The sequence below is a fragment of the Nicotiana tabacum genome, chromosome 7 (assembly GCF_000715075.1).
Source record: "Nicotiana tabacum cultivar K326 chromosome 7, ASM71507v2, whole genome shotgun sequence".
In the NCBI taxonomy this organism is placed as follows: Eukaryota; Viridiplantae; Streptophyta; class Magnoliopsida; order Solanales; family Solanaceae; genus Nicotiana; species Nicotiana tabacum.
In genome coordinates this window covers 156,137,390-156,207,636 of record NC_134086.1, presented here as the reverse complement: position 1 = coordinate 156,207,636, position 70,247 = coordinate 156,137,390, and the positions used below count along the sequence as shown (strand labels likewise).

Below are 70,247 nucleotides of genomic sequence, written 5' to 3'. Positions count from 1 at the left end.
ACCCTTTGAGACCGTCAAATCACGGGTCCGGGTTCGTTTACCCAAAACATTGACCGAAATCAAATTAACTCATTTTATAATCAAAACTTATTATTTTTCATAGATTATCATATTTAAGCTTTCCGGCTACGCGTCTGGACTGCACACGCAAATCGAGATGACTCTAGATAAGATTTTCAAAGCCTCAGAATACAAAATTTCGTTTTAAAACAAGTGATGACCTTTTGGGTTATCATACATTGGAGCCGAATTCCCATAGTATGAAGGTGGGGGCAAACCTCATCAGCGAGAATGTTGAGTTCTGATGGGATGAGTGACATGCGACATTTAGGATGGAAGGATGTGGTATAGCCCAAAGGACAAATCTTGAAATCCATAAAATAGAACTGTTGGGTCAAAGCGGTTAATACATAACATGTGTGACACCAATATCCAAAGAGAAAATAGAAGCAGAACAATATCTTAGGAAGAAGATCGATTTTCTAGTTTAATTACTACTCCTACAATATGGCAGCATGCATCAATATTAATTCAGGCAGTTATTATCTTTCAATAGAAAGTTAAACAAATGGCTGAATAATACTTTATGACCATCTCCTTATGCTTTTGTAAGGACTCTCTAAAGAAGGTAAAATTGATAGTTTAAAGGTTAAGGGCGGATCTAAAATTTTTAGTACATGGGTGCACTACTTAAAATAAGGAAAAAAATGTATTTAGTGGGATTTAATCCCTATACCTCTTGAAATATGGGTGTCAACAATTAATATTATACCAATTTAAGAAAATATGTACATAAAATATCTAATTTTATGGAGAGACCATGTGTTCACGTGCTCCATAATTAAGCCTACAAATTCGCCCCTGACTGCCACAGTACCAAACAGAGCAGACAAGTGAAATTACTATTACCACATGCAGAAAGGTGAAAGCCTTGGATAGATTAAAAAAAAAAAGCGAAATAACTACCAAACTCAACAATATGCTGGTGAAAGTATTAAGCACTATTTAGGTTTATTTAATCCCTTAAATTTTCTCTCCACTAGCTTCACTTTAATACATAGATATAGGAATAGGATGGATACAAATTAAAGTTGAGCCGTGGGAAAATAAAGGTTAAACAGAAAATTACGGTTTCGCTATCAAAGTAAATAAAACTTGGGGAGTTCCTGTTCTACTGCTGACCCTGGTCAAACCGAAAGAAGAAAAACAATAGAACCAAGAGTAAAAAGAATCCATTACAGTGCTAGCCTCATTCTTAACAAATACTATATAAGTTTATATATCGACGTGACACAGATTATAACAGATGAGTGGAAACAAGAATATATTATCACCCTTCTTTCGGCCAATGAAAAGCTCCCAAGCTGCATCATATATTCCAAGGTAACTATGGTAGTTTAATAATATTATTTCTTTCTCTTGATCACAAATTAAAGGGAAAATATGTTAGTGATGAAGGTATCAGATTCTAGAGTTCAAGGGAAAGTTTGGAATATATAGTATCATAATAGAATTAATCTACAATAGTAGTACTATATGAGCATCTTTTTGTGCCTTCATACTTTGTAGAATCTTTAGAGAAAGTAGGACATATAATTCAAGGATAAAATATCCATGGTACCAAACAGTACAGACAAGTGAAATAACTATCAAAGACTCTGAATGAAAAATATATCATGCTTTCAACCAATTCAGTTACTCTCCTCCATCTATAATCTGGATATATAAATATTTTGCCTAAGGAATTAAAATACAACAGAAAATTATACTGTTGCAATCAAAGTAAAATAAAATTAGGTAGATTCTTTAATTTGCTGCTTCTGATCCTGGTCAAACCAAAGAAGGAAAAATTAGAAATAAGATGAAGAGAATCTATTGCTGCCCTATTCTAGCCAATAACTGCAAGAATCCAAGGTAATAGCAGCAGTCTCAATTAATCTCACCTAGATGAATGATGTTCATCTTCTTCATTGTTCAGCTAACAATAAATATCCATCAGCAAAGAGAAATAAGTGAAAGGTAGTTAATCAATCGAATTTGTAAATTATGAGCTAGCTTGACCAATATATTGTATCCAATTGAAGAGTGATATCAAGATAACTGGTGCAATCATTCACCTTTCACTTTCTTTGATCGATAACTCATGTCGCTCCTCAATCATTATCATCAAGTAATGAGGAAATGGGGCAAGGGAAGGAACACAAGGACTTCGTCATATAGGAAAATATTTACTCTCGTTCAATACTTACATCAAATCAAATACTGAAATGAGAATTCATATCATTTAGTCATGATTAACTGATATAAGTTTATATATCCACGTAACATATCTTATATAAATTGATTTGGTGTAAACACAAAGTACAGTAAGTTTTTTCCATCGCTAGCTTATCCGTTTCATCGACGCAATAAGAACTGAAAAACACAATCAAGGGGCTACCGTAAACGCCAGCATCGACAAAATTGGCTTAAAAGTTTTAGTACACTTTCATTACCGATTTGCACTCTTTTGATAGGAGTACAATTTTATCATCTAATTTGCTTTTTTAAATGAGAAAGTCAAATACAAGTTTTTGCTTATTTCACTACATATTTACATCTTGTTTGGATTATTGTTACCTGTTATATTGTACCGCATTGTTACTTTTAAATATCGCATTGTTACTTTTAAATACAATGTTTATTTTGACTGTTATTTAAATTTTATAGTATCATATTGGTAAATCCATCGTTGCGTAACGACGAAAAGTGCCACTTTATGGAATGATCGATTTGATGTGGTCGCGTTGTTTCCTTTTTTCCCCTCTCTCTCATCTTGCTCTTTTTTATTATTAAAAAATATTATTTTATCTTTTATCCTACCTTTTTATATAATAATATTACCTCGTACCTTACTTTTTATTTATAATATTGATAATTTATTCTTTATATTGTTGGTGAATGAAACGGAGGCAAACAATATAATTTATTCAAATATTATCTACATCAAAACAATACAGTATAACACAACACTATACTGATACATTATGAAACAATACATAACAATCATCCAAACAAGCTCTTAAACACCTAGTAATTTGAACTTTGAACTCCTCCTTTACTAGTCATACCAAAGGAAAAGCAAACAACTAAATTAAGACATAATTAAAGGAGTAGTGACAATATATAATAATGATGGATGTCGAATAGCCAACTTATAAAAGTGACAATTTTCCAAGTCTGCCTGGTAAACAACTATCTTACTTTTTGTCTTAAATTGTCTTAAATTCATATCTATTTTTTCCAATAAGTACAACCGAATAAGATGCATATGTATCGTGTAATAATTTATGCCTCACATTTAAGTGGAAAAATTGCACGGCCCTCGCTCCTATTTAACTTATATTCATTTTTTTTAAAAGTTTTAATTTATACCCACTTTTTAAATAACTTTGGGCATCTTTCTCCTTCTTCTTCCTCTTCTTCTTCTTGACAGTGATTTTATATGGTGTTTGTTTTAAAATTGTTTATGATATTTTACAGTGGTGAGCTATTATGACACTTTATTTTTTACTATTGCTTAGGATTTCTTCTTCTTCTTCTTTTTCTTAATTGCAAAATGAGTTCGTTAGATTTATGTTGTTTTGACAAATTGATAATTGAGGTTTGTTCCTTATGATATTTGGAGGTTATGTTTCAAATTTGAGTTCATTTGGAATAGATTTAAGTATTAAATCATATATTGGATTGTCATAAGTCGAAGAACAAATTTCTATTTCTGGCAATTTGCACTTTAGACCTATTTGGCTTTAAGTGTGTAAAAATATAGGTTGCACTTCACACCTTTAGGCCTTGAGTGCATCTGAAGTGCAAATTTTCACTTTAGATTAAGTGTAGCAAAACGTTTGTTGCACTTAAGACCTTTTGGCCTTAAGTGCATCTGAAGTGTAATTTTTCACTTCAGACTTATTGGCCTTAAGTGTAGCAAAACTTTTGTTGCACTTTGGACCTTTTGGCCTTAAGTGCATGAAACCATTGGTTACACTTAAGACCTATTTGGCTTTAAGTGCATCTGAAGTGCAATTTTTCACTTCAAACTTATTGGCCTTAAGTGAACGAAAATGTTTATTGCACTTCAGACCTTTTGGCCTTAAGTGCATCTGAAGTGCAATTTTTCACTTCAGATTTATTGGTCTTAAGTGCACGAAACCATTGGTTGCATTTCATACCTATTCGGCCTTAAGTGCATCTGAAGTGCAATTTTTTCACGTCGGACTATTTTCTTAAACTTCAGACCTAGTAAGTCTGAAGTTGCTCATAAAGTGGGTAGATTTACAATTTTTTTTTTTTACAAAGTGGGTATAGGTTCAATTGTGATCTCAAAATCGGGTATAGATGCAAAAACCTCAATTTAAGTAGACAAGTAGGCAACAAACAGTCCATAATGGATGGATATTCATATTCTGAGCCCAACCCAATTTAGGTGTGAATCTGATTCAAACTCACTACTGAAATCTGGCCACGATCACACCACAAAGAGTGACACTTCCCACTAGAAAGGTCTAATTAAAGTCAATGGTAGATGAGTGACACAAAAGAGATTGCATTAATTTTATCCTAAAGTAGTAACACACTTAGCAACTATGTAAAGCAAAAAAAGCAATAAAGGCCGAAAGTAAAGGCAGAGAGCAAATCACCTAGAGAATTCAGAATCTCTGTCATTCTTTCACTAAGGAATCTTTCAGAATCCACTTTCCTTTTTTTACAATTGAGAACTTTCAATTCCATCATTTCCCTTAAAAGCTTCTACCCTTTTAGGCTACTAAAAGTTCTCAAACTGTTTTCAGCCGTCTGATATATTAATTATCAAGAACCAGGGTGTTGGTTTGGGTGGGGTGGGGGGGTTGTGGTCCCAAACTGAAGTGGACCCCATTGAGATGTAAGTACAAGGAAGGAAGTATTCCAAAGGAAAAGAAAGAGTTACTTACGTTTCTCATCCACACTATCCATATATGCTGGCCCTCTTCTTGGTCTTAAGTCTTTAACTTTGAGTCCGCCCAAAGAGATTAGGATTTCAATTTTTAGATGGGGTTCTTAAATATTTTATTTTTTTGTAATTTTTCTTTTTGTTAATTCATTTATTTGAAAAAAAAAATCTTGGATATTTAGGTGAATCTCATTGTGGGCGTTGGTATTTGTACTCCTTTCCTTAGTTGTTGAGTCCCTCTCGATTGCTTTGTTTTATTCAGGTGGACCTACTCTAATAATTGGTCTTCGAAAAATATAAATTTTTTTTTTTTGCTCCTCATTTTGGCTCTTTCTTTGACCAGATGTTCTTCATTTTGCTTGTCCTCTCATTCTTGAACTGAAAAATCCATTGTATTGTGACAATTGGTTGAAGAAGAAGGAGTAACACAGTGGGTTGGGATGTTTGGGTCTGGAATGAATTTGATAACCACAATAATTGGTTTTGGGATGAGTGCAACTTTTATTGTGTTTGTGTGTACTAGACTGATTTGTGGGAGGATAAGCAGGAGACAATCAAGGCAAATGTTTGAGATTGAATCAGGGATTGATCTTGAAATGGTAAGGCTTGCTTAAACTTAAAGACTACTTTTTTCTTTGTTCCTAATCAATGTTTGTTGATCCATTGAAGAAAATTTTCTGATTTTTGTTTAATCAGTGACCCCCCCCCCCCTTGCTTTTAGCTGTTTGCTTCCTAATTTGTATTTTATAGGCAGGAAAGCATTTGCTTTGTGTTAAGACAACTTTTTAATTATAGTCCGTTTGTTGACTTGAGTGTTTTGGTTTTGTGTAGAATGATTTAGGATTCAAAGGTTTATATTTGTTCCATCTTGATTTGCTGGTATTGCAGAGATTTGTTTAAGAAAAGATTTTTATGATCATAAATGGAAAGAAAGAATGGAGAGTATAGCATCATAGACTACCTCACTACGCCTATCGATGGAGCTGAAGGAAAGATAGAAAATCAAGATTGAATAGTCAATGTGAAGAGTGTGTATGAGTGCTTGTCATGATTGCATTGTTTTGCTTTCAAAATTTGCTGTTGTCTTTAGCTGCATTCTGAAATCTGAATTAAGTTGCTGCTTTTGCTGAATTGTTATGAAAAGTCGGTTTGATATGGGTCTTTTGCTGATTGTGGATATTTTGGCTGCTGACATTTGTTCTTTTCACACATTGTTCACTGAAACTGATGATATCTCTTCTAAGCAGTTAACTGAATGAATTGTGATTTAAGTTGTTATTCCTATAAATTCCCGGCAGATTCACTAATTTAAACCTATTCTGGCAGCCAGAGCATCGAATTAACGGGCTTGACTCAGTTGTGGTTGCGGCAATTCCCACCATGAAATTTCACCGCGAGGCTTTCACCTCCTCAGAAGATACACAGTAAGTGCAATCCCATACAATTTGTTTGAGCTGTGTGCTACATACGACATTTTGGCTATTGACTCTCATCTTATGCATTTGGAGAGATAAATGCGATGGATGTTCCAATGTACTATTTCTCTAAGCTAGTAGAGAATAGGTATAAGGATAAAAGCGTGCACCCTATCGTGTTTTATGGGGTTTCCCCTTGTCTATGTTGAACTTTCAAACAGGGGATTGAGTGAAACCATAGGCCTGATTCTTCTTTTTGGTTATAAATAAATATAATTGTACTGGTCAGGCTGCTAATTCCTCTTGTCTTGATCCAACCTAGTCTTTTTCTAGGTTGTAACTAAAATGAAGTGTTTTCTGATTGGTATGCCTAAGTTTGATAGGCTTATCCATTGATGAGGTTATGCTATTTGATTTTCAGGTGCAGTATATGCTTATCGGAGTACCAGGAGAACGAAGTTCTGAGAATTATGCCCAAATGTGGCCATAGTTTTCATCTTTCATGCATTGATATATGGCTAAGAAAACAGTCTACCTGTCCAGTTTGCCGACTTTCTGTGCCTGAATCTATTGAAAACAAACAAAGGCGTCCTCCAATGCTCGTCAGGGATCAAAACTCTGATAGTTCTGAGATTTCAGTTGAGCATTCAAGGCAATGGCTGCTACCTATTGCTGAACAGTCACAGGGTACTGTAAGTAACAGCAACGAAGCTGTTTCTGTGTCAATAAACCCTGCATCTGCAGTCTCTGCGGAAGCAGCAACAAGGTCATGACAAAAGGCAAACATAGAGGTACCATAAGAAATTCCCATTCAGATGTTTTCTTGTATCAGACCCATCTTATTGGAGACTAAAAATGGGACTGATTCTGAACAAGGAGAATCTGAAGACAAGGAAGGAGGACACAGCTTCTTCTGTAGATTAATGTTGCATATAACCAGTTAGGAGTTGTAGTTGCACTCTTTTAACAATTTGGAGATTTTAGGCCAAGTTTGTGGTACACTGGTTATCTTGTCAAAACAAAGTGCATCTTATATCATGTTGTACAATGTCAAATCCTCTGGTAATATTGCTGTAAAGAAGGCGTTTAGGGTCTCGGTGTTTCATCCTTGACTATAGTAAAGTAGACAAGAACTATAGTTTTATGAAAATGCTATAGAATTGGCTCATTTGATGGCCATGTGCTCTGTAGGAATATGATACCTCTTTTAGTAATTGACAGTCAAGATATATTTTAATTTTTCACTTCTCGCTGTTATTCTGGTTTCTGATATACATATCCAGAATCTGATGACACCTTAATGTGTAGGGCTTTCTAGCTTTTCTGAGCCACTGATCTAGAATATCATATGCCTAGAAAGTGTAAGATACTACTGTTTTTTTTTCCGATTCATTTGCTGGTACCCATTTTGGAGTCCTGACTAATCCGGATTCACGACCCATTAAAGGAAGAAGCGCTCCCTACTAGGATCTAGAAGATCATATGCCTAGAAAGACTGGTTTTTGCTAGATGCTACTGTGTTTTAAAAATGTACTTAGTTGATATTCTCTGGATCTCTTAATTATTTTTCCAGATAAAGGGGCTACTGTTTATGATCAAGACCCTACAAATGACTAGGACAGCCTAATCAAACGTATTTTTATGTAATAATATTAAGTAAGTTTTGACTAATTAGTAAAAGAAGATTATGAATGAAAAGAGTTTCAGTTAATTTTTTTTTAACAAACATTTTACACATCTAGGATATCGTCGTTAAGGGATTTGTCTCTCAACCAAAGATACCAAAGTCAATTTTCTTGCATTTATTAGCTTTTTAAATTGAACTTTTCTGCATCCTTTTCTAAATCTTCCAGTAAATTTATGCACAAATCAAGTACAGTATTACTTTCTAAGTTGCAATGAGTTGATAAAATATTAGCATTACTATATTTAGCTTCTTGGACTATTAGATGGCAAACATAAGGTCCCCACAGACTCTTTGAAACCCAGAAGGAGACAACAACAACTATTATTACATATTTACATTTCCTTCATCAAAACTTGCAATTTTTCGTTTAAAAGTTTCGATGTATAAATAATTAAAGAAATAAAAATAAAAATACCAATAGTTCTCTTTTGGAGTATTAAAGAGCAAATGTACTATCAGTATGTCACCAATAACTTCATCAGAGATACATAAAAAATTTAGTTGCCGTTGTTGCTTGTATCACAGCTCGTCCTTAAATTTCTTTCAAAAATAAATTTATTATTGCCTACGTACGCATCCTTTTGTAAATTATAATCAATTCCTAGTTCCTTTTTTCATTTTTTTTTAACAAAACTAATAGTAAAATGCTAGCTTTTGGCCCCAAAAAAAGTTATTTGATAGGAACATAATAGAATGCATACAATTTTAATTTCAGTTAATTTAAACCATAGCATATGTCTATAATATAAAGTACCATTCTAATTTTGCCCGAATTAAATGTTCCTTGGCTGGTCAAAATCAAGTATTGTAAAATAATTTGAAAGAAAGATAAAAAAAGGTTAGGAACTGAACTAGAGTGGCAGTTTAGGGGTCGTCTGGTTACTACAATTAGGAACATAATCCCAACATAAAATTTTGTATTATTTATATCACATTTTGTTAGACATTACATTTTTGGTATAAGTGTGCTGGTGTATCCCAATTTTAGTATAATTCTATACCGGATTCAGTATGGATAACTTGCACAAAGATTCTTCACGAGGATAAGATACAGAAAACCAAAATTATCTTGATCAAATTGAAAGTACAAGAGGGGGTGAATTGTAAATATTTAAACTTAATTGCTTATTAGTTGACTAATTTATTGAGTAGTCGACTAGATATGATAATTCAACATATATAGTAAAAGAAAATAAATGCAGGAATTAAAGACACCAGAATTTTATACTGGTTCGGATTCAATGTGAATCCTAGTCCAGTCCCTTTGGGTTGCAAGGGAGTTCTCTTTTAGTAAATGTGTTTCTCCAAGTACAGTTGTAGTGAATTTGCACACAGTTTCTCTAGCACTCGTTTTTGATACATTGCCTCACCAGTGTTATGCTCTCTTTCTTTCCCTGACTTGTTACACAACAGATCTTAGTGAACTACAATGTTTGTTTGCAGTAGAATAAAGAGAGTGATTTTGGTTCGATCAAAGTATATCAGACTAGGGTTTAAGGCGGGATATAAATACTTTGATGGATGGTAGAGGCTTAACAACCCAAGAGATTTGATCCTTGGAAAGAAATTGATTCTTTCCAAGAATAAGATAGTAAGACATTGCTTCTCCTTGATTTCCTTCCTTCAGCAGAGATACGAGTGAAGACTTGTTCCTTGATTGTTTGTCTTTCCAAACTTAGTCGCGTACCAATCTTCTCATAACTTTCGATCTTCCGGGATACTACCCTTGATTTGTGCCTTAACGTAAGGCTTGCTTGATTCTCTCTAACGTTGCTCTTTGCTGATTGATTTGCTGATTGGATTCCGTCCAGATTTGCGAGTCTTTTCCTTAGTTGTCCAGAATTTGCTGATTGTATAGTAATCTTTGCTAATTGATTTCTTCTCTTATATATCATGATTGACTCCAGCATTCTTGTGGTATCTTCTTGACTTCTTGTAATTGATTTCCTGCACATGTATATTATTTGCATCATTAAAACTGGATCTAGCAATCTCCTCCTTTTTGATGATGGCAAAATAATATAGTAATAAAAAGAAGTAAACACCAGTCGACTTCCCTGTGTTTTACTCCCCCTCAATGTATACAGTTGACTTGACTGGTCCATGATACTCCCCCTCAATGGATGCAGTCGACTAGACTGTGACCAAGTCGACTATTCCGTTGTACTTGTAAAAATACATATGTTACCTGGACAATATAGATTTTCTCCCCCTTTTTGTCATCAGCAAAAAGGGAATAAGACGAGAACTAAAGAGATAGCATTAAAACTAAGGAGGTAAAGTGAATATTCAACGGCTGGGAAGACATCCCACAAAAGCAGCACAACAAAAAAATAAAAGTCATCCAAAGGCTGAAAACACACCCCAAAACCAACAGAAAACAAATTGTCTTAAAACAACCACACTAGCGGCGCAGGAAATAGGTAAGGGTGTTGCAGATGGCCTCCTTTAACTGTTCAAAGCTTGCATTCGCAGAGACGCTCACACCATCCAACCTATCATGAATCTCCCTGAAAGCTTTGACAACATTCTCCCTCACTCTGAGAACAACAACCCTAATTTTGGACACGTCAGACCCTGTTTCTTTGGAAGTAGCATGAATGTCACCAACAGTAGACTGAGTAGCTGTGAGAAGGTTCTTGATTTCAGAGAGTTGAGAGTTAATAGCACGAAACTTTTCACTAAGCTCAGAACTGTCAAGATTAAGTGAAGGAACAGAGGATGAAGGTTTGGGTTCTACAGGGGCCTGCTTTGCTTCACTCTTTCTCTTCTTAACCCAGGAGCCCTTGATATTCACATAGCCCATACTAGCAAAGGCTCTAGAATTGTAGGACTTGGAGACAGTGATGAAAGGATAGTTGGACAGGAAAAATTGATGGGCTTCCAGAATATGAGTGATTGCCATGCCATATGATAGACTAGTAGGATCTTCAGCACTCTCGATCATGAAATTGATAACCCAGGAGGAAAACTTGATTTTGAGTTTGGTTACAAGGCAATAGACAAAGAATGTGTCTCTTTGAGAGAAGGTTGAAAAGGAGCCAGTACGGGAAAGCAACGTGGTTGCCACAATGTGGGCCAGAACCCGAGTTTCGAAACTGACATCACTAGGACCTAGTTGGTTTGGAAGGGATTCAAAGATACACTCAACAATACACTGTTTGGCTTGGTCAAAAGTAATTTCGAAGTCATCATGCGAGATGTTTTTCAACAAAGCAGGAAAATCAGAACAACGACACTGAAAAGTGAGTCAAACAGGGCACAATCAAGAACAATGCGCTTACCTAGCACTAGAGATTCCAACCTATCAGGTTTACTAAAACGAATATTTGCATAAAATATTTTGACCAGGGGTTTATATACCTTAGGCGGAGGAATAGAGAAGAACTTTGCCCACCCTTCATAAACGAAAAGTTTTTTGACCTTACAATTAAGGGCTTCCATGTCATCAAGATCGACAACCCTTCCATGAGCAATGGGCTTGTCTTTTAGAGCAATAAAAAGATCCCTATTTGGGGAATCCCAGAAATTTAGGTCAGATTCAAGAGAGGCAGAGAAATCAACCTTTGATTTCTTTGGAGTGGACGAAATAGGGGGTTCTTCCATGGGTCACTTGCCTAAAGCCTTTTCTCCTAGAAGTTGTGAGTGTTCAGAAAAATCTCCATGAGATGAGGCGAATCCTTCAGAGTGATCAGACCCTAGGTCTACTTGTTCAGGGGGCGCAGAAGGGGTTTTTGCTTTGGAACGGGTGCTCTTTCTGGTGGAAGTAGAGGGGATTTTTGGAGTGTTTCGCCATTGTAGAGAAGGAGCTTTGATTGAAACTTTTGGAGAAAAGATGAAGATGATAGTGATTGAAGGGGTTTTCTATCTTAAGAAGAGGGTTTTGACGGTTGAGTATAGGAAAGGAAAAGTTGTCAGTTGAGAAGACGTGATGATTAGCTTTCCATCTTCGAACTGCGAACTGATGTGAAAGAAGTGAAAAGAGAGGGAAAAAACGGAGGCATAATTAAAGCATGGGAAAAGGACAATTATAGCAAATAAAATTAACTGAGCACATAGGTCCTAAGAGTTATTAGAAGTGCAAATAATACCAAGTAAATTTCTTAAAGTACAAAATCTCTCTTCTAATAAAGACTTAGTAAAAATATCAGCTAGTTGAGCAGAAGTTCCAACAAAAGATATTTCTATGTCTCCCTTAAGAATATGATCTCTAATAAAATAATGCTTAATATCTATATGCTTTGCTCTAGAATGATGCACAGGATTTTTCGAAAGACAAATAGCACTAGAATTGTCAAAAAAAAATTGTATAGGCTTAAACGAAAGTTCATAGTCACCCAATTGACGAGACATCCATAATAGTTGTGCGCAACATTGTCCAATAGCAATGTATTCAGCTTCCGTAGTGGACAATGCGACCGATCTTTTTACTATTCGAGGATATTAGTGCCTTTCCTAGTAATTGACATGTACCGCTTGTGCTTTTTCTATCCTCTTTATCACCTGCAAGGTCAGCATCTAAAAACTTTTCTAATTTAAAAGAGTTAGAGGGAGGATACCATAATCCATGAGATACAGTTCCAGTGAGATATCGAATGATTCTCTTTACAGTAGTCAAATGTGACTCTTTGGGAGTTGATTGAAACCTGGCACATTTACATACACTGAACATGATGTCTGGTTGACTTGCTGTCAGATACAGTAGTGATCCAATCATTCCACGATATTTGGTTTCATCAACAGGAGTGCCATGTTCATCTTTGTCTAGATTCGTAGAGGGGCTCATTGGAGTGCCAATTGATTTTGCATTGCTTATACCAAATTTTTGAATCAGCTCTTTTGTGTATTTGGTCTGACATATGAAGGTTCCTTCTTCATATTGTTGAATTTGTAGCCCAAGGAAGAATGTGAGCTCACCCATCATACTCATTTCAAATTCGTTTTACATAAGATTTGAAAATTCCTTGCACATAAGAGGGTTAGCACTACCAAATATAATGTCATCAACATAAATTTAAATAATGAGGTTACCTTATGATGATCGTTTAATAAACAGGGTAGTATCAATTTTACCTCTTGTAAAGCCATGATCAACAAGAAAGGTACTTAGCCTATCATATCAGGCACGTGGAGCTTGTTTCAACCCATACAGTAATTTAGTGAGCTTGTATACATGGTATGGGAATTTTGAATCTTCAAAGCTTGGAGGTTGTTTCACAAATACTTTTTCATCGATGAATCCATTTTAAAAAGAGCTTTTAACATCCATTTGCAACAACCTGAAACCTTTAAAAGATGCGTATGCCAGAAGAATTCGTATAGATTCCAAACGAGCTACTGGGGCGAAAGTTTCATCATAGTCGACTGCTTCCTGTTATGAGTAGCCCTGAGCAACTAGTCTAGCTTTATTTCTTATGACCTTTCCATCTTCGTTCAATTTGTTCCTAAACACCCAATTTGTTCCGATTACAGACACATTATCAGGTTTGGGTATTAGTTTCCATACTTGATTCTTGCTGAACTGATCTAACTCCTCTTGTATGGCTTGCACCCATCTTGAATCTTTCAGTGCTTCCTCTATCTTTTTTGGCTCAATTTGAGAGATCAAAGCAATGTTTGCTTTCTTTTTGAGAGCTGCCCTGGTTTTCATTCCTTCGTTTGGATCTCCTATGATAAATTTCTGAGGATATTTAGGCTCGCTTCTCTATTCATTTGGACGAACTGCATTTGTAGTCGACTCGATTTTTGGATCTGGCATATTGCTGCTATTTTCACCAGTTGACTCAGTCGCAGCCGGTGTATTAATCAACTCTTGTGATTCGCCTTTATCTTAAGCTTCTTGAGTTTGATCTTCGTCACCTACAATAATTCCTTTCTCGACCAAGGGATTATTTTCATCGAATATAACATGTACAAATTCTTCCACACATAAAGTACGTTTATTATAGACTCTAAAAGATCTTCTATTTAATGAATAACCTAGAAAAACACCTTTGTCACTTCTTGGATCAAACTTTCCAAGATTATCCTTACTGTTATTGTGAATGAAGCATTTGCTCCCGAAGGGATGGAAGTAACTGATATTTGGACATTTACCTTTCCAAAGTTCATATGGGGTCTTCTTCAGTATTGGCTTTATGAGGCAACGGTTGAGGTTGTGACATGTTGTACTTACACCTTCTGCCCAGAAGTGGTTTGGCAATGAGTGTTCTAGTAGCATGGTTCTTACCATATCTTGGATGGTTCTGTTCTTTCTTTCCACAACCCCATTTTGTTGTGGTGAGCGTGGTGCAGAAAAATTATGAGTGTATCCCTGATTATTACAAAAATCTTCAAATGCTATGCTTTCAAATTCTCCTCCACGGTCACTCTGAATTGTTGAAATCAAATGTCCCCTTTCTCTTTCAACCCTTTTGCAGAAAACTTCAAAATTTCTTAATGCTTCATCATTATGAGACAAGAAGATTACCCAAGTGAAACGTGAATAATCATCAACAATAACAAAGGCATACCTCTTTCATCCTATGCTAGCAGTTCTAGTAGGCCCGAATAAATCCATATGAAGTAATTGCAAAGGTTTTGAAGTAGACACTATATCTTTATTTTTGAAAGAATTTCTAGTTTGCTTACCCATTTGACATGCATCACAAATATGAGTTCTAGAAAAATTCAATTTGGGCAAACCAACAACTAATTCATGTTTGGACAGTTTTTTTTATCAAATGCATGCTAGCATGACCAAGTCTCCTATGCCATATCCATGGATCATTAGACATAGAGGATAAGCAAATATGACCATCTATCTTTTCAAAACCATCAAGTATATAAACATTTCCATACCTTTTTCCAGGAAGAATTATCTTACCTGATTCGTCTTCAATAGCACATCCTGTTTTCTTAAACTTTACCTCATATCCTGAGTCGCAGAGTTGACTTATGCTCAAGAGGTTGTAGTTGAGGCTATCGACGAGATAAACTTCAGTAATGTCACAATTGTTATTAAAGGGAATTATTCCAGTACCAACTATTTTGCCCTTTGAATCATCCCCAAATTTAACACTTCCTCCATCGATTTTTGTAACTTCTTTGAATAGGTTTTTGTCACCTGTCATATGACTGGAACACACACTGTCTAGGTACCATTTTCCTTTGCAGCTTACTCTGTGGTGTTCCTGCAAGACAAGATGATTACTTTCTTTTAGGTACCCAAGCTTGTCTGGGTCCTGGAAGGTTAGTGTTACTAGGTTCAGAACTTTTTGATTTCCAAACCCATCCTGACACATTTGATTTACGAAAATGACAAAAGGAATATTTATGCCCACTTTTATTACAGTAATAACACTTAACATCAGACCCGCTTATAGGTCTTTCATAGGTATTGGAACTAGTCGACTTGGTTCTAGCAGGTTCTTTTCTAGTTGACTTGTAAGTCGTCTGGTTTGACCTAACAGAACTGTGACTGGTGGATTTGCGCATGCTGTTGAGCTGTATTTGCAAATTCTCAAACTCTTCTTGAAGTACTTCCTTTTCGATTTCACATACTTCTGTTTGAGTTTCCAGTCTTTAACCTCCCTAGTGAGTCTCTTAAGTTCATTCATCATTTTTTGAGACTCTTTCAAGGTTGAATCAAGGATATCCTGCAATTCAATACATCTTTCACAATCATAACATCTTACCTCACTAGTTTCACCTCATGCCATGAAACAGTTTTCATTCTCGTCATTTGAAACATCTTCATCTGTCTAGCATCCTGAAGTTTTGTTCATTTCATTTTCCAGAATTGTCATGAAGCAGAGATTTGCTATTTCTTCATGATCAGAGTCATCCTCATCACTCCAGCTTCTGAAGGATTTGTTCTTGTTGAAGCCTCTAGAGATCTTCCTCTTTAGTTCTGGGTATTCAACTTGAATATGCCCAAATTTTTCACATTCGTAGCATTTTCCATCATTCTTATCCTGTTCGTTGTATTGCCTGGATCGTCTTGGTGAAAATCTTCCTTTCTTTGTGTTCCTGTATCTTCTCATTAGCCCATCCATATTTCTAGACATCATAGCAATCTCTTCTTGCAGAGCTTCAGGATCATCAATTTCATTTTCAGCCATTTCAGTAGAGGTTTTGAATGCAACTATTTTCTTTTTCTCCTCTTGATTTGTCTTTTTGAGATGCGTTCTTTCAAAGGCAATTAGTTCTCCTCGTAGTTCATCATAGGACATTTTGCTTAGGTATTGAGATTCTAGTGTGACTACTTTGGTCTACCAAGTGGTTGACAGACTTCTGAGAATTTTTCTGACTTGATCACCATTAGTGTAGGGCTTGCCAAACGCCTTTAAATCGCTAATATTTTGCTAAACCTGGCAAACATCTCTTCAATGGATTATCCTTCTTTCATTGAGAAAAGTTCATAATCATGAACCAGCATGTTGATATGTGTTTCCTTTACTTTGATGGTTCCCTCATAGGTGACCTCAAGTTTGTCCCACATCTCTTTGGCTGTGTCACAACTTGATATTTTCTCGTATTCTTCACCACTTATAGTGTTATGAAGAAAATTTCTCGCCTTGTTCTTCACTTGTACTACTTCCAGTTGCTCCTTTGAGTATGAATCTATATCTTCAGGGTTAGCAAGTGGTGGAGTGCTAGCTGGTAGGGGATAGTTTCCCTTTTTGATAACTCTCTAAACTTTGACATCGTAAGTTTTAGCAAAGATTTTCATTCGTACTTTCCAGTGAGAGAAATGTTGTCCATTGAAGTATGGTGGTCTAACTTGTGAAGTTCCTTCCTGAAAAAGAGCTCCTATGATAACCTGATTTGCCATGATCTTTTCTCACAAGCTGTTAAGCAAAAGTAAAATGTGAGCCTAGCTCTGATACCAATTGAAAGTACAAGAGGGGAGGGGGGTGAATTGAAAATATTTAAACTTAATCGCTTATTAGTTGACTAATTTATTGAGTAGTCAACTAGATATGATAATTCAACAGATATAGTAAAAGAAAGTAAATTGCAGAAAGTAAATGCAGGAATTAAAGACACCAGGATTTTATACTGGTTTAGATTCAATGTGAATCCTAGTCCAGTCTCCTTGAGTTGCAAGGAGTTCTCTTTTAGTAAATGGGTCTCTCCGAGTACAGTTGTAGTGAATTTGCATACAGTTTCTCTAGCACTCGTTTTTGATACAATGTCTCACCGGTGTTATGCTCTCTTTCTTTCCCTGACTTGTTACACAGCAGATCTTAGTGAACTACAATGTTTATTTGTAGTAGAATAAAGAGAGTAATTTTGGTTCGATCAAAGTATATCAGACTAGGGTTTAAGGCGGGATATAAATACTTTGATGGATGGTAGAGGCTTGACAACCCAAGAGATTTGATCCTTGGAAAGAAATTGATTCTTTCCAAGAATAAGATAGTAAGTCGTTGCTTCTCCTTGATTTCTTTCCTTCAGCAGAGATACGAGTGAAGACTTGCTCCTTGATTGTTTGTCTTTCCAAACTTAGTCGCGTACCAATCTTCTCATAACTTTCGATCTTCCGGGATGTTGCCCCTGATTTGTGCCTTAACTTAAGGCTTGCTTGATTCTCTCCAACGTTGCTCTTTGCTGATTGATTTGCTGATTGGATTCCGTCCAGATTTGCGAGTCCTTTACTTAGTTGTCCAGATTTGCTGATTGTATGTTAATCTTTGCTAATTGATTTCTTCCCTTATTCATCATGATTGACTCCAGCATTCTTGTGGTATCTTCTTGACTTCTTGTAATTGATTTCCTGCACATGTATATTATTTGCATCACTAAAACTGGATCTAGCACAAATTTCTTTTTTATTTACTTTAGAAAAACATGAGTAACAACGTAAATTTTTATATTTTATATTATATGTATATCTAAATTTTAATGAACTAAGCCAGACATTCGCATATTGAAGTATATAAGAAGAAATATTAATCTTTGTATTACAATCTTTGTATTATTATTTGTGTATAAATTTTTTCGAGGATTGAAGGGGACATTAGCGTAGCTGGTAAGTTGCTGGTTTGCTGTCATGTGGCCAGAAAATCACATATTGAAGCCGTTAAAATAACCTTTTGTAGAAATGCTAGACACTCTTTTCAGAATTTCGGGTACTTAGTGTACCGAACCCCTTTTTTCCCCCGAGAATATCCAATCAAAATGGAAAAAGAATGGCTATATTTGAAAAAGGTCATACAACAGCAGAAAGGTCAAAAATGAAGAAGAAACAAGAGCCAATTGAAACTGGGCAAATATCTGCAGCCAAGAAGAGACAGCAAAAATGGTGGTGGCACACTTGGGTGCTATTTCCTTTTCCTCCTCCTGCATCCCTACTTCTGTATCTTGCCCTCGTCTCAGACACTCCTCCATGAACAAGAATAAACCTCTAATTGGTATACTTACCTCTTTACAAAATGAACCATTTTTAGTTTAATGCTCTTACGAATTGCTCATTTCGCTTCTTTTCTCTGTGTAAGTTGACATTCTGTTATAAAGATTTCAACTTTCTGTGCTTATCTGTTTCTTTTGCTGGTACTTCAAATTTTCTTATGAAATTTGCAGTGTAATGTGGATATTTTCCCTATACCGGATGGTTTCAAAGGAATTTAGGAGCTCTCTAGCTGGAAAAATTAATCATGTAATTGCCCGCTTAATTCTTTTTCTCATGTTAATTTGAAATTCAGGGGTTTGGGGGTTAGCTTAGAGGTGTTATTTATGGTTCATGTTGAACTTAACCTGTAAGGTGTGATGACTTGTCAAGCTTATTACAAATGCATAAAAGCTGTGTTGTGACTGTTGTCAAGCAAATTAGATGAATTCAGCGATTAATTGCACCCCCCCCCCCCAACAAAAAAAAAAAACCATATATCTGTCTCACTGTCTAGCTCTATTAATTGTTGGGATTAGCAGAATAAAGCCTCCTAGGCTCCATTTTTATGAATGGTTTTATTATTTAACTTCTACTTATTGAATAAAAAGAAGAAAAGGGGAAATCAGGCTCATTGAAGTAGAAGACATTTTTTTCTCTCCAGAAATTGCTTGAATAATCCCTTTTTTATTCAGAAAAAGAAAGAAAATAAGTTTCTTTCAAAATCTCCACCATTTCCGTTCTTCTACTGTCCCTTCCTTTTCCTCGGTTTCAAACAATGAAAGTAATGGAAGTTGTCCTAGCGAAGATTATTCCTGACTCCCGAGTCTTGACTAATCAAATCCCACTTTTGGTATTAATGCCTGCAGTAGGTTGGTAACCCAGTTTTGGTATGCAAAAATGAGATAATGACATTCAGTGAGTGCCGATCAAGTAACTGCAATTTATTGGTCAGACTTCAAATAATGATGATTGTAATCAGTTCTCTCATCTACGCATTTCTTCTAAAATGTCATTCATTTAGTTAACTAAAAATACAATTCTTGCATTCCAACAATGTTGGTATCATGGATTGCTATAAGCAAAGCCAAGACTCTAAAACTGCTATATTGATTGCTAGAGGTCGATGCTTGTCGTGTACTGGGTCAACCATGGACACTATATTGGTGAGTCAGTGTATTCGTGAGAAGCTAGAATCTAGTTCCATGCCAGTGTGTGCTTCAGGTCTACTTTACAACTCTCTGAACTATTTTGAAATCTGAAAGAAGTTTTTTGTGATTGCAATTTTAGCCTTAAAAGGCATCATCATCCTGTGCATCTGTTGGTCATGGAAAATGCATTTAACCTTTAGATCCAATTTGATGCTATATGCACGAATTAACAAACATTCATTTCCATTTCAAGTGTATTCATTCCTTGAAATTCGACAGTGGCTGCAATGAGTGATGATCCAATTCGTGAATGGATCCTTTCAGAAGGAAAGGCAACACAGATCAGAGGAATCAGTCCTATTGGTGGTGGGTGCATAAATCGTGCAACACGTTATGATACTGATGCTGGTTCCTTTTTTGTTAAAACAAACAGGTATTTGATTATTTTTTCCCTTCTCAAACATTGAACAGATGAGGTAGATGATTGCTTAATATGCTGATGTTAAATGTAATAGATAGCTTATATGGTATTGTCAAATACGATAGATGGTTGCTTATACAGTATTGTTTAAAAACTAATCAGGAGTATTGGACCATCAATGTTTGAGGGAGAGTCATTGGGTTTAAATGCTATGTACCAAACAGGGTCAATCCGTGTACCAAAACCATATAAAGTAAGCATTTCAATTTTTTTTTCTCCTCCTAAACTCTGTGGAAGATTCCCTCCTCTCCCTCCAAAAAATAAATAAAAAAGAGAAAAGAATATTCACAAGTGTAACCTAGAGGAGATTGTTTCATGCATTGTGTAGGTTGGATCTCTGCCGACAGGCGGCTCATACATCATAATGGAATTTATTGAGTTTGGTGCATCTAGAGGCAATCAGGTGAGAGTGACTTTTCATGTTCTTTTCCCCGTAATTACTTTTTTCTTCATCCTTTTTTTTGGGGGGTTAATTTGGTAACAGCATTCAGATATTTTACCATTTACTGCATTTCAGTCTGCATTAGGAAGGAAGCTTGCTGAAATGCATAAAGCAGCAAAGTCTGAGAAGGGTTTTGGCTTTCACGTTGAGAATACTATTGGCAGGTATCATGACAGGATCATATCAGAATTCTTCCAGAGTTATGAGGATGCACTTCGCAAAAACCACTAGATGATGCATTGCACACTCACACTTATTTAAAGTTTAGCCATTCCACTGCTCTCTTTATAAATAGAAGGATTGCGAGTAGCATCTATTATTAGGTAAAATAGAGAATATTCAATTTAATATCTAGTAGTTGAAGTTGGAGTTTTCTCGTCATTCATGTTTCTCCATATTCTGTGTAATCTGATCGAAGATATAAATGGCTGAGTATTTGTGCATTTGTGTAGCACTCCGCAGATAAACACCTGGACGGCAGATTGGATCGAATTTTATGCAGAGCACAGATTGGGATACCAGCTGAAGTTGGCGCGTGAACAGTATGGGGATTCAACCATTTATGAGAGAGGTTTAAATCATCATTTTATTGGAAAAGAAAACTTTGACTTCCTTTATGGAATTTATCATTTTGGATCCTGACAATATGCAATGCAGAATGTGTACCTCCTCCTTACTTCATTCTGAATTTAAAATTGCTTCAGGCTTCATTTATATGGAGAATTGCAATTTGGATCAGCTCACATGGCAGAATGGATTCTTGCTCCTTAGATTCATTCTAATGGTCAAAATAGCTTGCTGCCTTCTTTTCCAACACATAAACTGATGCTTCCACTTATCTTTTAATCTGGCTTTGAGAGATTTATAATCTCACCTCTCTTCGCGTACTCATTCTAAGAAGTCTTGATAGACAAGTTTAAAGTTTAAGTTTCTACAATTAGATTTTCATTTGGCAATGAGACAACATCGGGGAACAAGGAATGATGGACAAATATTAAACTTCAAAGCACTTGAATCTTATTGAATGTATCGAAATCCAACATTTTTGTGATAATATTCCTTCTCTGGAATTTGAGGCTTGGCCGTTCTACAACTGCGATTTAATCTCTAATTAACTAGATGCTTGTAAAGAGCACAAGGATGTTTGCATGGTCATTCAATATCTGACATGTTTTATCTGTTTTGTTTTAATTAATCTATTCTTAGGACAAAGGCTAGCAAAGAACCTGGGACCTTTATTCAGAAATGTTGTGATAGAGCCATGCTTGTTGCACGGAGACCTGTGGAGTGGGAATATCACATATGACAAGAATGGTGAACCTGTGATTCTTGACCCTGCATGTTATTGTAAGTCCTAGGTTCACAGTTTCAATATTATCCATCAAAAGGTTGTTTTTGCTTTTTCATTCACTGCTTCTTATATGAAATATATCTCTTCCAGAAGTACCTGAACATTGTATTATGTAATATCTGAGGCAAGTGTGTTTGGTGCAGTTTATATTGTGATGTGAACTCCTTATAGCTCATTAAACTTTCACAACCTTACTTTTTATCAGAGCCTCCAACATAACAGATAAAAGTAATGAAGATTGATACAGTAAGAGATTCAAGATCAGACAGCTAATGTAAATGACCAGGATCCTGATAAATTTTACAATATTTAATGACAATTAGACACGCAAACATTGAAATGTAGGATGCTACTATGAAGGTAAAGTATTTGCTTTTTATATATATAATTTTTCAGAGGAAACCAATATGAGATTCTCCAACTGTCCCAATTGCCCAAATTGACTTTCAAAGTTCAAACAGGGCACTGGTCAAGGCTATTTAAAGAGAATTTCAGAAAATGATAAATTATGTGAAATATACTCTTTATTTTTTTTAAATTCCTCAAATTGCTTAAATTTGTCTGAAAATGCATTCAACCAAAGTCCAGTTTGACTTATTTGAAAAGTTAATATGAAAAGAATTTTGTGAGGTGAATTCATAATGATGAAATGTTTCCACATGTTATCCTCTTGCCTCAAATTGGATACTGCACCCCTATACTTGTAAACAGTCAGTTAGGTTAAGTGTATACTGAAAGGTTTACACTTAAAAAATGATTATTGCCTCTTGGATTGTGGCAAACTTCATATAGATTGGTTGCTTCATCCTCTGTTAGCCTCTTCTCTAGATGGTTTGGTTTGATTTACTTGAAGATTTACAGCTTGGTTTTATGTGATTCGTGTTAATGCCTTGTAATAGGACTTAAACCCCTTTCTGCCTCATTATTCCTTGCGCCAATGTCATCCGCACATTGCAATGTAGATGGATAAGGAAATATACATAAGTTGAAAGATCTCAGTGCAATATTTATATCCTGGCAGTCAGGTGCTTGGTTTTAGGTAAATGAATTGATGGCTCCAGATGCACTAACATTATGAATTCTGTCTTCTTTAGATGGACATAATGAAGCAGAATTTGGAATGTCATGGTGTGCCGGATTTGGAGGAGATTTTTACAAGGCTTATTTTCAGGTGCTGTAATTAATGATTTTTCTGTAATACGCATTTCTTTCACTTTTCACCAGCATTTAATACCCACGAGGACATACTGAAGGAAAAAAGAGAGGAGAAAAAGGCATGTTTTGTTTATTTGCTGTTTTTCAATATATAATCGGTGATCTCAAATACAGAGTTAGTTTTAGCATTACTTTGGATTGTATGATCCACCATATTGACATTTGAACCAGGTTATCAACTTGCAACTTAATGGTGATGTTTGTCTGACATTTGCTTCATGTTCTTGGTATTTACTCTCATTTGTTTCTATGTATCTTTTGTTCAGGTGATGCCTGAACAACCCGGTTTTGAACAAAGGAGAGATTTGTACATGCTGTATCATTACCTCAATCATTATAACTTGTTTGGTTCTGGTTATCGGTCTTCTGCAATGTCCATAATTGATGACTATCTACGGTTGCTCAATGTCTAGATAGATACTAGTTTTCAATCTCTTCATCTTCTTGTAAATGTAAAGCATTGTCTTTCTCTAGCTATGGCCATTTTGAATAGCCATTTTTTGTACCCCGTCCTCCTTATATATCTATCCCAAAACACGTGGTTGTATAATCAGTGTAAAAGCTCCTAGCAATGCCATCTTGTAAGCTTCATAATATAAAGAGACTAATAGCCCGTTTGGCCAAGCTACAAAAATAAGCTTATTTTGAGAAGTGTTTTTTTTCAAAAGTGTTTTTCTCAAAAGTACTTTTGGTGAGAAGCAGTTTGTGTTTGGCTAATTAGTTTGAAAAACACTTTTGAGCAGCAATTAGTGTTTGGTCAAGCTTTAAAAAACTGCTTCTAAGTGTATTTTTCTCAAAAGTGTTTCTAAAAAAAGTGCTTTTGGAGAGGAGCTACTTTTTTCTGCTTCTCCTCAAAAGCACTTTTTTTCCTTCCAAAAGCTTGGCCAAACACCTCAATTTTTGGCCAAAAGTGTTTTTGGCAAAAAAAAATATTTTTGGCCAAAAAGAAACTTGGCCAAAAAGGCTATAAGGTCCTTCGACAGAAGCTAACAGTTTTCATCTATTTCGAGTGAGGAGTATATTTTAAAAGCTGAGAAGAGAGCAGTGAAATTAAAAAATAGCCAGATTTACAAGTGGTAATTGAAAAATAGCCACAGTTTTAAAAGTAATTGAAATTTAGTCACTTTTCATGTAAAGATAAATCTGAATGAAAACATTGTTCAAAATTCAAAAAATATTCCAGCATAATATATTGGAGTTCCAGTGTAATATACTAGTCTAGCATAATATGTTGGAAGTTCATACACAGGTGCTCCAATCTTCAGTATATTATGCTGGAACTTTGCGTATTGCAGCAAAATAGTGGCTATTTTTTAATGACTTTATAAACGCCGACTATTTTTAAATACCAATCTGAAAATTGGCTAGCCCGTGCTATTTTCACACAAGAGAGTCATAAACCGGAAGTTTCTCAAAAACTAAACAAAAAGGTGTAGCCCTTACTTCATATGAAGTTTATGTTTTATCTACTAATGCAAAGTTTATGCAGTGTTATAAAAACTAACTACATAAAGATCTACACTGAACAGAAGTTTATAACTTGAAAAGATGGATGGTTAGACTATTGGATAGGTCAAATTAGTCTTGAAGATAAATTAATAGTGTCAAACCAAAAAGACAGGAGAAAGTGAGTGAGAAATTAAAAGAGCCATGTATCCATCAACTGAACACAAGACAAAAAGTACAAAAGGAAAAGGAATCCACACCCCCTAAACAAAGAGACGCCCAACTGCCTTTGTTAAACTGGTAGGATTGAGAATGGAGATGGAGATGGAGATGGAGATGGCGTCAGAGAGAGGCGCTTCCGTAGCACAGCTAATACAAGCACTGGACCAAGCAACCCTAATGGCTAAACAACTCCCCACCATCTCTGATTCTTCCCAACTCCTCCAAATCTACTCTTCCCTTCACTCTGCTCACCACCACCTTTCCCTTTTCCTATCCCTATCCCACCACCCACCCCCTCAACAACCCCATCTCCTCCCTACACCACCACCACCTCCCGTGCCTGAAAACTCTGTCTCCTCCGCCGTAGGCGGTGGTGATGAGAATGATACTGATGAACCTATGCAAGTGGGGGATGAGGAGGTTGATGATGTGAATGAAACAGAGCAGAATTCTCTTGATAGAGTTGAGGAGAGGATGAGGGATTGTTTCATTCAGAATAAGAGACCCAAAAGACCCCTTTCGCCGGCGTCAGCTGCGACTGAGCAGCAGCGGCGGAGCTACCACAATGACGGCGGCCTCCCTGCTCTGGAATTTGATCCTCATGGGACTAGGTTGAGGTCCTTGGACCTTATTTATCAGTTTCATTCTTGAATAAACTGCGTAAAGAATTTCATTCTTTTTATTTGAGAATATAGCTACTTATTAGAGTGGATATATTATTGTTTTTTAGAATGTATTTTCATGATCTCGATTGAGATAATCTATACCATTTTCCCCCATTCGGATTATGAACTGATTTTTTGCTTCTTGATTTCATTGCAAAATTGTTAGAAATAAGTGGCATTACCCTAGTTGTTATAAGTGGTACGTATGATGTGAAATAGATAAAAACATAAACAACTTTTATATCATTTGATACAACAGAAAAACAACAAAGGCACTTCAATGCCAAGCAAGTTAGATATGAATCATCACTCTCCATGAATAACATAGGATGATTCGATGCAAAAATACCGTTTATATCACCCAAATACATTATTGGTCTTTGGTAGATACTCTAATGATTGTAAAAATAGATATGTGCTACTACAATATTTACACTGAGCTCTGATTGCCTGATAATTCTTCTCTCAACACTTGTGCGATGTTGAATGGATTAAGGCTTTGATGGGACAAGAGTAATAATGGAGGCTCAATCAATTTTTGTGGAGTTGTCCTTTTTGCTGTCAACTGTAGCTGTTTGAGTTCCCAGCTGGTGATAATTCTCCAGGCTTGCAGAAGCTTGTGAATTCCTTATTCCAAATTCTGCTACTGGTGAAGTTTAGGATAACAAGTTGAGTAATAAGAAAGGTGATGCCTCTACTTTCAAGTATCCTCAGCAAAGCGCCAAGTGACACCAGAAAGTCTTAGGCTTTAGCAATGGAATTATGCAGCCTTACAAAATCTTCTAGCGCTAGCTCCTCTGGCCTTGCCTGGAAAAAAAAGAAGAAGAAGAAAAAAAAAACATCAAATGGAAGAGCTGACTTGGATAGAAGAATTGTTGGTGTTCCATTGACTGATAAATCACAAAATACATCAGTCATACCGTGGATGGAAGACCAGCACCAACAAGAGCTTCTTCAATCTCAAGGGAAGGGCATATATGCTGTAGTGTTTTTCGCAACATCTTACGTTTTCCATTAAAAGCAGAATTGACCTTAACCATCAATGAGGAATGTCAGCTATGAATAATGAGAAAGATAAACTATTCACCATATTTTACCCTAAAATTCCCAAATTTGTTGTATAACTAAGCATTGGCCTAACTGCGGACTGCACATACTAATTATTACTAGTAGTTTGTATAGTGTCATGCTAGCAATCATTATATCATGCGAGCACAGTGGGAAAACAAAAAGGGAAGTATATGGGTAAGCTGTAAGAACCATTGAGAAGAAGCTTTTGGCAGAAGAAACAGGAGGATAATCTACAGGTTGCTTCAGTCTGAAGGAAACTACAGCTGCATCGACCTGAAGAACAAGAAACAAATAATCTTACTTTGTGACCCTATGGAATAATCATAACAATTACCTATTAGACACCATCATATGGACATGGAAAAGCTATACCACCAGCGAAGATCCTATACATGATATAAGGACTGTATTTTTCGAATAATACTATCCATCAGACCGAAGAATGTATTAAAGGAAGCATGCATACACAATTTTTTCATTTTTCGGATGAAGGGAACACGCCTAGACATTAGAATAAAGTTCATTCCACCCCAGATCAAAGTATTTGATATTGGAAAGAGCATCAGAGCTGAAGCCGTCCAGACTGTATGTGTTCAATTTATTGAAAGTGACAAGCCAGCGTGCCTAGAAGAGTCTAGAATATGTGTAATCTGCTAATGTTTAATTTTCAAGAAATTCTGTACCTTTGAGTCTTGGTTTTGGCTAGGAATTCAAACAGGAAAATATATACTGATCACTTACTTTAGGTTGTGGGAAGAAATTTGTCCTTGGCACCTTAAATCTGTATTCAGGATCTGCAGAGAAAAATGTAAATGCAAAAGCTTGAGATTATTGATTAATATGTACCAACTGATTTTGGAGCTATTTAGTTGAAAATTTCATCAATACTAAAGACGCGATTTTGATTTGTACAGTATAGCTTAGAGGCTCAAAGAATATGACCAGTAGTATTCAACTAAGCACAGAATTTGACGTACTACGGATTCAGACACAAAAGATGGGAAATCAACAGCATATAGGCGTTGTTTTATCAGATGACTAATAATGAACATTTGGAAATGCGATACTTTGCAAGAAAAGACCTCTTAATTATGGCTGTTTTAGTATCAAGTAATCACTAGCAAAAGTTTGTCACCCTCAGTCCAAAATTAGAGTCATGTCATTGAAGCCTAAGGTATTAATTCACCCTCACAAGGATTTCAATTACCTGAATAGAAGTTGATGAAGATATTAATGGGTCGATACTCGGAGGACCCTGAGGATGAATCCACCAAGCGCACAGCTGCTTCCTCCTGAAATTGCACGCAATCAACTGTTAGTAGTTCTGTCAACAATTGGAATAGTTTGGTCAGAATTAGTAAGAGGTGAAATCCATCAAACTGTTTCCTCTATGCCATTAAGTCGCATATTTTGTGAAATGACCTCTTACATTATGTCCCAAGAACATCTATCATTGTAATTTCCTGAAACTAGCAACCACAGATCTTAACATAAACATAGAACAGCACCACGAGGACCTTGTTTTATATTGGAAGGCATCAAATGTAACTACCACATAGGTTTAAGCGATAACCTTAGCAAAGTGAAATTAGCAACTGAGTTCAGGATGCAGACAGAAAATTAGACTATGAAAGAAGTCAAATCCCTATCCTAGGCTCCAAAAAAAAAAAGGTTGCTTTCTTCGCTTGGTCTCCAGTGCGGGATGCCTTCCAGATGGTGCACAATTTGAGAAAGAGAAGAAAGACATTTGTGAGTTGGTGTTGCATGATGAAGAATCTGGAGAGATTACTAATTTGCATTCAGGTTGGCTTCACGACAGAGAACTCTCTTATTCTCGTCTTTTAACATATAGCAGATTGATCCTCTGTAGTCTCGCCTTTTAACATAGTGGGTATTATTATGAACAATAGAGGAAGGAACCATGAGTTGGAGCATACAGAGGATAGCAGTAAGAAGACAGCCTTGAAATGTCACCGCTATGTCTCTTTTGGTGCTAATGGAAAAGAAGCAATAGATGACAGTGAGAATGATGTCGAAAGCATGAAAATGGTCTTTTTATTTCACTTGCAGTTTTTGTGCAAAGAGAGAACCATGCTGTATAAGGAGTTGACAAACTTCATAGGTACCTTGATGACTTGGATTTTGTCGTATAAACAACCAAGAAATATTTTTGACACCGACTTGGTGTTTCGTAATGAAAATTTTAGCTTATAAAAAGAGAGAACAAGCAGTGAAACTTGAACAATACCAAAATGGTAGAAAAATGACAAGAACCAAGGCAACCAACATGATTCACTCTACATGTGCAGATGCATTAAAAAAGAGAAGCTTGCTTAGTTCTGGGATTTTCAAAAGAAACTACAGGTCTAGAAAAACACTTGCAACTTGAACATGTTGCAAAATTGAGATGCAAAAGCGTGGACTGAGAAAGAAATTTAGTCTTATTGCTTCAGCCCATAATTTTCAATATCTAACCGGTAAATTCTAAACAAGACCAAAGATGTACAGATTGTAAAAAAGTATGACAACACTCAGAACAACCAACAGTCTCTGATGCATATTAAGTTGCTCAGTTGAAAGAAAAAAGAAATCCTAAAAGAAGGAGAACTAAGGGCTCCCATTGATATCAACATATCTTTCCTGCTATCCATTGTTGGCATTAGTAATTAATTGATTTGGAGGTGCATTTAAGCTGACAATACAAACCTGGAGTAACAGAACTACTTCTGAGAAAATATCACCCATGGGAAGAAGTTGCTTAATTACTTCTGTACTTATGTTAAAAGGTAAATTGGAGACTACCTGTAAAAAGGAAAGGGATGTCAATATCCTGTTAGCATGATATTGAAGATATGGTAATTCGCACTTGGAACACATATTTTGAAGGCAAAAAAAGTGTCAAACAAGAAATGAAGTTTTTTTGCGGGTCTTTCAAAGAAAATGAAGGAAACCCAAGGTGCACTTTTAAGAATTGATTTTAGGGGGCAAAAGAAAGGGGGGGGGGGGGGTTGCCGCAACAACATAACCAGTGTAATCCCACAAGTGGGCTTGGGGAGAATTGCGTGTACTCAGACCTTGGCCCTACCTGAAGGTAGAGAGGTTGTCTCCGATAGACCCTCGGCTCAAGGAAAGCAAAATCCAGAGACGCTGCCACGTCAAGTAATATTTCTTTTACGAGGTAAATGTTTGACATCCTGAACACTATACCCCTCCAGAGATGACAAGATAATCTTCACTAGTAATTCTAGAAGATGATCTTTTGCCAAAATGGTCCCTCGAGGGATTTCTTCTCTCTTTATCCCTAAATTTTATTTTTCTCATTTTCAGTCCCCCATCAATTGGGCAGTAAGTTATAAAAATGGCCCTTCTAAGCCCATAGACATCTAAAACTGCCTCTATGCACCCAAAGGAGGGGTATTATTATTTTTTGCCTTAAAACTCAGATGGTTTAGGGCCTTTCTTTCATTCCAGACTCCACAGAGCACAAGCTTTGAGGGGAGACTGATTGGTCATACGGTGCTAGCAGGGTTTTTTAACTACCATTTCAAAAGGACTACTTATATGGAGGGCCTAAATACATAGCGTACAAAACGAGCAAAAGCAACAGTGGCAGTATACAGTCACTAGACACCGGAATAGCAAAAGACATGCAAGAAGGCTTTAAGTTCAAAAAGGAGATAAACTATGCTCAATATATGTTGCTGTGGTCATCACTAACTTCACTTCGTTGTAGGGGCATTTTTATTTTCACACAAGAGGAACATATCGAAGTTACTATGAACGGACTGATGATGATCTAAACTCCGAACTGCAAACTGCAAACTGCAAACAAGCAACACGGGACATTACCTCCAAAAATGTATATGAGAACATATGATTGAAAAACATATACAATAAATATGCATCATTGTCAAAAATAGTACCAACAGATACTGAGATTTCTTCTAACTTTATTAAAACGAAGAATTTGAGAAAAGAAGGCAGGTGCTTACCTTTGCATATTGTGGTTTCACACCTGAAGAATTCCTTCCACTTTGCGAAATTGTGGACAAATGGGAGCGTATATGACATTTTGTGAAATCCTCTTGCAAAACCTATAGATGCAGTGGTTACATTATCAGATTTCAATATTTCTTTACAATAGAAGCCACCTGAAGCATAGCGTAAACCAAGTACATTTATCTCCTTTTTGAGTCAACGAACACTCTTTATTGAGTAATTCTCAAAAATTAACTTTTAATCCTGTATTTCAAAGTGGAGAGATTTTAACTAAAATTGTTACCTTTACGTGGTTCAGACTGGAAAATCTCTCAATTACAAGGGCTGCCATGTAGGGATCCTGAAGTCATAGCAAAATAAAATGATTGTGTCAACAATAAATAAAAAGGAACAAGAAGGAAAAACAGAAAAAAGAACAAAAGATTAAAAAACCTTTTTTTCCCCTCATAACTGTTCATGTAAAGATATATATCCTCAAAGTTTGTTAAGTCTTAACAATTTTCAATATGATATGGTTATTCAACATACGGACACGCTTGCATGCGCATTATACTCACTACATTTTAATCCCAAGCTGGTTGGCTGCAGCCATTCCACTCTATTTAAACCCATGTCATTCCGAAACTAGTTAATTTGTTTTTAAAGATCAAACTTATCTTTACAGTTACATAAGAGACTCCTAATATTTACTCTAAGCCTGGGCAGAAAAAACAACAGAAGGAAAAAGATCAAACAAGGAGAAGTGTATTGACAGTGAAACAAAATAAACCTTTTCAATCGCAAGGACAGTGGCACCAGCGTCGACAAGAACATTGGTCAGTGAACCAGTACCAGGCCCAATTTCAACCACCAAATCTCCTTCTTGTATATCAGCAGCAGCAACTAGTTCCTCGTTCACTGACGAATTCAGCATGTAATGCTACAATCCAAAATAGAATTAAAAAAAACAATTAAACACCAAATTAACTCAATCATACCCGTTTCTCCGTTCACTTTACTAAGGAAAAACGGAATAGAAAACATCAAACACTAGCTAACTCAATCATACCCGTCTCTCTGTTCGATGAAATGCCCGAATAAACAAAACCCAGATATTAAAACACTGAAATAGAAGGGAATTAGCTTTAGAAAGCAGTAAATACCTGCCCAAGTGACTTTCTTGGGAAACGACCTTTAGAGTTGAGAGCTTTAAGGGTGGCATGATAGTCATCCTCAGCCTTGTTATTGATTCTTGTTTTGCTTTTGGTTTTAGATATTGCAGTTATTGTATGATGGGATTTGGGTCTTGGTCTATTGGCACCAACGGGTCCATCGTACGCCGGCGACTTTGCCAAGAGTAGAGGTTTTGGCGTTGAAGAGAGTGGCAACAGGGAATGTAGCAAACAAGGCATTGGTAGTTTTTTTGCGGTTATTGGTCTGTTAATTTCATGGGTTTATCCATTGGAATGTTCCTAAAAAGACAAGTTTACCCTTATGGATCGTCTTTTTTAACTTTTATAGACTTTCTAATTTACCATTGTAGAAAATTGGTTTTATCAATCTGGAGATTTGGTTTTGTAATCCATTACAAATACTGTTAGTTTTACTACACGGGATTAGTAAAAACTAACATATGAAATCTATAAAAATATGAAAAAATGTGTTAGCACTAAGACCAAGAAATTAAAAAGAAAAATCATAACACAGGAACATACACAGTGGTACAGCATCTAGTTAGCAACTTGAGGTTCATGGCCTTCTTAAATGAAAGTACAGTTTTATAAACATGATGAGATAAAAGGTATATCTCTAAACTACCTATACAACTTATAATTAATAAAACTTGAGTGAGCAAGGTTAATGAAGTTCATTCTCAGAATCTCTCCTCCCAAAATAGTTGTGAACTTCTGTTTTCTGCTATTTCCAGCAGACACTTAATGTCTATTTCAGTGCCTAAACTATTGAATTCTTGTGGTAAGTCTGGTACAGAATATAGTTGCTGTCTAGAATCATAATTCCCAGAATTCTCTAGTGGTGGCACAGATACTTCATCACCAAAAAGTATTGCAGAATAGTCCTCAAGATCTCCTGATGATTGCTGTGCTGAAAGCTGTTCTTGGGGTATGAAGCTGACATGCATTTCCGTGCTTTGACATGTTATTTTGTTCGCTGCATTATCAAATAGTAAAAGATTCTGTTGTTCTGAAATGGTGTTAGAAGGATGATTGAATATTGTGAAATTTTCAGGTGGAGCTGAAGAGCATTGAATTAAGGTATTTTCATTAGGAGTTTCCAAGAATGGTGGTGAACGTTGCTGCTTGTGAATGTAGTCCTCTGACATTGAGGAACATAGACCAGAATACGCGGTATTATTGGATATTACAGCAGAAGATGAACCTTTGTGACCAAAGTTGACAGATTTCCCATCTTTGCTCAATCTAAAACCAATAAAATCCAATCCAGAATTTGAGTTTGCGGGCTGGTTTGCGTTGCCACTTTGGATGCTGAACAGCATGTTCTTTCTCTTATCACTATATACTCTGAAGTTACTATTATGAGCTATTCTTGGCAAAAATGTTGACTGCTGTCCAATTTGGCCACTATGATATTCTGCTTTTCGCGAATTGGCAAAATCCAAGAAACTGTTCTGCTGCTGGAAACTGACCATATTGGGGAATGATACCATCTGTGGTTGTCTCAAGTTCATGCCACCAGTTCCTTGCTGAAAGTGTGTCTGAAATGGCTGTTGTGTAGAACGAGAATATCCTCGCGTTGCGTTTAAATTTAGAGAAGATAGGTATGTTTGAACTTGAAAGCATTTCTCTTTAGCATCATTTGTTAGGATTTGGTCATAGATAGAAGCTGCTGAACTTTCTTGAGCTCTTTTAATACACATGCGATATTTCTGCAAATATGTACACTCCTTTGTTTAATAGCAATTTAAATTTAACCATGAAATATCACAAGAATTTAATATGTCCTGATTTTGAGAATTAAGACATTCAACATTTGTGTGACATGCATCAAGAGACAACTGCCAGGTTCTAGCTCTCAATGCAAAGATTTTGCTAGATATTAAATGCTATGATCATGAGCTTTCTAAAACTGGAGATATTCATGTATTAATCCCTGAGATTCTTGTAGTAATAGCACTTTAATGGTTCACATTTCCTTATTTTGTAAAATTCCTAAAAAGGAAAAAAATATAATCTCCACAAAGAAGAAGTAAATTTGCTTTCCACCCCCTCATATCAGCCTAAGTAGGGGGTGGCAAGCCTAGGAGGAAAAACTGGAGAGAAAGGAAAAGAAGTTAACATAAAAGCTTATCTGATGAAAATTTGATAAGGTAATGGTAAAGGGATTGAAACTTCTGCAGAAGATTATAATATAAATGAAAACACACCTGCAAATGACTGGCAACATGTTCTCTAGTCAATCCAGGCTCATTCATTATTTCAACTATTTTCTTAGGAACTGCCTCTGCATATCAATTAAGAAAAAGAGTCATCATCAAGTATTATTCATAGTGTCAACTACATATTTAGAACATAAAGAAATTAACTTTCAGGGAAAAGAGGGAGGAGCAACTGTTTTACTTTCATGGCCTAATTGCTGGATAGCTTGCAAGAAATTTTGATGCATCTTTGGAGTCCAAACCACTCTTCGTTTCTTTTCGATGTCTCTATTCTCTCCATTTTCTTCACTTATGTCGCTGTAAGCTTTTCGCTTACCCTTCACATCATGAGCCCTTACATCACTATCAGCAGATGATGTGTTTTCTGTATTTGTCTCAGTTACATTCTGAGGCAATCTTGTAGCATTGTCATAATCATCTTCTTCTTGATTCACTGCTGCTTTTCTAGCTTTCTCTTTCTCTAATGCCATTTGCCAAAGCTTGTTCATCTCATTTGTGTCTGAAATATTCACAACATATGCTGCAACACTGCAATCTTGGACTTGATTTTCGTATCTTGTATCATCTGGTGACATTACTGTGGAAAGTATGTAAAATTTGATGAGAAAACTAAATGACAACAAATTCTAAAGTATAAAAGATAAAACTATAAAACACTTACAAATGGTTGGAAGATTAAGTTTGTTCTTGATAATTTGGAGAATGTCAACCCCATGTGTGTTTAGCCTGTGTATGTTTGTAAGAACAAGATTGAGGATGCTCTTTCTCTCCCAAATGGCATTTAAAGTATCCATTGTTTTTCCTACATGCAAAACTGATAAACAAAAAGACAAAAGTTCAAGTCAATAACTCTTCTTTGAACTAAGAAAACAAAGTTGAGAAAGAAGATTGGATGATGATTGCCACATGAAAATTTATATTAGATACCTTCATAAGTTTGATTGTGAAGCATATCAGAAACAATATTATGACAAGTAATATCATCAAGGACTAGAAGTATGCAAGTTCTTTTAGTTCCAATATCAGATGAATAAGGTGTAGATTCTCCAAGTGATGAATTGGCAGTAATTCCCTGGATGTCCATGTTTTTTACAGAGATGTAAAAGTTAAGGAGATTTCTAAGGAAGATGTTTAATTTGGAGCTAAAGTGGCAATAGGGATATGATGTTGTAACTTGTAAGAGCACGGGAAACACAAATTATTTCCATATAATGCTTTGAATCCCCCCCCCCCCCCAAAAAAAAAAAAAAAAAAAGAAGGGAAAAAAGTAAAGTAGGAAAGAGAGAAAAAAGAGAAGGAAGTTTGGAAAATAAACTTTATGAAAGTTTATAAGGAAACAAGGATGAATAAAAAATTCAAAAAATTACAACCTATGACCTTGAAAACAGAAGGTAAATTTGTGACCCCCGCTTGCCGTATGGACGAAACTTTAAGTCAGAAGTGTTGCTCATTGGTCAAGTAAGGTGCAACACTTGTTAAACTTGAAGTTTTGCCTAACGAGTCAAAAAATCCAGAGTGGCACCGAAGTATCCTATTTGTGCAAATTTCTAAAAGGTGAAATTGAAATTGCGTAGATCCCTTTTTAAATAGGGTATTGAGAGTGTTTAGAAGTTCATCAAATATATGAAAAATATACGAGTATTCGCTGCTTGTTTCATGATTTGTTTTTTATTTTGGTCGGGGATCCCACTTTTTCTTTTTCTTTTTCCTATTTGGTTCCTCGTTCAAGTAATTTTACATATTATTATGTATGAAGTATGATACTCTTGCATCCCTCAAACAAATTTATAAGGATATTATTAGCTTTACTTTAACAAAGACCAAAAAAAATAAGGAAGAGATAACGCTTATATATTTTTTATGGCGGCAAACTGGGGATTGAAAAATATGAATGGTTAACCGTTAAAGGGGTGGATGATAATGGTGTTGGATACTGCCACTTTATGTATACTAGTCCCCAAGTTACACAAGTAAGCAGAGGAGACATGTTATTACCATGACAAATGAATCACTACAACGCCCCATTGCTGCAAAAACTCACATACACATTTACCTCATTCACAAGTGAGCTTTGCATTTACCTCATTGTGACAACTGTCCCCCCCACAAAAAAAAAACCTCATCTATATTTATTTACCTCATTTACAAATGAGCTTGCATTTACCAAATGGGAGAGAAACCAAACTAAAAGATCAATATACACATAACTGTGACAAACCAATTTACAGGACACAAAGGTATTGGATCGTGCCTCATGGCTAACCGAACAAAAGCTTGCGTCTAGCAGACTTGGAGTAGTTTCGGATGGGTTCTTTATCTCTCTCTCCAGAAGTATCCGCACTAATCTTGGAACTTCGAGATTCATTCTCCCCAGGCGTTGCCTGGACTTTGGATGATCGGTAGAAGTTGGTAATGCTGAGTTGAACGCCTCTCGGTGATTCTGAATTTTCAGGCTTCACTGATCTTTTTCTACTTGATTTTGTTTCTTTTAACTCCTGGGATATCATAAATGAGCATTTGGTAAATAAAACAAACACCATTGCAGAACGGAATAGGGCGGGGGATCAAAGTAGGGTAGAGAAAAAAGTACATTATTCTTCACCTTATCTCTCAAGAACTGGGAAACCTTTTCTGGAAAAGCACTCTGTACAAGCTCCATATCTTCTTCAGTTGATAAAAAGCTGCATCCGTCCTTGATATGAATCTGTAGAACCTCAGGCTCATCGAGCAAATCTTTCGACCCGTCATCAGCTATCCTCAGCTCCTGCTCCATATCAGGGTTTTCAGAGGGGATGCAGATTTCATTGCTCATTTCACGTGTCGTTTTCTTCCAATTGATTACGTAAAGTTGATGTCCAAATCTTGTCTTTACCCGCTGAATGGAATCAAATTCATACTGTCCGCATAACAATTGATCTTTTGAATTTGAGGCCACGTCTCTTAGAAATATGGTGGATAACATAGGAAGCATTCTTTGTCGTGTATAAGATGGCTCCCAGTGCTGATAATAAGCCAGATAATCAACTAGCATATCTGTCTTTGGACTTGACCATGTTAAATGATAATCACCATCTGCTACAAAATTGCCATGGCGGTGATTCGGTGAACAAAGTATAGTAAAATATAGGAAAAAGAAAAGAACTTGTCTTGAATTGATTTGCGGTATGCAAGAGAGCTCCTTATATTAGGAGTTTAGACTATTAAAATAAGGTAAATTAAGACTAAACATTGAATTAGGAAATTTTAAACCAAGGAAAGTTTCCAAATTAGTGGATTTCTATTTCAATTTTCAGATAAGGAGTCAATACCCAAACTCTGATATTATGAAGAAAAAGAAGAAAAGAAGATTTTTCCGGGACATTGACCTAAAATATAATGTCAGAAGAAACTCAACAACCAGAGTTGATTCTATGGAAAAAAGAAGAGAATAAGACTTTCCCGAATCAGTGACAAAAATTTAGTATTCAAAGAAAAGCCAACCTTCAATATCATGAGAACAAAGAGGAGAGAAAAGATTTCAGAGACTGTTTTCCGTTAAATTGTATACTAGTTTTTGTTCACATAAAAATTGTACTAGTTTTTTCCAGTCTCTTTCTCTAAACGTATCGTTTTATCATTGCCAGTTTACTCACCAGACTGCTGGTGTTTGTTCAAGTACATTTCTGTAATCTCATTGTTTGGGAAATTCTGCTCCGAGGCGATCATTCTGCAAACTTTAATCTGCCAATTCTCATTTCTTTTCTGTTCTTTTTCTTTATTATCCTGTCATATAAGCCCAGAAGGAAATGCCCGAATAAGAAGTCTGACAGGATGATATATCATTTCAATAAAAGATCAATGAAGCAGTGTGTTTCAGATATACCAAATCACACGAGGAACAATTACACTTGAAGCCCGATGGTTTCTGAATGCAACCCTCGTTGGCAGTGGAACTGCAATCCTGACAAGCAAACTTGTGGTGAGCTTTCTTGCTACCAGGATGCCCACAGAACGAACAGTGTTGCACTTTGGTCTTCCAAGGGCTCTCATCTGAACCGGGTATATAATTACAGTCTAAGTTGACATCACGCTGAAGCACCTGTACATCCCCTCTGCCTATTTCCTGCAACCTGAATAATGGACAATTAAACAGTAAAGGGCACTCTCAAGCCACTAACCATAGCCTTTATACCAACACTTTGAATACCAAAAAGAAATATCTTCACTGACTCTCCTTGTCCAATAATTCACCTGCTCATTCAATTCAAATGTAATACAAACCTAGACAAGATCTCATCTTCACTGAAAGATTTGACGAAACGGAGTGCTGTTTCAAGTCCGATTCCAGGCACACCAATCAAGTTGTGGTCATCTCCTACCAAAAGTGAAATTGCTATCAAGTGATTCCTCCTCAGCCCAAGACCAGACTCAATATCTGACATGTGATAGAACTCAAGTGGTTCCTGCACCAAAAATTAGATGCATCTTCATGAAAGAGTGAATTTAGATCAATATACACCATGTGATAGCAGTCAAATGGTCCCTTCACCAAAATTTGTGGGCATTTCCCCCCGAAAGGCATGATACTGTATCAACTTATTTCACTAGATAAACACTCTGAAGGCCTTTCCTACAACACAAAGTTCATGAACATACTTATCAAAAGTTATAGTAGCATATCCCTTCTGATAGAAACTATTAGTTGGAAACCAAGGCAAGAAAGGTATGAAAATTTTAAAGTACTAAACTAAATATCAATAAGAAACTACAAGAACTACAAAAGAGTACCATTAGTATATTTATCTCTTTTATAAACTGCTCTTTATAACTACTATAAATTGTTGTCACATGAAACATATATTACGGATATTGGTGCAGAAACCAGAAAAAGCTTAAATCATAATGTCATTCTTTAAAAATTGATGTTATAAAATTAACATTATTGTAGAAGTAAAAGAATATTAATAAAGAGCAAAGAAACAAACATGCATGCAGTAGAAATATGCATCCAACATATCCTTATACACAGAAAATAAAAATGAAAGGGAAATAAATTTACGAATACAATAAAGAAGAGTTTACATCTTTCATATGCCCATACCACATTTACATACAACATTAGAAAAAAAAGAGTTTACACCTGCATATATTTCTTTTAATAAGTAAATTTGCATGTCTTGTACCACATTAAAAAAAACTGTGAACATCGTAATAGCATCTACTTTAACCATGGCGTCATGAGAAAGGATGAAAACATACTTACTTTGGAGTTGGGTTGGATATTTTTTATAACACATTTGGCTCCAAAAAGAAATGCATCGCTATCAGCAGTAATACAAGCATCAACTTGTCCTTCTTGATTCAATTGTGCACAGAGTGCTTCAGCTTCTCCTTTTGCTTTTAGGACTGGCACCCCAAGTAGTTCAAGAAGCTCCTAATGGAACAGAGCAATTTATACTTTAGCTAACAACTGAAACATGATAAATTAGCAGTTATATGCGAGAGTGGAAGGTAGAGCTCACTCAAACCATCTAAAGAATAAGAACTTCCGTGTGTGTGGTGGCTTGTAAAGTAAAGAAGAATCGATAAAGTCAATGATAAGAGACTGTGCTGCCTGTAAAGGAGATTAGGGCTAAACATCCCCGCATTTTCCAGGGATCAAGCTAAACTAAATTCAATCTTTCAATTTTTCTCCTCTAATACAAGTTATATACATGATCTGCCTGAATTGACCTTGTAGCAATCTAAAATGGGGAGTTGCATTAAGTCACACCCTCTCGTATTTCCAGTAACTTCTATGTAAAATTACGCCTACCATCTAAAAAGAGTGAACGATAAGCCTTAGCATTTTGTGGAAAACAGCCAAAAGCAGCATGAAAGACAATAAAATTTGCAATATTCACCTATGTTTGGTCAGTGAAAATTGAGATATTAAGGCACGGTACAATACTAAAAAAGAATATGATGGCTTATCTTACTTGCTGCTTTAAAATAAAGCATGTGAATAGCTCCTACTACCCAATTTCTCGGCTTTATGTTATCCAAAAAAATTCTCAAAGCCCACTCTTTGCTATAATAACAAAGACTTGTTGGTGACAACTACTTTTTACAGATTAAAGAGCCCTAGACAGGTATAATACTGAATAATAGTGACAATATCAATTCAGAGTAAAACAGAAATTACTAAATCAAATTTACCACACATTCTTGTTCGCATTTCTGAAATGCCTTGTTCCTTTCAATTGAAATGCCCTCCTCAGCCGCTGGCAAACTCGATAATTTAATTCCTGATGCCCGGAAAAAGCGTGCAATCCTTGCCTGAGACTTTAGCGGTGATGCAGTACCATCTGCGACGAAAACGGGAAATGCCCCAAACTACAAAAAATCATCACAGACAACATTTCCTCAACTAAAGTTGGCAGAGAAGCACCCATTTGCTCCCATTAAGAAACAATTACAGAAAAAGAAAGTCTTTACAATGAATGTTCTTTCTTACGTTCATAAGGTCTTTACATTAACTCCACCTATTTAAATTTGATTAATTTACACAGTCTTAACAATGATGATCAAAGATACCATGCATACATTTGTTAAGTAAGCTCAATAATACAACACACACACACAGAGACACAGAAACCCAGGAAAAAATATTGCTCTTTTCTTTTAAGAAATAGAACACAAACCCACAAAACTTTAGTTGGGTGCATGTAAGTATAGTGTGTACCTTAGAGAAGAGATTGATGGTACGGAAAAAAGTGAGTCTTATATGAGGATTACGAATGTGGGCTTTGAGTACTGCAGTTTCTTGCTGAACGATCCAATATGACAAGTCCACTGCTACACGTTTGTTTCTCAAGAAATCAAACCCTTCTGCTCGACCATACGGTTTCAGCAATTCCCAGAAGTTTCCAACCACCCCCATTTCATACTCTCATGAAGTTATTATCTTTCAGAAATTGGAAAAAGATATCTTCTAAAATTGCAAGTTGAGACAGAGGATGAGGAAGAAGGGGAATTTTAGCCGTTGTAGAATCGCTTGGGCTCTTTTCTCGTAATAAAGCCCAATGGTAAACAATTTCTTAGAAATGGCACTAGGTAGCCACTTTTACCATCCTATTTAAAAGTAGAGAAATTTTCGCAAGGCAATGTATTAGATGTATTTAAGCTAATTAGTTGTTGTATTCGAATATATTCGATCGTATTAATGGCGTGAAATATGTGATTACAGCTGGACAGATTATTATTGTATTCGTCTGTATTTACGGCGTGAAATAGGGGATTACACTCTTTTTAAATGGAAAGTGAATCAATTAATATAATAAACTCCTAATATAACTCAACAAACTCAATTATAACACACAAATTTTGTATTTCCAGTTATAAAAAAGATTCTCAACCAAAAAACACCCCAAAAACATAGCAATCTTCAGAGAAATTATATAATACATCTAAATATATAAATTATATAAATTAAAAAATATATGAATACATTCATGGAATACAACGATACAGTGAATACAATGAAATACATGTAATACAACGAGATACATTGAAATATAAGAAAAAAAGACAATGAATACAATAAAATACATGGAAATACAACGAGATACATTGAAATATATTAACAGAAAATTCAAGTTGCTCAGCCCCGAACTCCGTCGTCTTTAGAGGTTGAGCAAATGGATGTCAAGACTGCTTTTCTCCATGGTGATTTAGATGAGAAGATTTATATGGAGCAACCTGAGGGCTTTGTAACTAAGGGAAAAGAAAATTATGTCTACAAATTGAAAAAGAGCTTGTATGGATTGAAACAAGCTCCAAGGCAATGGTATTTGAAGTTTGAATTTGTCATAGAAGAACAAGGGTACAAGAAAACTTCTTCAGACCACTGTGTATTCTTCCAGAAGTTCTCTGATGATGATTTTATTATTTTATTGCTCTACGTGGACGACATGTTTATTGTTGGCAAGAATAAATCTAGAATTGCAGTCCTTAAGAAGTAGTTGTGTAAATCATTTGCGATGAAGGACTTGGGGCCAACAAAGAAAATCTTGGGCATTCAAATCCACCGACACAGAGATAGAAATGAGTTATTTCTGTCCCAAAAGCAATACATTGAGAAGGTACTCAGGAGGTTCAATATGACAGATGCAAAAGTGGTTAGTACTCCTCTTACTAAACACTTCAAATTGAGTATTAGTCAGAGTCCATCTACTGATGAAGAGAAAAAGGAGATGTCTCGTATTCCTTACTCTTCTGCCGTTGGTAGCTTGATGTATGCTATGGTTTGCACTAAACCAGATATTGCACATGTCGTTGGTACTGTTAGTAGATTCCTTTCTAATCCTGGAAAAGAACATTGGGATGTAGTAAGATGGATATTAAGGTATTTGAAAGGTACTGCAGATTTAAAGCTGTGCTTTGGCAATGACAAGCCTGACTTGTTTGTTACACAGACTCTGATTTAGGGGCAATCTTGATAATACAAGATCCACTTCCGGTTATTTGATCACTTTTGCAGGGGGGCTGTTTCTTGGCAATCTAGACTACAGAAGTGCATAGCTCTATCCACTACAGAAGTCGAATATATTGTTGTCACAGAAGGTGCCAAAGAACTATTATGGATGAAGGAGTTTATTAATGATCTTGGCTATGAGCAGCCAAGGTACATCTTATTTTGTGATAATCACAGTGCTATCTGTCTCACCAAGTACTCCACTTTTCATTCTAAGACCAAACATATAAATAGAAAGTATCATTGGATAAGAATGGCCGCGGAAGAGAAATTATTTGAGGTTGAGAAGATACACACTGATGAAAATCCTTCGGATATGCTAACAAAGGCGGTGGTTGCAAATAAACATGAATTTTGTAGAAAATTGACAGGCATGGAGCCTGTCAATAGTTCCTCTACTTGAAGACACATTTGGCCCCTTAGCTGGAGGGGGAGTTTGTTGGGCACATGCCCATGTTGTCCAGCCAAAGGCCCAATGGCCTAATCCTATTCTCTTTTGGTTTCCATTCCTATTTGGAATTGGATTCGGTTTATTCCTATTTTGAGTGGGTTTTGGCTTTAAGAGAAAACACCACTCATGATCTATAAATAGGACAACCTTGGAGAATTATTCTATGCTTATTGATACAAGTTTTTGAAAGACTTAAGCACATAAGAGTGGTTTTTGAGAGAGCTTTCGTCAAGAGAGAAGAGAGAAGAAAAATATTTGTTTTGCTGCAGATTTTTATTCCAACCAGCCAATTTCAAATCACGTTTTCTGATTCGTTAACCGTCGGATCGGGCTAAAATTTTAACTGAGTGTTCTCAACATCTTGGTCTTGGATTTGAACGGTGAAGATCGGATTTGGAGGCTTGTAGTATCTTATTTCAAGCTTCGAACAACAACTTCATTTTTGTGGATTATACTCTTTCTTCAATTGATTAGTTGTTGCTCTTGTTGCTATTGTTGCTCCGTGTTTGGCACTTGTTGTGTAGTCAATTTGGAGAACTTTTGTAACTCTCTTATTATTATAGTGGAGCTTTTTGGATCTTTGTGATCCCGTGGTTTTTACCTTCGATTCGAAGGGTTTTCCACGTTAAAATTTGGTATTCTTTATCTTCTTTATTTTCGGGTTTGCCTCTTCCTCGACATAACAAGTGGTATCAGAGCGAGGTTCAAGACAGGTTCATCTTGGCGAGTTCAGTTCTAGCCGCAACATATTTGATGATAATCGTAATTTTTGTCTGAGAAATTTGACCGGTGTGCTACGCACGTTGAGACAAACTTTGTGGTGGAGATTTGGAGATGCGACCTGTTGAAGACTATGTGAAAAAGGTGGATCAAGTTTATTTTGTCAGAAAATTCCGGCCAAGGGGGAGAATTGTTAGGTGTTTGTCATAATTTTCTTACCATATTTGGTTTTCCTATTTGTTGAAGGAAAGAGCAATATAATTACCTTAATTGGATTTTCCTTTTTGTAGAAGGAAATTATAATTCTCCTATACTTGGCTAGTCCTTTTTCTTGTAGGAAAAAGTTTGGAGTTCTATAAATTGAAGATCCGTCCTTCTCATTCAGTAGCATCCACAATGTAGCCATAGAGGCTTGAGAGTAGTGTTTAGGGGGAGAATTTTACGGGACAAGTGTTAGTGTGTCACTTGTGTTTGCCTCTTCGTGAGGTTGTTCTCTCGATATTTTGTACTCTCTTTTTATATAGTGGATTGCTCATCTCCGCGGTGGACGTAGGTCAGTTGACCGAACCACGTTAAATGTTTGTGTCTCTTTTGGTATATTTCTCCTTTGTTGTATGATTTATCGTTGCTCAAGGTTTGCTTAGATAGCTTCCGTATGACACCTGATTTTTACGATCCTAACAGCAATAGGTCAATAACTATTTGAATGGTATGAAGTTTTACCACTTAATAATAGAGGGAAAGAAATCAACACCAGATGTAGGGGTTAAAGGTTTTTTTTTTAATTCCCTCCCTTTTGGTTCCCTTTCGATCCCTCTTTATTGGAGTTATTGTTCATTTGTTGACTTAAACCCACACTCTGAAGTTGTAGGCAGAGGGTGTCGGGGCCATGGGCGAACCCACATTTGGGGGTTTCGAAAAATTACACTGTATATATAGGTATAGAGGTACATAATATATATTAAACATATTTTATCCGGAATTTTTTTTAATTCTTTCAATTTGAATACCCTTGTGAAAATTTCTAGGTTCGCCACTCTTCGGAGCTAACCCCTCTTGTCATGTAGGCGCTAAGGTAAAACCAACATTGGATACCTTAATTGGTGCAGAGAACCAGGAACCTAAATACTAAGCCTATGACGATTTGCCACTTACTCAAATCTCCATTATTTGTAGGAGTAGAAGGAGACAAGTTCAATTCAATATCAATTTTTTGCCCTCCAATTAATTTGCAAACAATACAAAATTGTTTAAGTCCATGCATGCAGCTCTTTTTTAATTATTTTTTGCATCCAACACGAAGGGAAGGCCCTCCATGCTTGTTCACATTTTCTCAATTCACAACCCTCCAAACTCCAAATAGTTTTTGCCTCTCCTATCTTATTTACGCCTTTTATTTTATTTTATTTTCAATTTATTGGTAAATTAAAGGACAAAGCCGCATGAAAGTTAACAAAGTCAAACAAGTCATCCTTGTTTATGGTGGCACATTTTTCACTTCTTAAAACAAATTAGTAGCAGATTAGTTAATCATGCGAACAAAATCCTGCATCGATTATGCAAGATTTGTTATTAACATGTCAAGTAATGTCATGTACTAACTTAACAAGCCGGCAGATATTTTAGACAAATTGAAGGTTCTCCACATCATTAAGTTCCTTATGTCTAATATTTTCCAATAAGTTTCAATTATGCATACTGATCATGGTGTAATGTATATCCGATTGTATAGATACTTTTGTAGGAAGTGCCCTATCAGGAGTATTTGCAAGTATAATTTACAGTAAACATAAAAAGAATATATTTACAATCTATTGTATTAAGAAAATATTACATTATCAGTGAAATTTAACCTATTATGACATTCGTCATAGGTTATTAATAGATACTTAATAAATAAAGATGGACTTTTTTTTCTTTTAGCCCGCGCCAGTATAGATACTTTTGTAGGAAGTGCCCTATCAGGAAAATTTGCTAGTATTATTTACATTAAACATAAAAAGATTAAATTTACAACCTATTGTATTAAGAAAATATCACATCATCAGTGAAATTTAACCTATTATGACATTTGTCATAGGTTATTAATCGATACCTATTAAATAAAGTTACATATAAGTACCTTCTATATGAACTGATTGTGTAACGAAACTTAATATATATGATTTAAATTAAACATAATGATATATGTGAAATTTTCTTTTATATTCTCAGTATTGTTTATATATTATGTGGTGATGCACGTTAGTAATTAAAGATCAAGTATTTGTTGATAGTGCAAGCACGTAGCAATTTCGGTGGTTTTGCATGTGATGAACAACCGCAAGAGGACAAGAACAGATATGCAGAAATGGTCCGTAAGTAACAAAGTCAGTCAAATCTCGGCTTCTTTTGGCTCATCTCCGACATCCCTCAACCACCAAATTAATATTACTACATTAAATTTGTGTTCCTAAATTGTTACTATTAAATTATGATCCTATGAATGCATCTTTAATAATTTATTTATAGAAAAAACTCTAGTTAGAAGCATCCATGCTTCTACGTGTGCTTTTGTCTTCTTTCCCTTGATTCGATCCATTGCATCGGTTCTCTCACCTTTGGTACCTACCTCTCTCATTATCTTTTTTCTTTTATTCGTCCTTTTTCTTTTTCAATAGATACTACTTTTGAACTTTACTAATATACCCTCTCCGTTCACTTTTACTTTTGCGTTACCAACTTTACACATCCCTTAAGAAATAATAAATAAAATACATAATTTGCTATAATAGCCATATTAATTGATATATATTTTTATTGAATTTGAGAAAATAATATAAAATAAGTAATTAATATTATGGGTATAACAGGAAAAAAAGTTATCTTCTCTTAATATGCTAAAAGTAACAAGTAAAAGTGAGAATCTATTTTTAAAATACTGTAAAAGTGAACTGAGGAAGTAAGTAATTTAGATAACCGATAAAAGTGAATAATACACTCCCTATCGATTTTTTTTTTATTTTTGGGTTTAATTAAATCTAAAACCTCTGACTAATGTAGAAAAATACCTATATCATCTCATCACCTTTTGGTGGTAGGGAACTAAAACGCTAGCTATTAAGAGTGACAGAGTTATACGTCGTGAAGAATGATCAATTAAACATTTTTTATTGAAATATCTGACCTCAGTAATGCTACAAGAGATCTCTTACTTTCTCACTCTTCTCCTCTTATATATATCCACATAACTTCACTCTTTCCTTCAACTCAACCCTTCCAAAACAAAGAAAAAGAGAAAGAAAGACAAATTAAATCATATTCTTTGACAAAAATTTTGGCCATGGCTTCTCCTAGTCCACTAGCAAGATTGTCAATTGAGCGTAGACCCAAATTGCTCAAAGATTTTCTTCTTCAAGACGATCCATATTCTTGTTCATTTAATGATATTGGGTCACACCCTCGAAAATTATGCAAGTCCACAATTTCAAATTTTCATGGTTCAAGAATTAGGTCAAACAAAGCTTCATCTCATCAATTACTTAGAAGTCGATCATCTAGAGCTGCTACTGCTACAATTTCCGCCATTAACAAGGTCATTAACATTGTTAAGTTCTTACCCTTTGCCTCTGTCAAATCTCCTTCCATTTTTCCTCTAAGCATTTCAAGAAAACTATCAACAAGAACCAACCACAGGGACAATATAATTAAACAACATAGTAGTAACCACGATGTCTCAGTCAAAGTCAAAGTCAAAGACATCCTGCGGTGGAAATCATTTAGAGACTTGGTAGATGAGAAATCTACACCATTAGATTCTTCTTATTCACCAAATAGATGCACCACCACCACAACTAACTCCACAACCACCACCATAAGCAGCAAGAGAACTAGTTGGTGCGACAGTGATTTTACTGCGGAGGATTTACCGTCATGGTGGGGTGAAAATGTTGAATTTTTGGGTGAATTAGAAGATGGGATGAAGAAGGTTGGTAGAAAGAATATATTCGAGGAAACTGTCGGTGGGTATGGCATGGGAACTATAAGAGCAATCAAAAGGGATTGTAAGGTGAATATATTTTTTTATTTGTTTATTGATACAATTATTGAACCATAATCTTGCATGCAACTTTGGATCCCTATAGAAATATACGAGTTTAATACTCTCTTTTGTCATTTTTGGTATAGCCACAACTACAGGCTGACATGGTCTCTGTAATGTTTTCTTGCTACACTTAATTAAATACAATTAGGATAAAAATATCGTGACCAAATTAAAAAAATGTTTATTTTGTATTTATCACTATATTTTCCTCTCCAATGTTTTATTTTAAAAAAATATCATTTAACGACGGTATTCTTTAATTTAACAGGAAGAGTTGTGCTTTGATGAGAATGAGCAACACAGCCCAGTTTCAGTTCTTGAATCTCCATTTCAAGAAGATGATGAAGAAGGAATTGCCTTCTCTTCCACCGAAACCTTGCTAATTTAGACAGTAAGTTTCGATCTCCAATTACCTTAGTTTTCTTCTAGTTACCTTCAGTTTGATATGGCATAGAAAAATGGGATAAGAAACATAGTACTATAATAGTTTAAATTAGTCACCAGTAATAAATGTCACAGTTACTTTAGAAATGTGTAAGTCTTTATTATATTGAGTATAAGGTTTGTACATTTACAAAACTCATATACCATTGAGTTAAATTAACCTACCATAAGAGGTAACTTTTCATAAAAATAAGCCTAATAAGATAACCTGAAAAATAGAGTAATAACAATTATAGCCAATTAAATTGTAGCGATAGTGTAAAATTTCTACTATCAGTAGTATAATTAATATTCTTAATTAGACTGACACACCTAATTTATTTACAAGTTCTGATTTATTAAGAAAAAAAATTCTGCACTTGAAGAATGCATTGTTTCTCTGGTTGTTTCCACCAATTGTCATGTTTATTTGGTTTATATCATGGAATATAAATCACATGAAATAACAACAATATTATCTCATCCATTACAGAAAGGACAAGCACGTTCATGCAAAAAATTCAACAGTTTGAGAGTCTTGCCGAAGGAAACACCAGCTTTGAAGAAGAACAACAAGAAGAAGAAGAAGAGGAGGAGAAAGAAATTCGAGAAATTGAAGAAAAGGCAAAGCAATTGTTGAGCAATTTGAAAGAGACAATTAACTTGGAACTAATTGAAGATTGTGAAGCAAACAATGTGGATGAGCTTCTCTTTGATTTCTTTTGGCATGAATTGTTTACAACTAGAAAGCATCAAAACAATGATGGTGAGAGTGATGAAAAGCTAACGAGAGAAGCAAAATTTTGGATCAATGGTGATTACAAAGGGGAATTTGAATGGGAGATTGAGGATAAAAGAGAATCCTACATAAGAGACATGGAAAGAGAAGCAAGGTGGAACAAGTTTGAAGAGGAAAAACAAGAGTTGAGCTTGGACTTGGAGTTTGAAGTATTTAACGATTTGGTTCATGAAGTCTTGGAAGATGTTTTTTCTCATAAATGTTAAATTATATAAAATTTGAATATCGTAAAAGAGTAGAGCGGTGCACAAGGCACCCTGTGTTCAAGCAGGGTTCGGGGAAGGGCCACAACACAAGGGTATATGATGTAAACAGTCTACTCTAATGCAAGCACTGGTGACTGTTTCCACGGCTCTGGAAAGAATTCCATGTATCATATTAGCATGTGTAGAACATGTTATATATACAAGTGAATTGTAGACTAGTTAGACACAGGAAACTTTTTACTATTTAACTAGTGATAGAATCTGTTGAATCGGGGACACTCTTTCTGCTACTTATGTATAGTTCTAATGTTGTCTGCTTATAAAGCCGACGATTTTTCGAAATTTGTAGACAACAAATGTTTCCCTTTCAATCAATGAAAGAGGAGCAAGTTTAATCGGTGATCGAACTTCTTCTTTTGCTTCTTTGTACGTAATCGAAATTCCAGTATTCCTTGTTTCTATTATTTTCTATTGTGACTTCTGGCCCGGTAAGAAAACGGGCCACAAGTAAATTGTGTTTCAAAATTGCCCACACGGTAGCTGACCTTAAAATACAATAATAATAATAATAATAATAATAATAATAATAATAATAATAATTGAGGAAATTTTGTAATATCTTCAATCCCAAAATTCTAAACACTTGAAAATGTAATAATGAACCAATTCCGTTCCTCTTCTTTTCTGTTCTTTTCGTAGAGAAGTGTGGATCGGCAAATTCCGATAGGCAAAAAGTGTTTTCCGGATCTTTACATAAATAGCCAATTGAATTCATTATTATTTTTTAATTGGACCATATGGACTATATACTAATTATACATGATTATGTATATATTATACATCCATCGGCTATTTTCAATTAGGCGACTATTTAAATTAATCCTTCTTATTTGGTTCCAAATTCTTTTCCCCAATAAGTAATTAGTTTGAGGAAGATTTGCAGAATTATTTAGTGCAGCCGTTTATATTTTGATCCCATTAATTTTTTTTTTTAAAAATAGTACCACTGACAAAATTTAGAGCATGCTGCCAGAATTTTACAATACACCATTAGAATTTTGAATCACGATGCTAGAGTTTTGAAGAGAGTTTTGACGCATGCTGCCAGAACTGAAAATTCTGGCAACATGCTTCAAAGCTCTAGTATCGAATTATAAAACTCACGCAGGGTTAATTTATCAAAACTTTTATTACACTATTGAAAAACAAGAATTAACGATGGATAAATTTTGTAGCTAAATAAAAAAATTCGTTGCTAATCCTATTAAGTGACAGATTAGCAATAGATTATCAAAAAAATCTGTTAACTACGAGCAATATAACAGATAAACAACGAAGTTCATAGCTAATTTTAGTTTTTATATAATGTTAATAGGGTTAAAATATAAACAATGGTTTTAAAAAGTCCATCCGGCGTAATTTCCAGTTAGTTTGATGGTCAACATTGTTTTCTCAGGGATGCTATTTGGAGATTAGCCAGTATTTATTTTGTCTTAAAAATCTTAACTTCATGACAACCAGGACATTTTTGGTCTAAAAAATTAAACTGAAATTCAGGACACAATGACTAATTTCTAAATAACATCCGTGGCTACATGGTGTCATTTCTACTTTAGTGTCTACTTTGATGGTCTTTAACCCAACATTGATACTGTTTCTGGCCCTATTATAATCTGGCTTCTTCTTCTGCCCAACGAGTGGTCTATTTGTTGTTAGTTTGAAAGACAACCTCCTCAAATTTTCTTAACAATTGAACGAAAAGTTAGTGATTATGAAAAAATTATTTGTATTCCGACTAGAGTTTTCCGTGAATTATAAACCTAAGTACGTGTATGTGTAACAAATTCAAAATTAGTAAAATCAGTATAACAACAACAACAACAACAACGACCTAGTATAATCCCACAAGTGAGGTCTGGGGAGGGTAATATGTACGCAGACCTTACCCCTACCCCGAAGGGTAGAGAGGCTGTTTCCAGGAGACCCTCGGCTCAAAAAAAAAAGAAGCAACAAGAGCCGATATATTAGTACCATAAAAATGCATAATAAAATAACAGCAATATAAGAGATATGAAATACAGAATACGAAATACGAAATAGATGGTTGGTATAGTAAAATTAGCAAGTAAAGCCCTGCATCAATAGACGACCAATTACATTCTTAGTCTAACTCCTAACTGGCTATTCTCACTATATTGTGCTGTAGAAATATTCACAAATTTCCCCTAACCTACAACCTTAATACTCGACCTCCATAATTCCCTGTATATACGAGTATATACAGTCAATTTAAAAACAGGATATACGAGTCAATTTAAATACAGTCAAGTAAACCTTACTCAGTATATACGAGTAAATTTAAAAGGAATTTATTAAGAACTAAACAACAGGAGTGATATATAGTTGGCTCTTCAGGCTTTCGAGAAAATGTTCTATTCTATAGTCAACATTTCAAAAGCTGAATATTTGGAAAAATTAAAACTCCAAAAAGTAAAAAATGTTATAAAATAAAAGCGATTTAGTAAAACATGAACAAGAAATATAAGCAATTTAGTAAAATATGAACAAGAAATGGAGATAGAGAGAAGGAAGATATTTTCTTCTTCAATTGTGTGTATTTTTCTATCTATTACAAGGCCTTAATATAGACATAAAAAGTGAAAAAAATATGTCATGAAATATGTCATTGAACATACAAAATATGTCATTGAATATGTCATTAAGCATTTGAGATGAAGATCATGGAAGAAGAGTAGACATCCACCATAATGTGATATTTATCATAACACTCCCCCTTGGATGTCCAAGGATAATGTGCCTTGTTAAAACCTTACTAGGAAAAAACCCTATGGAAAAAAAATCTTAGTGAAGGAAAAAGAGTACACATGTTTAGAAATACACCTTTTGGTTGCGTCATTAAAAACCTTGCAAGAAAAACCCAGTGGGACAAAACCTTGTAAGGGAAAAAGAGTACAACGCGTATTAACTCCCCCTGATGAGAGCATCAATTCACATACTTGATCATTCACATCCCAATCTTGTACACTAGTTTCTTGAAGGTTGACGTCGGTAGTGATTTGGTGAACAAATCAACCATATTATCACTTGAAAAAATCTGTTGCACATTGATATCACCATTCTTTTGAAGATCATATATGGAAAATAACTTTGGTGAAATACGATTTGTCCTAACTCCTTTTATGAATCCTCCCTTCAATTGGGCTATTCATAATGTATTGTCTTCATACAAAATTGTGGGTAGTTTGTAACACTTCAAATCATTTTTGGTTCGAATAAGATGTATTATAGACATCAACCATACACATTCTCGACTTTCTTCATGAATAGCAAGTATCTCAGTATGATTAGATGAAGTAGCCATGATTGATTGCTTAGTTGATCGCCAATGTTTGAGATCAAGCCTTGTGTGTGTCAGATAAATACCCCGCATCAGCATAACCAACATGATCGGAATTGCAATCATTGCCATAAAATAAGCCCACATCGGTAGTCCTTTTTAGATAACGCAATATGTGTTTGATTTCATTCCAATGTCTCCTTGTAGGAGCATAGCTATATCTTGCTAAGACATTAACTGAAAAAGTTATGTCACGCCTTGTAGTGTTAGCAAGATATATTAGTGCATCAATTGCACTAAGATATGGTACTTTGGGATCAAGAAGTTCTTCATTATTTTCATGAGATCGGAATGAATCTTTATTTATATCGAGTGATCACACAACCATCAGGGTACTCAATGGATGTACTTTATTCCTATAGAATCGCTTTAAAATATTTTCAATGTATGTTGATTGATGGACAAAAAATTCATCTTTCATATATTCAATTTGTAAACCAAGATGAAATTTTGTCTTTCTAAGATCTTTCATTTCAAATTCTTTCTTTAAACAGTCTACTGTTTTATGAAGCTCCCGGGAATTCTAATGATATTTGAATCATCAACATACACGGCGATTATAACAAATTCAAATACGGATCCTTTTACAAGGACAAATTGAATTATTCTTGTACCCTTCTTTCAACAAGAATTTTCTCGGGCGATTATACCACATGCGCCCTGATTGTTTCAATATGTATAAGGATTATTGAAGCTTTATTTAATAAATTTCTTGGAAACCATAATATGCTTCAGAACAATTTAAATCCTTCAATGATTTCCATTATACGCATATCAAGTTTTTTTTTTATGTATTGCCAGATTAAAACCTGAAACGACTACATCCACCACAAGAGAACATGCCTCTATATAATCAATGCCAGGATATTTATAAATCTTCTTGTGATACAAGTCGTCTTTATGTCTACCGACTTGTCTTTCTTCGCACAAGAGCACATTTATACCTCCACTGGCTTTATACTTTCATGTGTTGGGACTATCCGTCCAACTTCACATTTTTCAGGTGAAATCAATCTTGATTGCGTATATTTTATTTTATTTTGGCCAATCATTTATCTGTCCAAATTTCATGACAGATTTGAGCTCAAGATCCTCATCAATATTAATAATATTGCTACATTATATTAACAATATCGTCGACGATCACTTTATGTCGGTTCCATTATTACCTAATAAAGACATAACTTATTGAGGTTTCTTTATCTCATTATTTTCAGGTACCTCAGCCTCTCCCATGAGATCTTATGAAGTATTATGTCGTGGTGCTCTTCTAGAGTACTTGCCTCCTTATTATGACCATTTTGAATATTTGTCCCTCTCCTTCTTCAAGGAGTTTTATCTTTGGAACCGATTGGTCTGTTACGGTTCATGCGTGGCATAGACTCTATCCCTCATGGCCTTTATTCTATTTGGAGCATTAACAACTGAAATATGACATTTAGCTTTGGGTCAGCAAATGCGTCCGACAATAATTTGTAAATGAATTATCACTTGAACTTGAACTTCAAGTTCATATTTTCTTATACGAGGATCCATATGTATTCATAATAATTCATTTGATGTATCACTTCCTCAGCTGCCCATTTTCCCCCTAATGTTGGGATCACTAACACATTTCCCAACCTTCTTAGGGAATACATCTTTGTGCATTGTGGTGGAATAATTAAATCATATAGCACATCCATATTTCTATATAGAATTTATTTGGTTCCTCACCTTGAACCGATTGTGATAGGGAGAAATTTTCATAACTTGGCTAGATGCGTACAAATTCTGTTGTATATTAATAATACATCTCATACGAAATTTCGTTTTTGAGAGTTTTGTTCTCATAACCAATAATTTAGCTATAATTGGAGGCATATAATTTCTGCTAAATCAACTTGGATTTAAACCAGTATCATTAAGATAAATCATAATTTTTATTCTGGAACTGTGCTCTAATAGTTTGAGCAAGCAATCTTGCGAAAACCAAACTGCAAGTTGATAACAAATGCACATGTGACCATAGAATAGATGCATCTATTAAAATCATATAATAGTAAACGGTCCACATGGCAGGTGACTGGGCCCATATATTTATCACCTTTTATTTGTTCCAGAAATCAAGGGATACAATCCCAACCTTAACTAGTATATCATGAGAATAAACAGCACAAGAGAATTCTTGAAGAATCTTCTATTCTTCAATATATGCCAACGTAATTCTCAATTGATTTTTTCGCATCATAATTGAACCGGGATGGTCAACCGGTTATGCATTATATTTGTTTTAGTAAACCTCTAGTTTACTTGTGACATATGATTCAAGCATCATGCTTATATTTGTGTAGTACAAATAGAAATAAAATCGGTTAACGTTTCATATTTATAGAGAAGATATTCACTTTTTCTTTTATTTATTGTCTCAATATGACAACCACTTTGACTTATACATTTGAAACTCAAAAAGTTTCTTTTGAAATTTTACAATATCAATGTCATGAATAACTTTATTCATCCTGGTAGTAACCAATTAGTTTTTTCGGAGCTCTTAACAACTTTTATACTACAAGATCTTTTCTCATACTATTTATATGGTAAATGTCTCTTTCACGGAGAAACTTATATCATAATAAATTGTCATGGTCAGAATCATCATAAGCAAAATTATTTATTGCTTTAATATTGCCTTTAATAACTTTTATAAGGCATGACAAAATAATATTTGGCGTATCACATGTACGCGACCAATGGTATATTCATGTAACTACATTGTAATATTCATTATCTTTATTTCTCTCAAACCTCTCTTAGATGTGAGTTGTGGTATTTATCCAACCATGCATAAGCACATTCTTATGCATAATTTTTATCACATATATATTTCAACATTTACTTTCAGGAATGAGCCTGCATTTACAATGCTTATCAGACGTCACATTTTCAACGAATGGACTATAATCATGTGAACGTGTCTCGTATTAACAAACCACATTGATACATATTCCTTCGCCTTTGAAGGGTCATTTTGAGAACCCTTATTGTTCTCCTTTTTACAATTACCATAATGATGACTATTATTATTATTTAATCTTTGGCACGCCCACGTTCATTTGTCAATCACTTGTCTTTATTTAGACTTATTATGCACCGTTATCACATTCACTTTAAGAATGAAGCAAATCAAGTGGGACAAACTTCATGCTTTTTCATAAAAAAATATATTATTTTTCTTTAGTCATCATTGTATCATCAATATGGTGCATTGAGATTCAAACCCAATGCTTCACCCATATAAAGACATGTTAGGCCGTAATGAGTTGGTACTCAAACCCAACTCTTATTATCATAGTGCGATGGGACTTAAACCCATCGTCTTTACCTCAACCAATGACATCATTATATCCAGCCATCATAAGACTTTAAAATATTACCACGTCCAATAATTATAAGTGAAAAATCGCCTAGTATCTGCATCACCTTATCACATATTTAATTTGATGCAAAAATTGAACTATTTTATCATAAGATATATAAAGTTAATTAACGGATAGCCATACAATCACATATCTCAATCGGGATATTAAAGCTCATCAAATATTATTGCTCCTCAAAGTTATTATTTTTAAGGATAAGTTTTGAAGAAGTAATCAACTTAGATTGATGATATGTGCATTTAATTAGTTAATGGACAACGATATAACTATTATTATCTTTCATGTGTCTAAAGCAAAATATTATTTAGCGTAATATATAATTTTTGCTGCCAAAATTGAAGTATGTCACTTTTATAGATTGACCACATATAAGAATTATAAGTGCACCTAATTTTTTTTTTAATATCGTAAAATCTATACCTACATAGTATCTTCATGTGTACTAATATTTTGTATGTAAGCTTGTCAAAATAAATAGTTACATGTAGCTAGTGTAGTATATCATGCTATACTGCATAATAATGTATAATCATGCATTATGTTAGGTGTACCCAAGTACTTAAGCTTGTAACTAAATTCAGTAAGAAAATACACTTGAAAACAAAAACAATATCAAGTAACCTCATTATGGCCTAATATGACCAGAATGCCTTTTAATATTTCACAAAGATCTTTTAATATCATAACAAATTAATGATAGCATGATGTTATATTTGTATAAGATTAATCTTAGAACTAGGAACAAAATTAGCGGACATACACAACCATACATGCATGAAAACTTAAAATCAAAGCTTACTATTTTCTAACCAAAGCAACTACAAATCTTAAATTTTAACATAAGCTAAATACACAATTTATGGTATAATTAAAAATAATACTTACTGATGGACACTAAGAAACAAACCCAATATTGATATGACATACGAAATGCCCAGGTTTTATTGGCTCAACCAACTTGATTCAAGGTTGTCGGTTATTCATAGTTCCATCATAAAATGGGCTATCGATCATTTCAATTTGGTTAGAGTTTCGTGCTGATAACGTGTTATAAAATAAAAGTGATTTAGTAAAACATGAACAAGAAATATAAGCAATTTAGTAAAACATGAACAAGAAATATAAGCAATTTAATAAAACATGAACAAGAAATAGAGATAGAGAGAAGGAAGAGATTTTCTTCTTCAATTGTGTGTATTTTCCTATTTATTACAAGGCCTTAATATAGGCATAAAAAGTGAAGAAAATATGTTATGGAATATGTCATTGAACATACAAAATATATCATTGAATATGTCATTAAGCATTTGAGATGAAGATCATGGAAGAAGAGTAGATATCCACCATAATGTGATATTTATCATAACAAAAAACATAAACTAAAGCTAATAAGCTGGCAGATGCAAATTACAGCCAGTGAGTTTAACAAACAGCGACGACGTAGCAGTCAATCCGATGATTTTGTATCTAGTGACCACTTAAATTTGTTGTCTTTAATTAATTAATAACAAATTAACACATTACTTGGGAATAGTAATAAACAAAGGTTGTAACTTTCTTTATGACTTGTCAATTTAACTTTCTTCCAAACAGCGTAACACTTTCTTATGTCTAAAGCAACAATCCTGTTAATGAGTCTTATCGAAGAGTAACTCTTGTCCCTGATTCTACTCTTTCCTATGTCTAACTCATAATTAATCTAACGAATTAACATACTTGAATTAAATAAGTCGCACTAATACTTTGTCTAAATACAATTAATCCAAATGCAATTGTGTGGGGTATCATAAATGGGTACCTCGTAGCCAACTTGAAGGAGTTATCATTTTGTCATTAAGTACCAGAACTATCCTATAAAATCAGGAAATAAGTTTAATATCTGATATACGTGAATCATCGGCTAACATGATATTAAGTACGATAACTTTAGCTTGGCCTGACACATCCCATAGTGAAAAAAATAAAAATAAATGAATTAAACCCTCTTTGCTCCCTCCGTTCACTTTTAGTTGTCCACTTTTTTGCACTCCCTTTAAGAAAAATAAATAAAGTATGTATTTTATAATTTTACCGTAATAATGATAGCATTTTCAAAAGTCTTGGGAATTGATTTGAGAAATGAGTAGTTGATGATAATGGTAAAAGATGAAGAAAAAAAAGATTATTTTTCTCTTGATTCAGTATAGTGGACAAGCAAAAGTGAAAGGAGGGAGTATTATACGCATGGGAAGTTAAAGAGCTTAACTTTGTGTAGTGAAGAATTTAGATACATGTACCTTAATAAATTCTTTGACAATTCCAAGACAAATTTAATGTTACAAAACTAACATTTTTATTAATATTGAAGGTATTGTCAAATATTAATATAACTCTTAAGGACATAAAAGTCCAACTTATAGGGTTATTTTAGTCTTTGAGATTCAATTTTTTATATCCATGCTTATAATATAATATGATATGATGAGCGTAGTATCCCCTTTCATTCCCCCTACCCGATCAAATAAGAAATTTTTGTAAAAATATTAGTTTCCGCAATCAGACATTTTAATAAAATATTTTGAACTATCTTTTAATAAGGAAAAATATATTAATTTTTATATAGCTAGTCTCTAAACAAGTAAATTATTTTAGAAAAAGAAGAAACTAATGTCTGAGTTTGATGAAATTAAAGGCTTAAACATCAAGGACTGGGAGATAATATGAAAGCTTGAAAAAGATGGTAGAATCAACCCATAATCCTATAGATGCTCCATGTGCTATTTAATACCCAAATTGCAAAAGTGGCAAAGGTATGGCAAGCATGAAGCTTTTAGTACAATTGAGGAACTTCAATTTTTCACAACAACATCACATGTGTTAACCCATTGACCCCTTCCCTTTTCGTTTATTTTCTTCCTTTATTCAACTCTTTAGTTGTCACAACAAAATAAAGTAGAACTAATATGAAACCATTTACATATAAAAAATTCATAATATAATATAATAATAATTACTACTAGTAAAAAAATTTAAAATATAAAAGTTTTCCATTAGATGGACGTATATTAATGGTTCAAATATTTATAGGGGATGAAGTCCAAACCCAAATCAAGAGGTACGTACATTGGGAGCCATCACATTTACAGCTATCAGGAATGCCACCTGTCTTGGACAATGTTACGTCTACTTAAAATAGTGCGAATGCCTTAACTCTAGTTTCGACTTATTATTCTCACATTAAAAAAAAAAACTATTGGAATTGTTAGTCATGTTCGTTTGATTTGCACCTCTTGACCACTGTGTTTTTACTCTATTTTCTTTTTAATCATCTCATATTTGAAATCTATCAATTTAATTAATTTTCAGAAAACTATTAAAAATTTTATTTTATGGTTTAAACTCGAAATATTTAAATAATAATGAAAGAATTCCACCATTAACACGTGCTTTGGTAGCGGTGGTGACCACACTACATCTTTACAAGTACGACTAATAAGTTGGGAATTCTTTTTGTTATCTTTTTCTTTTTCGACTTTAGGGTAGTTACATGTAGAGTTTTGTTATCACATGATCAACATGGGCTAAGGAAAATTCAACTGAATGCGCTGATGTGAGTGAAGTAAAGGTTAGTAAAGGGCAACCCAGGAATGGAGCAGCAAAAGGATTTTCAGAAACCCTGGAAACTGGATTTTGGGATACATGGAAAACATATCCCAAACAACAAACATAAGGGCAGAAATCAAAGTCCTTATCAGAGGTCTACAACTAGCTGAACTAAACAACCTAGTTCCATTAGAAATAGACACTGATTCAGCAGAGACAATCAATATGTTGATTAATGAAAATCTAATATTTGACCCTCTAATTTGTGAATGCAGATCGTTGATTCAAAGGATGGGCAGCGTGGTGGTGAGACACACATATCGGGAGCAAAACAGGGTAGCTGATGCGCTGGCGAAGGAAGCAGCAAAGGAAAACTTTTTGAACAAATCAGTATCTCTAGCAGTTCCTCCGTTGTTTGCCAATGATGTATTTTGGGCAAACATCCTAGGAACTGAACTACCTAGATCTTTTGTGGATTGTAACATAAGTACAATTATGCAAAACTTTGCATCTTGGGGGCCATAAAATATCCCAGTAGCTCCCAAAGTAGTGTAACCCCCGTTCTAACTAATTAATATATTATCCTTTTGACAAAAAAAAAGGTTAGTAAAAGTGGTAATGAGGATGAAATTGACTAAAATTACATGGAAGAAAGTTTTACCAAATAATTTATAATTTATGGGTTTCTAGGATGGCTTAATAAAAGATAAAACACAATGGAAGTTGAATGTGTTGACGTTATCATTTTTACCGTAGGGCTTTTGTTTTCTAACGGTTTAACTTTTTGGAGATTTATACCTTTAGACAATATATAAAACTTTTAATACTTTTTATTTATATTTGTTTAATAATGATATGAGATGATTTAAATAAAGTAACATGAACAACAAATTCATTTAGTACTCCGTTGTAAATAAGCTTTCTGAAGAAGCTTATCCATATGGGACTCCACCGTAAATATGTTTATCTATTTAGTACTCTATTGGAAATAAGCTTCCTGAAGAAGCTTATCACTTCGGCGTAAGCACGTGATTTTTGCCCTATGAAAGAATTACTCCCAAAATTCAAAATAAAACAATTTTCCTTTGTGTGCAATTTTTGTTATTTTTGTGGTATTTTTTGTATAATTATTTGTATTTTTATGAGTGCATGTTTATTTGTTTTAATTAATAAAAATATAAAATATATCACATTTTCATTTAGTATTTAATTAAGTTTGTTTTACAAATGAAAATCACAAAAAATAGGAATTTTTTGCATTGTTAGCATTTAATGTCAAATGATGCAATTTTGTTTTAATTGATGTTTAATTGTGTATGATAATTGTTGCTAGGAGTTTAATTAGTATTTTTGGAGTTAATTTAGTTTGTAACTCAATTTAGAATTTTAGTTTTATAAAAAAAAATATAATAATAAGAAGAACAAACTTGGATTGGGCCAATTTTCGGAATTAAAAATAGGCCCAAAACACTTCTACCCAACCCAAAACAATACCAGGCCCACACCCATGACCCATACCCTACTTGGTCCATAACCCAAAGACCCCACCTATCTTACATTTCATAAAAACAAACTAAAAAACCCTAAACCTAAACTAAACCCATCCGCCACCCCCTCTCTTCTTCTCCAAAACACTTAACCTAAAAGCCACCAGCTCCCCGCCACCCACTCACCGTCCAGCAGCCATGGACAACTAAGGAAACCACCATTGCTGCGGCTGCTGCCCCGCTCCTCTCTTCAATCGCTGCTGCCGCTGCTACTCCTCACGACCACCCTCGTCCCTCCATGCTAATCCGCCACAGTCCAAACGACCAGCTTCTGCTTCGTCCTTTTTCAACGCTCATAAACAGTCCGTTCGACCTCCAATAGTTCAAATCCAAGTTTTGGCTTGGGTTCGTTCAAGTTTCAGATTTTTCTTTCAAGATTATTTAGTTCATTTTGATCTATTTTCTGTTATGGTTTTTGGTTTTAAGTGTTGTTTGTAATCTTGTCTTGTTCATTCTATTTTTCGGATTATTGATTCTTTGTTTAAAGTGTTATTTTGTAATCTTGTCTTGTTCATTAGTTCTCCTTCTTCTTCAAGACCTTTTTATTTGGTCAAAGTTTTTCTTCTGTTTGTTTGAGTGTGCGTTATAAGCTACATTCGATTTGAACAACTTCGTCGAATAGTTAGTTTATGACTGCTTTGTTTTGACGAATACAACCTGAATCACTTCGTTGGTCTGTTTTGATGCTTGAATCATTTGTGTGAATTTGACTTAAGGATTGGTTGTAGCTGTGTAGTGATTTGGTGTAGTTGTAAATCAGAGAGGTTTAAATACAGATTGTTAAGAGTGAGGGCAAGACAATAATAATAGGGGGTTTTCAAGGGTATTTTTGGGTGTTAAAAGATTTAAAATGTTTAGTGTTAGTAGTCTGCCAGTTGAATATTCAGTGTACAGTTAAATTAATGAATTATTTAATGAAAAGGGAATTAGTAGTGCAGAATACACCCTGTCTGGTATCTTTAAGGGTGGGAAATCAGAAAATAAGCATGAGATTAATGATAAAAGTGTATAGATGCACATGGGAGGGAATATACAGGCTGAAAGTGAAAAACTTTGAATAAATAATGTTTAGTTCTAGCCTATAAATAGGAGGAGTTGATATAGAAAAGGGGGACTGAAAATTGAGAGAAGAAAAATTTTCAGAACTTAAAAGGGAGAAATAGGCTAATTTTTCAGAACTAAAAATCAGTCTTTGAGAGCTAAAAACTGAAAGTGAGGTCCTTTTCTTTACTACTGAAATCAGAACTTTGTTACTGCCTCTGTGGATTGCGTTTAGTGCTACTGATTTTCAGTCAGGCTTTCCGGGGTTTTTCAGTTTGTTTCTGACCATTGTTACATTGGTTATTGCTGGTTTTTGTTGCTGTTATTTGCTGTGGGATTCTGTTGCTATGCTACTGCTATACATTGTTGCTCCTGACCTCTTTTATCTCTTATTGTAATTCGAATTCCAGGTACACATTCGAATCTTGTAGTGATAAAGCTTTGAAGTTGAAATGCAACAATAAAATCCAACCGCTTCAATAAAGTAGATATTAGACAATTTGGTCTATTTAGTTTTTCTTTGTGAACTGTTTTAATTTTTTTTTTTTTGTATAATTGGATTGAAAAGAGAAGGAATTGTATAAATGGTCATGCGCTGATATAACATGAACCTTTCAATTTTGTTAGATTAATGGGGTAAATCATGATAAGTAGCATATCTCTAGTTAGTTGTTTGTTTTCATGCATATATTCAAGTAGTCCACAAACGAGATAGAGTACTTAGTCAAAACCCGATTAGTATTTCGTTTAGATGGTTAAAACTAATTTCCATTAATCCTCTTAAGTGATTATACTCTCATCAGTATTGGCATTAAATCATGTTACAAATAATCTCACATAGATAGATTGTGGACTTGATAAAAAATGTAAATGTAAGGTGGGTAGGTAGTGTCAACATTATAGTTCCAATAATAATAATAAAAATAAATAAATAAATAAATAAAGGCCGTAGTCGATAATTTTATGTATTAATAATTAAGTATACTTACACTAATGTAGAGTAGTTTCAATAAGCATTTAGTATAGTTAAATTGCGAATCCATTAGGGTTAATGAATTAGTCTATAGCTTTGATCATTTAGTTAACCTCACCACAGTTAAAAATGGCTAATTGTAGTAACGTTAGTCAATCTTGTACGTTTTTTTATATACATAATTCCATTTTTAGTAATATTAGCTTATGGAATAAGGCGCAAAACAATTTTCCATTTTTACAAGTTCGAGTATAATTTTCGTTAGCATCTATTGTAATCTATTAATTAAATAAGTTATGGTTTTTTTTAGCATGTAATTAACCAGGATTTTTTTTATTTAGAGACAAATAAAAATAGAAATGTAGTTACTTTCCTTTTTTTTTAAAAAAATAAATAAATAAATGAGACGAGCTTCGTCAAATAAAAATAATAATAATAAAAAAAATAAAATTTGCAGGACCCTCAGTAAAGGTTTAAGATTTTTTTTTAGAAGCCGGGAAGGGCCGTTTAGCGAATATCACGGCCCTCCCTAAAGATAATAACGCGCTAGAATCTTTAGGCGCGGCTTTAGTAAATTACATTCCTAAATATGGGTGAGCATTTTATGCGGCCCGAATCTAAATCCTAAGACATTGAATAGAGTGTGCCTAAGATTGCGGGTTCATTTGATGCGGCGCAATCCGAAAACATACTTTAAACGGCGTTCACTCTCTCGAATAAATATGTATATGTAAAAGCAATAAAAAGTAGAATCAGCACATAGGTTATTCATGTAAAAATCAGATAGTAGCTAAATGCAACAGTTGAGCGATCGTGCTAGAACCACGGAACTCGGGAATGCCTAACACCTTCTCCCGGGTTAACAGAATTCCTTATCCGAATTTCTGGTTTGCGGACGGTTAAACAGAGTCATTCTTTTCCTCGATTCGGGATTAAATTGGTGACTTGGGACACCCTAAATCTCCCAAGTGGCGACTCTGAAATAAATAAACAAATCCCGTTTCGATTGTCCTTTAGTTGGAAAAACTCCTTCACCCCTGGCGGGGACGGACAAAGGAGGTGTGACAGCTCTGGCGACTATGCTGGGGAATTAAATAACCCAGAATCTCTGGTTCAGGGTTCAGAATTCGAGCTTGAAATAATAGTTGTATTCAACTTTATCAGATTTTGTTACATGATCTGTGCATACTGTGCTAACTAACTGCTTTTGCTGCTTTGATATTTTGTGAACTGTATATAAGCTGTGCCGAAACCCATCTCCTCTCTGAGTCTTCTGAATTGTGAAGAAGGGTGTACGGTGTACGACTTCTTTTCTGTCTAGTGTCAAGTACCAATTTAGAACGAGGTTTGGATAAGTCGCAAAGCCGGTGAAGCTTCTGTATTCCCGGACTGCCTCCTCCTCCTCGGCTCGAGTTGTCCGCTCGGGTAAGCCAGGTCTAGAACAAACACCCAGGTTTTGAACCTAGAATAACTCAGCCTCATGCCAGATCCCTAGTAGGAACGCTTGTTTGCTTCATGTGCATTTTGACTTAGGGGACTCAACACAGGGGTTGGGTTCGTCTAGGGCTAGCAACCTGAAACGGAAAGACCATCCTGATGCATCCTAATTGTTTTCTGTGCATTTATTTGCTTTGGCCTGGATGTTGACCGGTTTTTGAATTCCGGGAATGTTAGAAAATTAAGAAAAAGAGAAAAATAGTAGTTGGAGAGTTAACTAATGGTTTTGAAAAAAAAAACAATGCCCAAGTACTGTCGGAACTCTGGAAAATAAAAATAAAAAGTTTTATTTTTAATGGTTTGTTTTACTAAAAAAAAAAAAGAGCAAAGGAAAATAGGAAAAAGAGAGTGTTTCATTTTTGGAAATTGTTTGCTGAAAAGAAAAGGAAAAAGAGTTGTTTTTTGGTTCGAAAAATAGGCTGTTATATTGTTTGTTAAAAAAAAAGATTTTTTTAATTGGAAAATAGGTTGTCTGTTGAAAAAAAGAAGAAAAAAAGGGGGTCTTGTTTTTAAAAGTAGTTTTTTTTGCTTATGAAATGTCAAAAATGAAAATGAAAAAGGGTCCTATTTTAAAATAGTGCGGTTAATTCGCCCGAACTACGCTGGTTTGATTCTCACCGGATGTAAGATACGTAGGCAACCCTCATCGGGTCCAACCTCCCTTTTACGAAATATAGTCCGAAAATGCCAAAATTTTAATAGTCGTCATAAATAAGTCGGGCGATGCCGTTTTTGTCGTAAATAGCCGAATGTTCTCTAAAGGAACACCGGAGGATTGACTTTGCATAAACGACCACCTTGGGTCATTCTTTTTAGGATTTTGACCGGTAGACTACACAGCCTTAAAATCTTCGCTTCCGAAGTGCTGAAAGGCCGTGTTTGAAAATCAAGTTTTTTATTTTTTCCCCAATTTGAAAACACACAAAACAACATATAAATAGTTTTATTTTTGAGTCGAATAAAAGTCTTCTTTTTTTCTTTCTTAATCACCTTAATAAATGTGCAGGATGAGCACAAATCAAATCGAACCATTCTCTGTCTTTAGCAAGGTCCCTCTGCAGCTCCACATGTGGTGGAATGATTTGGGAAATGATAGTAAAAAATAGTGGAAAGAATTTTGGGAGGCCTCGTCAGTCTGTTAGATATCAAGCCAAGGACATACGTCATTGAAGCTTTAATACCATTCTGGGATCCAACCCGTAATGTATTCCGCTTTGCAGACTTTGAGCTTACACCTACATTAGAGGAGATTGCGGGTTATAGCGGTTTGGATGGAAAATTGAGGGGGCAATATTTGCTTTCTCCTAGACCAGTGTCTCCACATGGGTTTTTGAATTTGCTACACATTAATCGGAAGGTGCAAGATGACGATTTGTCGAAAGGTTATTGTGCTCTTCAATTCTTATATCAACGGTATGGTACTCCTCAGGGTTTCGAAGAACCGAACCTCGGACTAACTCATGGTGGGGACAGAAACAAGTGGGAGGCAAGACGTCTTTTGGCATTCATAACAGCCTTCTTGGGAATCATGGTTTGTCCCCGCAAAGATAAGAAAATAGAGATAGGCCTTGTAGGGATGGCTGATGTTGCAATCAAAAAAACTAACAGTACTGTGGTCCCTTTGGTTTTGTCCGAAATCTACCGAGCCTTGACTATATGCCGAGAGGGAGGCAATTTCTTCCAGGGATGCAATTTATTACTCCATCTGTGGATGCAAGAGCACCTCTGTCACCGAGCAGGATACATGAATCACGGGTTGACCGGAAAAAACTGTATCAGTGGTTTTGAGAAACGGATGATAGGCGTTGTATTCCCCGAAGGTGTCGAAGCATGGCTTGCACGATTAAGTTCAATGACGGCCGACCAAATTGAATGGGCATTTGGGTGGTTGCCTGATAATGAGGTGATATACATGTCGGCCGAGAAATGTCACATTCTTTTGATAGGAGTGCGCAGTATCCAACCATATGCTCCTCATCGTGTATTGCGCCAGCTAGGAAGATTCCAGATAATTCTCACTGATGAGGATCTAAGCAAGCACACCATTGAATTAAGCCCAAGAGTCGTGTTCCTCGAAGGAAAAATTAGAAAGTTGTGGCACGAATGTAGATTCCTGAAGCCCAAGACTTTGGTTCGAGAATTGGCTAAGGGCGAGGTAGACCCAAAATACAATGCTTGGTTCGGTAAAAGGTTCCAGATTCATCCGAGACTTGCTAAAAGAGCTCATGTACAACAATTTACGGATGATTCGCAAGAGCAGTAGAGTTGGTTGGCAAGAGAAGAAGGTTACCGGGTTGAAATCGGGAAGCTGAAGCAACAAGTTGAAAGGCTTATATTTGAGAACCGCATGCAAGTCGCCTCGGAACAGGGTGAAAAGAATAAATTAACCAAATAAAACCAGGCACTAAAAGCCCGAATTCGCCAGGTCAGTAAGAGTAACAACGACCGACAGAAACGTCACTCCGATGAAAGGTTGATAGCAGAGCTGAGAAATCAAGTCGGAAAAAGCCGAGAGGACTTGGAGAGATCCGAGGCTTGCATAGCAAGAATGCGGGCCAGATGGGAAAAAGGGACAATGGCACGGAGGAAGCATCTACAACAAGTCATAGGGGATTCTGAAATAAGCATTGGACTATTAAGAGAGACAAACTCCACTCTTCAGGAGCAGGTCTTTAAACAAGCCCGAGATGCCCGGGCAGACAGAAGACGTTGTTTTGATTTGATGGCCATAATGGAAGAACGAATGGAGAGATTTCGGGATCGACTCGCTGACAATGCTCTAATGCTGGGGGCTAAAGAACCGGCAAATAGAACAACTGTTCAGGGAAAGGGATAACATCCGGGGAAGGATTGATGATATTGGGCACTACATCTACATGAGATGCCTAATATGTGAGCAAATACCTTGTGATACCCTTCCTGCCTCCATCATGGGCTACGTCCACCGGATCATGAATGAGTTGAAGAGCTTGCAGAGGGATCTTACACCAAAACCCGCGAAAAGGCCGAATGATGCCTCGCGAGTACCTAAGTTGAAATCTTTAATGTATCCCTAGTTCAAGTCTGCACTTGTTTGTTTTTCAGAGTCTGTTGTTTACCCCTATGTTCTCTTCAAACATTGTTAATAATGTAGAGTCTGTATTTCGTTTGTTTTCTTTCAAATAACAGTTTATAATAGCATATTTGGGTAATAAAATGTAAAATTGTGTATTTATTTTATAGATGCATGAACTACGCCTGGTCTGATTCTTGCGGGGTCACGATACGTCGGCAATCTCTATAGGATTTGACCTTAATTCTAAAAAAAAAATGAGAAGAAGAAAAGAAAGGTCCCTGAAACACTCGAAAGAGGCACAAAATAAAATAAGCCGGAATGATGCATGCGGTCAGAGCAAAAGCATGTTAGAAATGGTTAACTGCCTAAGAACATTGCATTCCCCAACGTGCAATTACAATATCTTTTAAGACTCTAACACTGACAAGTTTGTTATTTTTCCAATCAATACCAGTTAGTTTGTTAGAGCGTACTGGCACCGTACCATTATCAAACAAGATCGAAAGGTCCTATACCAGAAAGCATGACTGGGTCAGACAACAGCGTTGAGTCAGAAAAGACAGCCAATCAGATGCTGAAGGAAGCCCTGGAGAAAATGGAATAAATGAGGCTGAAAATGAATGAGATGCAGATAGCCTTAGCTAGAGCCCAGAAGGGGCAGGAACTACCCGTTACTCCTACCCTCCAACCAGTACACATGCCGGAATACCCCTCCACCGGCCCTTCAACGAGTTTCCCAAGCCATCACTACTATCAGGGAAGAGAGGCCTATGATCCCCAAGCTCCACCACCCAGTCAAAACCCTCCTCCACCAAATGTTCCCGTCTTTGTGGCACCTCCCCCAGCCCCATTGCACAGATCATCCAGTGAGCCACTGTTTCAGGCTCACGACACACAATATTACCCCCTGAACTCACATTCAAAGCACCCGATCCGCATACCTATAATCCCCACTTTGAGGTCCCAGCGGAGATTGAAAAGTCGGCTAAGAGCCCAGAGCAGGACGAGGTGATGCAGAAATTTAAAAGCCTGGAGCAGTCCTTTAGGAACATACATGGGTTAGGCAACCAGGTCAGCGTGGCCTACAAGGATCTATGCCCTTTCCCTGACGTTCAATTACCAGCAGGGTTCAAGATGCCCAAGTTCGATTTGTACGAAGGGCATGGCGATCCTATGGCACATATACGGGGCTTTTGTACCAAAATGAGGGGAGCAGGGGGAAAAGATAAGCTACTGATAGCTTACTTTGGCCAGAGTTTGAGCGGATCGGCACTAGAGTGGTATACAAGACAAGATCCAAGCAGGTGGTACACCTGGGATGAGCTGGCACAGGCTTTCGCAGGACACTTCCAATACAACCTTGAGATAGTCCCAGACCGTCTCACATTTCTAAAGCTTGAGAAGAAACCCGGAGAGAGCTTCCAGGAATTTGGGTTCCAATGGAGAGAACAGGCAGCCAGAGTTGATCCTCCAATGAGAGAGGGAGAAATGGTAGATTACTTTCTACAAACTGTAGAGCCAACTTACTTCGGTCACTTGGTGACGTCAGTTGGCAAATCATTCAATGAAGTGGTAAAAATGGGAGGAATGATAGAAGAGGGACTTAAGTCCATTAAGATCCTGAGTTACTCAGCAATCAAGGCAACGACTCAGGCCATTCAGAGCGGCGCGGGAGGTGCGCTCGGAAAGAAAAGGAGAGAGGAGGTCACGACAATAGAGGCCGACAATTGGTCCAGATCTAGAGGTCCTTCCCCTCATTACCAACCTAGACCCCGTCATCTAAACTACCCACACATTCCAAATTACCCTCCACAACCCTACTACCCACCACAAGAACAACATTTCACCATCCATCAAGCCCAGACATACACCCAACCTCCGGTTCGCCCACAATGGCGCGCGCCAGCTCCCCACAATACATACCCACCTCCACATAATACCTACCCACCACCACAAAACACCTATCCACCGCCAAGAGCATACAAAAACCCTCCAGGGATGGGTTTCAAGGGAAATCCGGCTTCCAGAAATGAAAGACTGCAGAGACAGAGAGCTTTTACTGAGTTGGGAGAGACCTATACTACCGTGTTCCACAAATTGAGACGGCTAGGTTTGGTGAGTCCTATCGAGCCTAGAGAGCCAAACCCCCACCCCAAAATTTGGACCGATCGATAAGCTACGAGTACTGCTCGGGAATGCTGGGGCATGATACCGAAAAATGTTGGAGGTTGAGGCAGGTAATACAAGATCTTATTGATGCCAACAAGATCGAGGTCCAGGCGCCGGAGGCGCCTAACATCAACCAGAACCCATTGCCAACACACCACGAGGCTCACATGATCGAGTTGGTGTATGAGGGAGGAGAGCCGAGGAAGCCCTCACAGACAGTGATGATGATCCAGGCCGCTCCTAAAGAAAAATCGACTGGCGGAAGACCAGGGGTACATTTGAAGGGGGAAGGTGTCAAGCCAGTGGTGATATTGGGAAAGAGTCCGTCCACCGCAACAAAGAAACCGGAGCCAGCCAAATTGGTAATATCAGGGACACCACCCACACCCGCAGTTGTGTTGAAAGGGGTATACAGGGAACTGGTCACCATAAAGCCGGTAGTCCAATTGCCCATGATTGATAGCAAGGCCGTGCCTTGGAAGTATGAGAAGG

General features: G+C 35.6%; 8 protein-coding genes across 13 annotated transcripts; 4 read left to right on the top strand and 4 right to left on the bottom strand.

The window, feature by feature from the left end:
• Nucleotides 1-4,952: 4,952 nt before the first annotated feature.
• LOC107801654 (RING-H2 finger protein ATL67) lies at nt 4,953-7,638 on the top strand. The gene is made up of 3 exons (XM_016625015.2): nt 4,953-5,565; nt 6,293-6,390; nt 6,803-7,638. Exons 1-3 carry the CDS (start codon nt 5,407-5,409, stop codon nt 7,152-7,154), a joined length of 609 nt encoding a protein of 202 aa, XP_016480501.1. The 5' UTR covers nt 4,953-5,406; the 3' UTR covers nt 7,155-7,638.
• Nucleotides 7,639-16,442: 8,804 nt separating this feature from the next.
• On the bottom strand, nt 16,443-16,883 carry LOC142162375 (uncharacterized). Its single transcript, XM_075218723.1, has 2 exons — nt 16,788-16,883; nt 16,443-16,742 (listed from the first exon to the last, which is right to left on the bottom strand). Exons 1-2 carry the CDS (start codon nt 16,881-16,883, stop codon nt 16,443-16,445), a joined length of 396 nt encoding a protein of 131 aa, XP_075074824.1.
• A 1,332-nt stretch (nt 16,884-18,215) lies between these two features.
• LOC107801652 (protein-ribulosamine 3-kinase, chloroplastic) lies at nt 18,216-23,714 on the top strand. Of its 4 annotated transcripts, none has more exons than XM_075217914.1 (10): nt 18,216-18,465; nt 18,635-18,710; nt 19,871-20,024; nt 20,175-20,265; nt 20,401-20,475; nt 20,590-20,678; nt 20,967-21,085; nt 21,721-21,861; nt 22,960-23,036; nt 23,347-23,714. In XM_075217914.1, exons 3-10 carry the CDS (start codon nt 19,879-19,881, stop codon nt 23,491-23,493), a joined length of 885 nt encoding a protein of 294 aa, XP_075074015.1. In that variant the 5' UTR covers nt 18,216-18,465; nt 18,635-18,710; nt 19,871-19,878; the 3' UTR covers nt 23,494-23,714. The 4 variants fall into 4 exon arrangements, with proteins under 4 accessions (XP_075074015.1, XP_075074014.1, XP_016480497.1 ...); XM_075217915.1 differs by having other exon boundaries at nt 18,431-18,544; XM_075217913.1 differs by lacking the exon at nt 18,635-18,710 and having other exon boundaries at nt 18,221-18,465; nt 19,845-20,024.
• A 1,124-nt stretch (nt 23,715-24,838) lies between these two features.
• LOC107801650 (uncharacterized) lies at nt 24,839-25,399 on the top strand. Its single transcript, XM_016625005.2, has one exon. It carries the CDS (start codon nt 24,839-24,841, stop codon nt 25,397-25,399), a length of 561 nt encoding a protein of 186 aa, XP_016480491.2.
• Nucleotides 25,400-25,624: 225 nt separating this feature from the next.
• On the bottom strand, nt 25,625-32,079 carry LOC107801651 (ribosomal RNA small subunit methyltransferase, chloroplastic-like). 2 transcript variants are annotated; one of them, XM_075217910.1, is made up of 10 exons: nt 31,626-32,079; nt 31,253-31,402; nt 30,767-30,823; nt 30,477-30,578; nt 29,191-29,286; nt 27,692-27,776; nt 27,226-27,278; nt 26,674-26,757; nt 26,334-26,444; nt 25,625-26,220 (listed from the first exon to the last, which is right to left on the bottom strand). In XM_075217910.1, the coding sequence occupies exons 1-10, from the start codon at nt 31,872-31,874 to the stop codon at nt 26,155-26,157; spliced, it is 1,053 nt and encodes a 350-aa protein (XP_075074011.1). In that variant the 5' UTR covers nt 31,875-32,079; the 3' UTR covers nt 25,625-26,154. The 2 variants fall into 2 exon arrangements, with proteins under 2 accessions (XP_075074011.1, XP_075074012.1); XM_075217911.1 differs by lacking the exon at nt 26,674-26,757.
• Nucleotides 32,080-32,335: 256 nt separating this feature from the next.
• Nucleotides 32,336-34,961, bottom strand: LOC107801649 (two-component response regulator ARR18-like). The gene is made up of 5 exons (XM_016625004.1): nt 34,805-34,961; nt 34,539-34,691; nt 34,059-34,454; nt 33,866-33,942; nt 32,336-33,367 (listed from the first exon to the last, which is right to left on the bottom strand). The coding sequence occupies exons 1-5, from the start codon at nt 34,959-34,961 to the stop codon at nt 32,336-32,338; spliced, it is 1,815 nt and encodes a 604-aa protein (XP_016480490.1).
• An 827-nt stretch (nt 34,962-35,788) lies between these two features.
• On the bottom strand, nt 35,789-40,948 carry LOC107801655 (flap endonuclease GEN-like 1). Of its 2 annotated transcripts, none has more exons than XM_016625016.2 (8): nt 40,581-40,948; nt 40,055-40,231; nt 39,120-39,290; nt 38,138-38,319; nt 37,740-37,986; nt 37,510-37,639; nt 36,480-36,952; nt 35,789-36,372 (listed from the first exon to the last, which is right to left on the bottom strand). In XM_016625016.2, the coding sequence occupies exons 1-8, from the start codon at nt 40,776-40,778 to the stop codon at nt 36,136-36,138; spliced, it is 1,815 nt and encodes a 604-aa protein (XP_016480502.2). In that variant the 5' UTR covers nt 40,779-40,948; the 3' UTR covers nt 35,789-36,135. The 2 variants fall into 2 exon arrangements, with proteins under 2 accessions (XP_016480502.2, XP_016480503.2); XM_016625017.2 differs by having other exon boundaries at nt 36,480-36,949.
• A 5,798-nt stretch (nt 40,949-46,746) lies between these two features.
• On the top strand, nt 46,747-49,515 carry LOC107801648 (uncharacterized). The gene is made up of 3 exons (XM_016625003.2): nt 46,747-47,590; nt 47,895-48,017; nt 48,543-49,515. Exons 1-2 carry the CDS (start codon nt 46,865-46,867, stop codon nt 48,012-48,014), a joined length of 846 nt encoding a protein of 281 aa, XP_016480489.1. The 5' UTR covers nt 46,747-46,864; the 3' UTR covers nt 48,015-48,017; nt 48,543-49,515.
• Nucleotides 49,516-70,247: the final 20,732 nt, after the last annotated feature.

Bases quoted from the DNA above. Each gene is read 5' to 3' on its own strand.
- LOC107801655 (XM_016625016.2), bottom strand. From the start codon at position 40,778: ATGGGGGTGGTTGGAAACTTCTGGGAATTGCTGAAACCGTATGGTCGA. The intron at 40,232-40,580 runs GTACACACTATA...GATTTTTTGTAG, and splicing joins CCATCAATCTCTTCTCTAAG to TTTGGGGCATTTCCCGTTTT. The intron at 38,320-39,119 runs GTAAGTATGTTT...TTTTTGGTGCAG, and splicing joins ATATCCAACCCAACTCCAAA to GAACCACTTGAGTTCTATCA.
- LOC107801652 (XM_016625011.2), top strand. From the start codon at position 18,354: ATGGTGGTGGCACACTTGGGTGCTATTTCCTTTTCCTCCTCCTGCATC. The intron at 18,466-19,870 runs GTATACTTACCT...GAAATTCGACAG, and splicing joins CAAGAATAAACCTCTAATTG to TGGCTGCAATGAGTGATGAT. The intron at 20,025-20,174 runs GTATTTGATTAT...AAAACTAATCAG, and splicing joins TTTTTTGTTAAAACAAACAG to GAGTATTGGACCATCAATGT.
- LOC107801651 (XM_075217910.1), bottom strand. From the start codon at position 31,874: ATGCCTTGTTTGCTACATTCCCTGTTGCCACTCTCTTCAACGCCAAAA. The intron at 26,445-26,673 runs GTTCTTACAGCT...TTGATGGTTAAG, and splicing joins CCAAAAGCTTCTTCTCAATG to GTCAATTCTGCTTTTAATGG. The intron at 26,221-26,333 runs GTATGACTGATG...TTTTTTTTCCAG, and splicing joins GTGCTGGTCTTCCATCCACG to GCAAGGCCAGAGGAGCTAGC.
- LOC107801648 (XM_016625003.2), top strand. From the start codon at position 46,865: ATGGCTTCTCCTAGTCCACTAGCAAGATTGTCAATTGAGCGTAGACCC. The intron at 47,591-47,894 runs GTGAATATATTT...TTAATTTAACAG, and splicing joins CAATCAAAAGGGATTGTAAG to GAAGAGTTGTGCTTTGATGA.
- LOC107801650 (XM_016625005.2), top strand. From the start codon at position 24,839: ATGGAGATGGAGATGGAGATGGAGATGGCGTCAGAGAGAGGCGCTTCC.
- LOC107801649 (XM_016625004.1), bottom strand. From the start codon at position 34,961: ATGGACATCCAGGGAATTACTGCCAATTCATCACTTGGAGAATCTACA. The intron at 34,692-34,804 runs GTATCTAATATA...TTTGTTTATCAG, and splicing joins TCACAATCAAACTTATGAAG to TTTTGCATGTAGGAAAAACA. The intron at 33,368-33,865 runs GTGTGTTTTCAT...ACATATTTGCAG, and splicing joins ATGTTGCCAGTCATTTGCAG to AAATATCGCATGTGTATTAA.
- LOC142162375 (XM_075218723.1), bottom strand. From the start codon at position 16,883: ATGGCAAATCAGGTTATCATAGGAGCTCTTTTTCAGGAAGGAACTTCA. The intron at 16,743-16,787 runs GTACGAATGAAA...GTCAAAGTTTAG, and splicing joins AACATTTCTCTCACTGGAAA to AGAGTTATCAAAAAGGGAAA.
- LOC107801654 (XM_016625015.2), top strand. From the start codon at position 5,407: ATGTTTGGGTCTGGAATGAATTTGATAACCACAATAATTGGTTTTGGG. The intron at 5,566-6,292 runs GTAAGGCTTGCT...CTATTCTGGCAG, and splicing joins CAGGGATTGATCTTGAAATG to CCAGAGCATCGAATTAACGG. The intron at 6,391-6,802 runs GTAAGTGCAATC...TTTGATTTTCAG, and splicing joins ACCTCCTCAGAAGATACACA to GTGCAGTATATGCTTATCGG.